This window comes from Parasteatoda tepidariorum, chromosome X2, assembly GCF_043381705.1.
Source record: "Parasteatoda tepidariorum isolate YZ-2023 chromosome X2, CAS_Ptep_4.0, whole genome shotgun sequence".
NCBI classification, from domain to species: domain Eukaryota; kingdom Metazoa; phylum Arthropoda; class Arachnida; order Araneae; family Theridiidae; genus Parasteatoda; species Parasteatoda tepidariorum.
The window spans coordinates 49,673,534-49,745,622 of NC_092215.1; the positions used below are offsets into that span (position 1 = coordinate 49,673,534).

The 72,089-nt window shown below is 28.9% G+C and overlaps 3 protein-coding genes across 3 annotated transcripts in view; 1 reads left to right on the forward strand and 2 right to left on the reverse strand.

Annotated features, from left to right (window-relative positions):
- Positions 1 to 4,878, forward strand: part of LOC107437405 (peroxiredoxin) — a 13,033-nt gene extending 8,155 nt beyond the window's left edge. The window contains exons 4-7 of the mRNA XM_016049406.2: positions 611 to 746; positions 1,651 to 1,751; positions 3,164 to 3,294; positions 4,716 to 4,878. Of these exons, the coding sequence (XP_015904892.1) occupies positions 611 to 746; positions 1,651 to 1,751; positions 3,164 to 3,294; positions 4,716 to 4,801 (454 nt within the window). The 3' untranslated portion in view covers positions 4,802 to 4,878. The remainder of the gene's footprint in view (positions 1 to 610; positions 747 to 1,650; positions 1,752 to 3,163; positions 3,295 to 4,715) is intronic.
- A 3,675-nt stretch (positions 4,879 to 8,553) lies between these two features.
- On the reverse strand, positions 8,554 to 25,600 carry LOC139427230 (hemocyanin F chain-like). The gene is made up of 9 exons (XM_071188198.1): positions 25,044 to 25,600; positions 20,245 to 20,462; positions 18,472 to 18,680; positions 16,931 to 17,330; positions 15,105 to 15,233; positions 13,947 to 14,075; positions 12,559 to 12,742; positions 10,672 to 10,895; positions 8,554 to 8,847 (listed from the first exon to the last, which is right to left on the reverse strand). The coding sequence occupies exons 1-9, from the start codon at positions 25,237 to 25,239 to the stop codon at positions 8,659 to 8,661; spliced, it is 1,878 nt and encodes a 625-aa protein (XP_071044299.1). The 5' UTR covers positions 25,240 to 25,600; the 3' UTR covers positions 8,554 to 8,658.
- An 8,933-nt stretch (positions 25,601 to 34,533) lies between these two features.
- LOC107437389 (hemocyanin E chain) lies at positions 34,534 to 46,961 on the reverse strand. Its single transcript, XM_043040932.2, has 9 exons — positions 46,596 to 46,961; positions 43,906 to 44,123; positions 42,128 to 42,333; positions 39,857 to 40,253; positions 39,639 to 39,767; positions 37,879 to 38,013; positions 37,581 to 37,764; positions 36,359 to 36,582; positions 34,534 to 34,875 (listed from the first exon to the last, which is right to left on the reverse strand). The coding sequence occupies exons 1-9, from the start codon at positions 46,789 to 46,791 to the stop codon at positions 34,690 to 34,692; spliced, it is 1,875 nt and encodes a 624-aa protein (XP_042896866.2). The 5' UTR covers positions 46,792 to 46,961; the 3' UTR covers positions 34,534 to 34,689.
- Positions 46,962 to 72,089: the final 25,128 nt, after the last annotated feature.

A 72,089-nucleotide genomic window follows, 5' to 3' on the forward strand; every position in this document is an offset into this window, starting at 1 on the left:
TGTTACTAAAGCTTAAATTATGCATTAAGTATAGTTAAATATTTGATTGAAAACATATATATATTTTTTTTACAAAAATACTTGATAAGTTTGTTGTATAGTATATCTGTTTATTGGAATTTATTATTATATTTTTTATTTTTTAAGTTTTTTTTTTAAAATGTTAAAAAAAACCGGGTAGAGTTAGAGAGTAGGACGCTTTCCGAAGTTGTCTCAAACAATTTAAATTTATTACAATCTAATCTATTATAAACAGTTATTGGGATGGTAGATTTTGAAGAGTTTCTCGATAAATTTAGTATTAAATATTCAGTGATGAGTTGTCATAGTTTTCTTTTAAATCCATTTAAACTTTTAACAGTGGTTTAAATTTCTGTGTAATGCTTATTGCTAGTAGTTTTTTTTCTCATTGTAGTGCATTGCAGATTAATATTGTTTTGTTTGTTATTTTGCCTTTCATATTTTTTGAGAATTAAGTTGTTATTTAGTTCTCGAGACTTAAAATGCTTTTAACTATCTTAGCAATTTTTAAGCAACACTAATAAAAAGTATGTAATTCTGAAGTTGGATCATGAGTTATTTTTGATATTAATTTTACTTTTTATTTCAGCACTTTTGTATGCCCAACTGAGATAATAGCTTTTAGTGAAAAGGCTAAAGAATTTCAATCTTTAAATACTGAAGTACTTGCAGTATCAGTGGATTCACATTTTAGTCACTTAGCTTGGGTTAATACTCCTCGAAAGGTATGTATATTCTTTTTATTTTAAATTATGAATTAATTTTTGAAATGTCTAGGAGTTGTTTTTTACTTATATTATGATTAACTTATGAGGTCATCTGTGGTAAAAATAGATTTTATTAATTTCAAAATTTTTTATAATAAATATATTGTACTTAAATGACAAAAATGAAAAGTAAACCAAAATAAAATCTTATAAATCAAGTTATGTATTTTTTTAGCAAGTTTGAACTAATAACTTTTAATATGAAATATCTGATGATTTGTTAAGAGTATATGGATATATAGTGTCTTTTTAATTCTATTTTATCCCTGACTCTTAACAGCTGATCCATATTAGAATTGTGGCTGCAAGATTTCAATGTTTCTAGAAACAATAATTTTGTAGGTAAAAAGTGAGGGACTCAGCATTTATTGTTCTATATAGGAAAAAAAAACAAAAAAACAATAGTGTTTGATTTCAAAACATTTCCTAGTTCCAATTCATTGAGACATAATAATTTAAATGTATATAGTTTAATTTAAAACTCACCATTTTAGAGATCATTGATCATCAGTCTGAAAAACTATGAGAATTCAAATATATGAGTCTGGTCTAATATTTCTTATTGCTGCTTATTTTCTTTTATAGATAATTTTTAATTTGAATGTATTTTACAAAATTTAAAAAATAGAGCCTAAGATTTAGAATGTAATTAAGTTTTAAAGTTTTCTTTAATTAAAAATTAGATAATATTTTTTTTTAATACACATGAAACATTTCACATATTTTTAGGAATATGTATGCTTTGAATATGCTATCAATGTTTTCAGCATTTTTGTAACTAAATTGTAATAAATGTTATAGGTTTTATGTACAATTATTTTTCTTAAAAATAATTTTCACCTTTTAATTTTTAATTTTATAGCAAGGTGGACTTGGCACTATGAATATTCCTTTAGTTTCTGATTTGAACAAGCAGATTGCGAAAGATTATGGAGTTCTTTTAGATGCAGGAATAGCTTTAAGGTATAACAAATTTTTTACATTTGCTTTTGCATCCCGAGAAATGATTCTGTTCAAAATGGTTATTCTGTTACTTTCGTAGATAAAAATGGAACTTCATGTTCACTATGCTTTGAGCTATAAATCAATTTAGTTAACATTTTTTGATTCATTCCATAAAATGTAGGAACTAGGAACATTTCATATTCCCACATTTAGTTTATGAATATGATAATGATATAATATATAAAATTTTTATCTTCTTATTTCTTATTTTACTAAGGTAACACATTCAAGTGGTATTATAATAAAATTATTGCAGATCATTATAGTAGTACAAATGATTTTATAATTTTATTTTTTATACTAATTACTTATTTTATTAATGCTTGAAAAGTGCTATTGACAGTGTTTTATTTTATTTTTCTTCATTATGAATTTATTTAAGATTCATGTTAAGTTCAAGCATATAACAATATATTGGAAATAAATTGAGACAAAATACCTGTTTACTTAAGCATGCTTTTTAGTTCAATTTCAAAATGTTTCATCATAGAATGCATACCTTCCAAGTCTCCTGTTCTTTTAATGAAGATTCCTGTATTTTACTACTATCTCCAGTTTACCCTTATATTCTTAAATTTCTCCGTATTTGTTGAATTTAAAAAAAAAATTAGGAGATAAAATATTCGCTGATGGCAAAAATACTTCTCTTATTCCTCAACAGGTAGTGCTATTGCCAGTATTGCAATATGTTGAGTGGTGGCTCAGGAGATAGAGCATTAGCCTTCCAATGAGGTGAACCGGGCTTGAATCTCAGCATCGGCTGGTCGATACGAATTCCGCATCCACCTTGCACTGACCACAGTGCTGTTGTAAAATATCTTCAGTGGTAAACGACAGATCATGGGTAGGAGTCCCCTTGTCAGGCTAACTGTGGGAGGTTTTCATAATTTTCCTCTCCATGTAATACAAATGCAGGTTAGTTCCATCAAAAAGTCCTCCACGATGGCTAATTTCTTCCAATGCTTGATCCAGGAGTTCCTTGGACTGGGTTCAAAATTACAAGGCTACGGAGTTGAACATTAATAGTTGTAAACCCTAAATTGGGTCGGCTGTTTAACGACTGTTATAATATAAAATAGTTCAAGTATTTATAAATAATGGTTTAAAAAATCTTTATATTAAGATTTGTATATATATTATTTCGCTAAATGTTAAGTGCTTATATTATTTCCAATTTTGAATTTCTCTTTTTGACTTACATGATTATGCCTAATGTATCAAAACTTAACTCGTAGCCTAATAAAATGTTGCTACTTAAATCTCCGTTATTTTATTTCTCTAATGTTGGCAGGTATGAGAATATTTTAATTGTTTACTAATATATTTATGTGTCTATATATGCATATAAAATTCATTCATTATTTTTCTAGGGGATTATTCATCATTGATCCAAATCAAGTTGTTCGCCAAATAACTATTAATGATCTTCCAATTGGCCGTTCTGTTGATGAAACAATACGCCTTATTAAAGCATTTCAATTTCATGAAAAACATGGTGAAGGTAATAAATTTTATTTTTTATTTTACTAAACTGGTTCTTTTTCAAAATATCTATTATTATAATGTATTATTTCAAGACATTAGTTATTTGCCATAAATTAGTGTTTTATATCAAAACATCAATTGCCAAAAATTTTATAAAGGTTTAAGTCTTATGAGAGATGCCCAGTGGCAGTGTGGTAGTGCTTTGTGCTGTTATGCCACTAGTCCTGAGTTCCATTCTTAGGCCAGGCAATGTTGACTCCGTCTTTCATCTTTTCAGTGGGTCGATAAAATGAGTACCAAGCATACTTGGGTACTAAACACTGGGGTTTCCGCATTTGGCTCACCATCCAACTGGAACATCTGTTCCTGCACCCATGAGTGCAAGGTAAAAAAAAACTGATATAGGCACAGTGGGCCTTGGCCCTCTGTGAGCTGTCGCACCATTGAGTTTAGTTAGGTCTATCGAAAAAATATGTGAGCTTTCAAAAATCAAATTATTCCAGAGTTAAGTTAGTGAAATATTTATATTCAATGGAGTTTTTAGTTTTTATCTAAATTTTTATCTATCTGCTTTTCTAAATTAAATTATAGGGATATATGCCAGTTTTAAAATTTGTCTAACTTTGATTCAACATTATGGCAGTTATTGCTTGAAAAATAAATATTATGCTGTTTTTCATTTGTAAATGTTACTGAAGTGACCATTTAAAGATTGCATGTTTTCTAGTTTTTTTCTTTTTTATCCATCCATGTTCATTTATTGAAAATAAACTTTGGGATTAATTTATTTGGCATTTATTTTTATTGTTTATTCATAACCATATGAATAATTGCTTGCCTGTAATAAATCCATATTTTTTCGAATGAATTACAATACAAAGTCGCATATCCAGACATCTGATTACTGGAAGGATCTCTTTTCCAGACACTTTTAACAATCAAAATAAACAAAACTCCTTTGCCTTTACATTTATTTAAAAACATTTGCGACCTGTTAATATAAAGTATGTACGGATGAGAATCCTTCACTTTTCTGCCAATTTCCGCTTCTTTATGATTATTTGCGATTTTTGTGCCATCTGAATACTATTTCTTATAATATGAAAAAAAATGGATATCACGTGAAGAAAATCCAGGAAATCACAGGAAATCACATTTTTCAGGAGATCAGCTAAGGAAATCACATTTTTTTTCTCACATCTCGCATAATTTAATAATTTGTTTTGTTTATTAAAATCTATCTCTAAAAAGAATCTTCAAATTGAAGAATTGAAAGTAAGTATGAGTATTAATAAATTTGTTGTGTATTGAGTTTGAATTATTCAGAAATTTATGAAACTAGTAAATTTTTTATGTTTAATCAATTCATGTGATCTAATGAAATTACTTTTCTTTTGTAATTCAGTTTCATAATAGGTTTCTTTTTGTCTTTTATAGTGTGCCCAGCAAATTGGAAACCTGATTCTCCTACCATCAAACCAGATGTGAAAAAGGCCATGGAATATTTCGAGAAAGTTAATTGATCAGTTTTTGTTATGTTTGTTGTTAAAATATATTTTTTGTGGTTACTCTGAGCAATAAAATAACTATTTAGAATTTATAGTGAAAAATTTATTTTTTTTTTACGTAAGTCATTAGATTTGTTTTATTGTTTTTATTTGCAATGTCTAAACACATCCTTTCACCTGATATTCTTTCCTGCCTAAAAATTATTTGCATATTTTTATTCAATGAGAAAGCTATGGGTTATGAAGAAATTTCTGTACAAACTTGCACAAATGTGAAATACTTGGTTGGGGGATTTCATTAGAAAACTGTTAAAGTTTCTGAAAGTGTTTAGCTGTGAATAAATAGCATTATTCATATGGAGTGATACAACTTCCTTCTGAAGATACTAGAAGGGGGGGGGGAGGGTGCAAAATGATCAAGTCAAAGTGAAGTTGTAATTCACTTAGTATTTTAGTTCTAGCCCATTATTTTCGAAAAGTTTATCCATGAGTCATTGTTAATTTATCTTTATTGTTAAAAAGTTTTTTTTAAAGGCCATTCAAGTTACCACTCTGGCTGTAGAAAGTTGACAAATTGTATACTAGATTAATACCTACTTTCTTTCATAAGCTTTCATTTAAAACTTAAGGGAAGGTGAACTTTGTAAATATGCTAAATACAGAACCATTAGTGTGAGAAATCTGATTTCAGTTTGATTAGCATTAATTTTTATCTGCAAACAGCCATTTTGTGCAAATTCATTAAAATATTTTTCGTTTAGGTAAAAAATAGAGCAATGTAATAAGGTATATCAACAATTTATTTATGTTATCAGTTAGATACTGCTTTATTCAAGTATTAAGAAAGAACAAATAGCAAGTTTGAACAGTATTTAACAGAAAACAATTAGAGTTAAGCAATATTAGTGCTTTTTTTCTTTTCAGAAAATATGACTTAAACAATATGATATAAACAATATGATATAAACAGGGTATCCGCACACCTGGAAAGTCATGAAAAATCATGGAAAGTCACAGATTTCGGTATTGAACAAAATTTGTCATGAAATTTCATGAATTTAACTATTTAAAAAAAAAAAAAATCATTAAAAGTCATGGATTTAGGTCGCCTAAAAATTTTATTTTTAAATTGGAATCCCTCCCCAATTTCATGGTGTTCCGGATATCTGAATTTGTAACAAAATCCCCATTCTGAGTCATATTTTATTAGAATATAAAAAGTTTTTATCATTTTCTTTCTTTTAAATTTTGCTGTGCTTTCTAAAAATGAAATTAAAAGCATCATTTCTAGAGCAAAGTATCTTGTAAACTTATGTGATTTCAGAATTATTATTATTCATCTTTTTTTTTATTTTATCGATTTAAAATTCTAGCTGAAGCAAGCCAGTCATTGGCAAATTTTTTTAATTCCGAAATGAGAACAGAAAAATCAGGAGTATTTCTTTACTTTCTGATGAACAAGAAAAGTATCTTTAGAATATAATTCTGCAGAAAAAAAGAGAAAAAAATTATTTGCTCAGCTATTATTTTTTCAACTATTTTATTGCTTCAACTATTTCTTTACTCTGTTTTTTAAATTTAAAATCAATAAATATGAAGATGCAGAGTAAAACAGTTATTGTTATACCTATCATTTTAATTAATGTTATTAGAATGCTTTTTAAATTTATTATTCTGTTTTTGTGGGAGAAAATAGTAACTTCGTTAAGTCATGAAAAGTTCTTGGAATTAGTCATGGAAAGTCATGAAAAGTCATGAATTTGAAAATCTAAAATGTAGCACATACCCTGTATAAACTTATTTCAAACCTTTTACTCTATCTAACATTAAAACCTTTTTCTGTGCTTAGAATATATAATTAATATTTTAATGCTAAAAATTTACTATAAAACCAAAGCATTTTCACTTTTAATGTAAACATTTTCATTATTTAGTATTAGTTTTCATTTATATTTTACCTGCTTAACTTTTTAGAATAATAAAAATAAAAAATGTTTTTGATGATTTTGCATGATAATTAAATAGAGTGCTCAATTGTTGGCATAAAATTTGTAAAATTTTTGTTTTGTTTCTTTCAATTTTTAACAAGAGTTCAAATAGCGAGTATCAAATCTCTTAAGGATAAAGTCGCTGAGAACAGTAAATTGTGAGAAAATATAGCAAAATAAATGGTGTTCTGTCAACAGCTTTTGACAAGTTAATGAAGACTAAACTTTCCCTAATGAACTACAATTAGTGCATCTCTAATATAAAGAACATTTTGGGTGTACTCATAACACCAATTTTAATACTTAATTTTGAAATCCTTGTCAAAAAAGGATTGATGATAGGTACTGAGTATATTATTTAAATAAGAAAGAAATATTCTCTCAATAATTATTTGTTATTACTGGCTTTAAAATCAAATCAAAAATGAATTGTTTGAAAAATAAATGTTGGTAGTATACCTTTATGTATAAGAATTAATATAAATGGTGCCATGGTAAGTGATATTAAGTAGTAGTATATCAGAATTAAGATCAATAGATCAAATTAGTTAGACCAAAAAATTTCTATAAAGCCAAACAATGTGCTTCATTTTTGTAACTGAAACAAATATTTCTGTGGAGCCCGAGATGGGATTTACAAGCATGTCACACTGGTTCTTAAAATTGAAATATTTAAAATGGATTAAAAAACATTTAATCTTGGAAATCAAAACTTTGTTTATGAATGATTTGAATCTCATTATTATTTGAAGCAATAATTGTTATATTGCTAATAGAAATTTTAAGTCTAATTTTGCGAGGTTTAATAGTTTTAATTTTTAAAGAAAAATTCCCTTCAAAAAATATTTTAATTCTTGTTTTTTTTAGAAAAATAGTTATTTTTAATTCTATGAAATGTTTTTAAAAAACTAAAAACTTAAGCTTTAAGTATGTTAGAGAATTTTTTTTTAACGTAATCTTTAATTCATTTTGTATTTTGGTTGTTCAGAATCTTGTATTGCATTGTATCAAAATGATGTGTTGCTGAGTAACAGAACAGTTTGATTCAAAATCCTATAAATTAGGAGTATTTATTTGGATAAAAATTGATAATTAAAAATAAAAAACACTTTATTTTGTGATAGATTTTTTTTCTTTCTTTTTAAATACAGTTATAATAACCTATTTTAAAAAGGGATGTATGTGTAGTACTTAAAAAACAGTAAATGATGTGATGTGTTAAAATGTGTTTCCAGAACTTTTGACAATTTAAAAAATTTTGAAAAGAAATAAGTTAAAATTTTTAAAGCTAAAATTCATGTTTTATTTCTAAATGTTATGTTAATTTTTTTTCAAGAAATTTTATATTCCTTATTATTGTATCCAGATAGATATTTGACACAGTTTGGGAATTTCATTTTGATTGCAGCACAACACACCTACACATTTTGTAGCCTACATGGAAATCTTGTTGATTTTTTTTTTTACTTAAAATACTCTCTTGAACCATTTGAAAATCTGGCCTGGTCCAATATTTCTCCAAGTACTTTAATTGAATAATTTTTTTAATTATTAAAAATTCAGTATCATGTCTTGATATTTTTTCTTTTAAACTGATATGATAATTGTTTACCTAATGATTAATGTATTGTTGAAAATATTTAAAAATTATGTAAAGATAATTTTCATGATGTTAGCATTAACATTTCTCAACATGTGTTTCATTAAAAAAATCTTGAACACACCTTAAATATATAATTGCATTTTTCAGTCATTAAAATAATATTAGTAGTACACAACTTTCGCTCAGGAAATAAACTTTATTGATTCTCTCTGGTTTCCATTAAATTACAAATTTTGGATGATTCCTTTTCCTCATATTTGCTTATAGATCTTAAAAGTAATTTATTCTTTGAATTGGATTCTGACTTCTTGGAAGTTCATGTTTTGTGTAGAGAATTCTGCAATAGTGCGAGCTTTGATGATTCGGTCGAATGGATAGCCCATAGCCTTCTTGTCAGGGTATTTCTGATCCTTAGCTCCACAGTAACTGACAGCATCGGCACAGATGGCTTGAGCATTCAAGCTGCCAACCTAAATTAAGCCACAATTCCAATGTTAGCATTGTATAATCAAGTTATTTGATTTTGTAAGTATATATGTTTATTCTTAAAAACCAGTTTACTTAACATACTTATTTTAAATCAAAATTAATCGGAGGTGTGTTTCTTAAAGATAGCATTTTATTAAAGAGTAGTATGCTACTTTGAAGAGGAAAGTTTACTATCAATATGTGTAATCCACTTTTATTGATGGAGTAAAAACATGGACTCTCCATTGTCTCTAGATTTATTTAAAGTCTTAGAACAACACAGCGAAGTATAGAAAGATGTTTACTCGGTATTTCGAAAAAGTACCGAAAGTGAGTAAGTGACATGGACAAGGCTACAAATATCTTCGATGTCAGATGTCAGCGCTATGTTTCCGTCATATAGCTCAAAGATGGACAATCACTGGAATTTCTTGAACTGGTATCCTCATCACATCTAACCACCAGGGAAGCGGCCACAAACGATGTGGTCAAATGATTTTTTTTCTTTAAAAGCAGTAGATTGTGATTTTTTGTTACAGATTATCATCCAACAGTGGATTCATATTGGTTAAAGAAGATGATGATGATTTATTTTAAACCTACCTCAAATCTATTTTTCTAATTCTACTTTTTTATATAAACTTTCGAAAATAAAGTTCTGCATTTTATACAAATATGATTTAACAGATTTTTAGAATTTTTTTAAAGAAATATAGTTTAAATGTAAAATGAAGTCTTCATTGATGTTTTCTTCCTAAAGATTTACGTAAACCTGCGAATTCGTATTAGAACCATCCCGATCCATAATTTTTTTTTAACAAACACAAAAATTAAATTTGACGTTGCAGATTAAAAATTAAATTTTGACCGTTTTTTAAATAAGGTTTCAAGGGTTTTTTTTATTACAAAAATATTAAAAGCTATTATCTAATATTGTATATATGACGTTGAAAAATTAAATTATGACCGTTTTTTAAATAAGGTTTTAAGGTTTTTTTTTATTACGAAAAATATTAAAAGCAATTATCTAAATTCTTGTGAAGTGTTCATAAAACTGGCTTAAGCCTCATACTGTAGTTCATATTATTTAATATTTAAATATTATATAACGTGATAGTTGAAATTAAATATATTTTATATAATATCTGTTTAATTTCAAATATGCAGGATATTACTTAATGATCGCCGCTTAATATATATATATTTAGATTTCTTGAAGAAGTCCTTGAATAATGTACGAATCATTTAAAACCTTGAATGAAGTAAAAAAAGGGATGTGCGTTAGGTTTTAATATTTAAGACAGGAAAAAACAACGGTATGGATTTTTAACGAGTCACTAGCAATGAAGATGGGAAAGAAAACATCTAAATTCGTTTCATTCATAGAGGAAACTAGTTGAAAGGCGATTATTAGAGACGTTTCCAAGTTTCCTCAGGCAATTAAACTAGTTTAGATGTTTTTCACTCAGCCTTCATCACTTGTGATTTGTTAGATTCTGATAGTTTTTTACCTTTTCTTCAGTTAAATGCTATTTTAAAACTGAATGTGTATCCTAGAGCTTTTTTTCAAACTTAATAGTAATCTGTGATCCTTAATATGCAGGTTCTACTTCGTTTTCCACACATTCTAAAAATATTTAGGATGTGGGGTGATATTAACGTAGCATCCGGTTCATATCTTACAATTTCTGAGTAAAAAGCTTTTGCATTTTTAATGCCAAGTATATGCTTTCGAAAAAAAAAAAATGGTGGTAATTTTGTTGCATTTAGTTGATTTAATTTGATTTTATTAATTATTCATAATAGCTGATTATTGAGAAACTTACGTGATCCTGTTCGTAGTCAGTAAGCATGACAAAAAGATAGAAGTCCATGCCCTTGTGTGTGCCTCTTGGAACAAGGAGATGCTGAGGCCAACCACAGCTGCAAAATTCAGTGTTGTTTTCACTGATTCCTTCACCGGATTGGAGTTGAGAGAATTTTGGTGTAGGTGCAACAGTGACGGCGGAGTCAATGGATTTGCGGGTGATGGTATTCTTGCCGGCAGCCACTGAATAGGAATAAAATAAGAGTTTTATGCTAAATAATATCTGAATATATGCCTTTTTCATACAATAAATCTAATTTACTACGTTACTGTTGTTAATACTACGTTACTATTGTTAATATTACGTTACTATTGCTGACATTCTTGCCAGCAGCTACTTAAGGCTGCTTCTCGAAGCCTCCATCGTAATATGAAATGATGCGTTTTTTATAGCTGCTGCTAGTTTGCAGCTGTTACTCTACTGTTAAGTCCAGTTTAGCCTATATAAAGCCAGCGATGTCTGCTCATATTTTGGCCTAGACATATAGTTTAAACAAATGACTGCTGCCACGTCTGCCACTCTCTCACCATTATCTGCCTTTACTGCTACAAAGAAAATTTCTTTACAGTTTTATTAAAAAAAAATAATACTGAATTCGTTTTTATTAGATGAAATACTGGAAGAATTTCGTAAAATAGGGTACTAAGTGACATTTTAGTTTATTTAAGAAGGCCAAAAATGTTTCCGTCCCTTCTATTTGATGTGATTGATATATCTACTGAATTTTTGATCGTATTACAGTCGAACCTCGTTAGCGCGAAATTGGCGGCACTATCATTTATTTCATGATAACCGGATTTCATCCTATCTGATACACCTTGAAAAAAATTTATTACATATTATTAATACACATTATGTACTACATTAATGTATGTAAACAATACTATTATGTACTAAAAAAATTAAAATAAACAATTTTAACTATTTTATTTATTTGTTCATCTGCTACTAAAATCAAAGGGGGTAAATAAAAATAGCATTCCTCAAAATGAATAATTTTCACTATATTTTCTTGTTTGTTTTCTGTGCTGTGTATACTGTTTCCTTTCATGTTAAAAGATACCCAGCTAGATTTAAAATTTCTTTTTAACTAAGCAAAATATAATAATAATAATTGATTGCTGATTCACGGGAACAAACAAGTGTTTCATGTAAAGCCATAATTTACTTTAAGCGGATGTATTACACCAAAAATTACTAATTTCTTGAATACGATTTTCCAGTGATTTATAGAATATTTCGTAAATGAAATAATTACCTATAGTGATTTAATCAATATATTTATTAAATTTTATTGGCAAAGTATTTCATCAAAAATTACTAAATTCTTATCCATAGTGAATCTTGTCTTATTTCGAATAATTTAGAAAGTATTTTTTAAAGAAATATTTTATTATTTTTTTTAATCTATTAGATGGAATTATTGTATTTGACGAGAGTTAGGATTTCCCGTAGCAATAGTTAAGCTTCAAAAGAAGCGATGAAAATTGTTTAATTAAAATGTGTTTTTTCATGAATAAAAGTATGATTGAAAGATTATGACATTTCAGTGCTACCTGCACGCTTTCCAAAGGGGACATTTTAAAATCAAACAGTCCCTTAGTATGTTTTCCAGATTAGTGCTTTATAATTTTTTGGAATTACCTCTAAATGGCAGCCCAATACACAAAAATATCTTATTTTTTACCTAAAAATCGTGGTGGTTTTAACCAAAAATACTGACTTATTGTCTATATATATTAGTAACGTCAAAATGAGAGAAAAATAATTTAAATTTGGGTATTATAATTGTAAAAAATTTATAATATTACCATACAGAACTATATCTTACTAAAGTTTACTTACATTCGGTATGGAATTTATCGAGTTCGATGAAAAACCTTCTTGATTCGTTGATTGAGAGTTTGTTGCCCAATTCATCATGTACAGGTCCCAAGAAAATTCGGACTGTTGCGTGTCTGGTTGCTCCAGTGTTTTCAACGCTGATGTTATAGGTGAATGGTTCGTGGTCAAGGTGCTCGTACCTAACCTGTTTGAAACCAAAACTATTAGTTTTTAACAACCAGTTTAAAAAAGTTTATCCATATGGGATTTGTGGTCATCATTGTACGGCCCCGTAGCCTTATGATTTTGAGTCTAATCCAAAAGACAATGGAATTCTTGGATTAAGCATTGGGTTAAAATCGAAATCAGAGAGGAGTTTTCTTATCTAACTAACCGGTATTTGCTTCAGATGGGTAGGAAATAAACGAAATTCCCTAAAATTAGGAGGGATACTCCTTAATCATAAGTCTTAATATATGTATATAAAGGATAAAAAAAGGTCAATAGACGTTTTATAAAGCATATATAGAATATATAGAATCCATAATATTTCATGATACAATAAATAGAAAATAGCGAATGTCCTTTGGAAAATTAAAAAAAATACGAGTTTAGAAGATTAAAAAAAAATTGGCTTTCAAAAAAAAAAAAAAAAAAAAAAAAAAAAAAAAAAAAAAAAAAAAAAAAAAAANAAAAAAAAAAAATGAAATTTCGTCAAGTAAAAAAAAAAAAATTTTTTTTTTTAATGATATAACTTTGCTCAGCTCACACAGTTATATCCGCAAATGTGCTTTCTGAAATTGCATCAATATTGCCAAAACAAAAGTATATTGCTTATTGCCCTATTTTGCATTTGACAAAAATTCCGAAAACAGACAGGAAATTATAGATAAAAATTATTCAAACACCATAGCTGAAAGTGCATAATCATTTATGAAGTAAATCGACTTAATTTGCATTTATATTATCAATTTTACGCTATGGAATTTAGGAGCTATTGATGCAATCACACGGTAAGCCCAAATTTAATTTTTCATTTTATTGCATTATTGCTGAATCTATTAGTGCAAGAACTGGACACAAAAGTAAAACCAGTCCTCTCTCTGTAGTAAATAGTGTGAGGAGTAACTATGTAAACTTATTGACTTTATAAATTTAAGTTGTTTCTCATCAACAATTTGTGAATATGACCTTACTTTGTTATTGCTCTTAGGTCCTCAATTACAAAAGTCAGACGTGGCGCTTTTGTACTTCTACACACACAGAAGCACCTAATAAAATTACTTTATTTCTTTTCGTTACGCTATGTTTGATTATGAGGTATCACTAAAAAGTTTAAATAATTTGATTGCTATGTCTTATGATTCATATAAACATTATTTAAAAGTGATTAAAATTAATTTTCTTACCTTGACTGGTCCCTTCAAGGAAATACCATGAGAGAGCTCAAGTTGATCTTCTTTCATGAAAGTGTTAACAATGTTGGGTAGTTTAGCCTTTACAGACACATTGACAACGGTAACACCGGAGAAGTCCAACTAAAACCATTGAACGCAATAATTATTATTTTAAAAATTTTGAATAATATAAGTGTTAGTGAGAGAAAATTTTTCCGAAATTAATTTAAATTATATAAAAGATATTATATCTATGCACACAAAATTTGCCCTAAATTGCAAATTTGAATGAGGACAAAAGCAGAAATATTTTTAATTTTAAAACTACTTCTTTCCCTGCTCAAATTTGTTTGTGTTATGTTTTAAGTAACTACGGTAACACAGCAAAAGAAATAAAAGTAATTAATTCAACTAATTTGTTTCAGCCTATCAAAGTCGTTCTCTTCATGTTTTGTTTTATTAAAAAGTAAAAGTTTAAAAGTAAAAACTAGCTAACTTCAAAAGCAGAAATATTGTCAATTTTAATGTTTTTATCAACTTTCAAGTTCTTTGTGTTATGTTTTAAGTAATTAAGGTAAGAGGGGAAAAAAAAAGATTAATTTTATCAAAGTTCTAATATGTTTCAGCTTTTTAAGGTCGTTTTTCTTCATTTTTTGTCTTTTTGAAAAGTAAAAGTTTAAAAGTGAAAAATAAAAAACTATTTCGGAGACTCGCCATTTTAATAATCGCTATTTAAAAAAAAATTACGAAAATCTCAAAAATCTATCTATTTTAATTTCAGTTTTATTACGTTTGAAGAAACTACGGTAAAGGAGACAAATAGATTTTGTTAAAATTTTAATTTCTTTCTCATCTTTTTCCTTATTAAAAACTCAGATTCAAAAATTAGTATTATCAAACGATTTTGTAAAGTCACTATTTTTAGAATCGTTTGCTCAAGCAATCGTGATACTTTTCTCATTTTAAAGTATGAGATAATATTGCATTTGAGGAATTACTGCTACTGTTTCATTAATTCCTTATAATTCGCATGAAAAGTTTTGCCCAAATATTACTACCAAATGCTGATTCGCATGAAAATTTTTGCCAAAATATTACTACCAAATGCTGATTCGCATTGAAATTTCCATTTAAAGATTAAGATTAATTTAAATTTATGATTATACTTACGTCTTTCTTTTCATAAACTGGCAGAGTTGCTTTGTACTCTTGGAAGATATTGTCAATAAATCTGTGGTATCTGTAAAAGATGGGATCTCGAAGAGAAGTAGATGTATCACTCATTACACCTGGGTTTTCCTATTTAAAAGAGAAAAAGTACATTTTATCTTTAGTGACAATGAAAAAGTTATGCTACTATCGTATTATTGATACTTCCTTTCTATATTAAATATTTTTTTAGATGGATACTTCGTTTCAATAGAATCAGTGACATTGAAAAGTGTAATCCTACTATAGTATTGATACTTCTTTTCGGTACTCTAGATATTTTTCAGATGGATGATCCGTTTCAATAGAATTAGGGACATTGAGAAGTGTAATGCTGCTATCGTAGTATTGATATTTCCTTTTGATACTCTAGATAGTTTTTAGATGGATTCTTCGTTTCAATAGAATCAGTGACATTGAAAAGTGTAATCCTACTATAGTATTGATACTTCTTTACGGTACTCTAGATATTTTTTAGATGGATGATCCGTTTCAATAGAATTAGTGACATTGAGAAGTGTAATGCTGCTATCGTAGCATTGATATTTTCTTTTGATACTCTAGATATTTTTTAAATGGATTCTTCGTTTCGATAGAATCAAGAAAAAAGAAATTGCACATCATAGACGATATCTTTGTTATTGCAGGAAACTTAAGAATGAAAATAGTGTCAGGTAATTTAATTTCTAAATGTACTTTAAAAGCTGAAAAGACAAATTACTTTATTGTTCTAAGTCAAAAATAGAAATCATTATCATATGGTATTAAAAATTTGTTTTTTCTTTTGGGTAATGACAAATGTTTCAAATTCAAAAATTCACTTTCAAAATTATACGCAATATTTTTTTAAATAATTTTCATTAAAGTAAATAGTTTAGAAGTTGCGTCTAAATTAGGATAGGCGGTATCAATAATATTATAAAGCATAAAACTTGATTTTACGTAAGGAAAAACTATTTACTAATGAATTATTTTTTTGTTTTATTTATAATTGTTTTATTATTAATTATATTTGAATATTGTATTTAAGAGCGCAAGGAATGAAGATTTCTCAGTGACATTTTAGATAATTTGAGAAAATTTGGTTTAAAGTTTATGCGATGAAAATGGGAAATTAAAATTATACATTTCCCTTTTTGCTTAACCACATGCTTCCAATTCGTGGAATCTATGAATTCCAGACATTCATATAAACTGTTCACAGTCTTGTTGTCGCTTGTTAAACTGTTTGCAATCTTGATATTTTTTATTTGCTGCCAAAAAATACGTTTCTTAATGTTACTTGTTAACTGTTTGCTACCAAATGCACTTGGAATCTTTTTTCACTCATTGATCCTTAGTATCTTTATCTAAAGCCGTGATCACGAAATCGTCTATCGTGAACTAACGCTTTGGTTGATTACGTTAACGCTTTGGTTGCTAATCTTGTTGATTTTTCCTCTAACCAAATGTGAAACGTATTTTTTTATAAAAGTCAGAAGTTTTATTGGTTGGTAGCTTACAATAGGTTTTAAAAACGATAAGGTGGATCAGAAGCTTTGTAAGTTTGATGACAATTGATTTACAAAGATCTCTAAAGATTTGACGGTTTACTTATTAATGTTGTATTGCTAAATAAGACTAACAAAAGATAATTCTATGAGAAGTTTTTAATCCACGTCTCGTGGAATGAAAAAAATTCGTCTCTAAGTTTTTTCAATGTAATTTAGAATTTTCACCCAATAAATTCTTCAAAGCTATAATGTGAAAATAATTATAAAAGAAACATTATGAAATGCTTTTAGTACCTTGTATCTGCCATCTGGGTCATGAATACGAGCCATCATAACGTGTCCAGAATTGTGGAGGTTTCCGTAGTATTCACGGTTCTTGGATTCATAACTTGATTCCAGCATAGATCCAAGCATATCAATACCATGTTCTGGGGTAAGAACAACTTCATTGCCATGGTCATCAATCAAAACTCCCAAGTGAATAGCTTGAAGAAGTCGCTCTCTCCATCTGTTCATATCCAGTACATCTACGAGATCGTTCAAATCGTGAAGTCGGATGCCAGATGGTCGATTAGCATAATGATGTCCACTGACTAAGGAAGTCAAATGTGGAGAGTAGCCTTCAAGTTCCTCATTGAAGTTATGGAAAGGGATCATACGCTGCAGACCAGTAGATAGACGATCACAATCGTATCTGCAATAAATTAGATCAATTGCAGCAATGTATTTTTAATGAAAATTAAGACGTGAAGATTTTTAAGGTAATATTTAAGAGAAAAAAACGTTATCAATTTATCAAATCTTAATTTTTCCTAAATATCAAAAAATAAATAAATAAATAAGTAAATAAATAAATAAATAAATAAATAAATAAATAGGGAACCAAGCAGAGCATCTGTTTAAAGTTTAATTTTAAATTTAAAGTATGTTTTTAAAAATTTTTGATATAAATAATAATAAAAATTCAATAAATAAATAAATAAATAGGGAACCATGTGGATGATCGGTTCAAAGTTTAATATTAAATAGACGATCACAATCGTATCTGCAAATAATTAGATCAATTGCAGCTATGTATTTCTAATGAAAATTAAGACATGAAGATTTTTAAGGTAATATTTAAGAGAAAAAACGTTATCAATTTATCAAATCTTAGTTTTTCTTAAATATCAAAAAAAAAAAAAATAAAAAAAATAAGTAAATAAATGAATAAATAGGGAACCAAGCAGAGCATCTGTTTAAAGTTTAATTTTAAATTTAAAATATGTTTTTAAAAATTTTCGATGTAAATAATAATAAAATTTCAATAAATAAATAAATAAATAGGGAACCATGCGGATGATCGGTTCAAAGTTTAATTTTAAATCTAAAACATGCTTTCAAAATTTTTTATATTAGTATTACATAAAAACTTATGCTAAGCATAAAAACTAAGCATACATTTTTAAACTACGTTATTAGTATGAAAAATTATAGTTCACGAACTAAAAAATTATACAGTTCCATTGATTATTTTTATTAAAAATAAATAATTTTATTATCACAATTTTTTATTACACTGAAAATAATAAAATATAATTTATTAGAAATTGTAAAAAAATAAGTATAGAGCTTCTGTATAATTTGAAGCAGTTAAAATAAAATACAATTAAGATGAAGTTTGATTTATTATACTGAATTGATGAAGTTTAGTAATAATTTAATGTATTTTAAAAAATTGAAAGAATGTCTTCTGAAAAATGATAATGTATAAAATTTAAAAATTATATTTTGAAAAAAGAAAAATTTAAAATTTCTATAATATGAATTTATAATTAATTAATTTTGACAGTTACCTGGCACACATTTGTTGATGCATGTAATAGAAAAGTTCTCCTTTTCTGTCCTTTACCTTGCCCATGATTTCTGGTCTCCATGTGGCAGGGTAAATAATGTGCCAATGCCAATGGTGAGCATTTGCGCCAATGTCTTCTCGGAAGTAAGCAAGTTTGTATTCAGGATCCAAAATGTTACCAGTTTGGATAGTATCAACAAGAACTGGAGCCTAAAAAGTGTTTATTGATAAAAAGAAATTAATATTTTACGAATATTGCAATAGCAATAAAATATATTTAACTTACTGAATTTTTTCTAAATAACTTCTAATTGAGTTTTAGCAATTATTTGAATCTGTGACATTGATTAAAAATTGTGTTAGCAGCTTGTTAATAAATTCTCAAAAATCAGTGGGTCTGCATTTAATTTGTCAATAGTTGTTCAGACTTTGCCCTTTTGGATAGTAACATTTAGACCAGGTGTCTGAAATCTGTTAATGATAAAAGAGATTCGGATATCTTTTTTTTTTCCGGATGAATATTGCAATTACTGACATTTGTAACAGAGATTCAGCAACTAGAATTTAATTGAATCAAGTTCTAATTGTTATTTAAATTTGTGACTTGACTTAAAAATTTTGTTAAGCGTATTTTTAACTTCGAGTTTTTCGTTAGATTATTTATTTAGATATATTTTAATATTTTTATATAAATGTTAGCGGAGAAAAATATTTGTATGAGAAGTTTATTTTTCTTAAGTATAAATAGTTAAAGGTTAAGATATTATTTTTTAACTTGTTTGATTTTTATAAAATGGTAAATTCCTAGAAACTTCGTTATATATATATACTATTGTAGGAATAATATTACAGCTATATATTGTTTTGAAAAGTAAAGCCACAGAAATTGATTGAAACCGGAAAAAAAGGGAACTCTATTACGTTACTTTAAGCACTTTTCTATTAGTGATTTTCAATATTAATTGGTTTTAACAAGCAATGCTTTGTATAGAAATTAAGGGTTTTGATAAATCTCGAAAACGTTTAGAAATAGAATGTTTGTTTTGGAAAAAGAGAGACTAAAATTAAATAAAATTGTCTGATAGCAGTTTGTTTATTTCTAAATTTATTTGTCATTTTTTTCATTTATATAGAGAAAATAATATTTAACTAATTATTTATTTTGTTTTTGAATTAAATATCACCGATAGAAAATTATGCTTTTATAAACTATTTCAAATTTTCATAAAGGTTATTTTTCAAAATTCTTTCACGGAAGAAACTAAAAGAAAAAAAAATTTCACAGCTCGTCAAAATCGAAGCAAAGTTATTATTTAAAACTATGCATTGCTAAACTAATAGACTGAACATTAAAATGGGCTACTATTTTAAATTTTTAAAATTATTAACCTTTTTCAAAAATGCGCCTTTTTAGTGAGATCTTTCTAGCTATATGAACATTTTTTAAAATTAATGAATAATTTTCAATTTTCACATATTTTTATGAATCCAGGCAATGCATTGGTAAAATAACTTTCTAAATATTAAAAATTCGATCTCAAATTTTGTTCATATAGTCATTTTTCTCCATTTTCCTAATTAGTACTGAGGACTTTACCGTTAAGAATAACTGTTAAGAACTCACAACAGTTACAAAAAACATATTAATTTAATGTAAAAACATTATTTTCTATGACAAACTAGTATTTGAAGAGCAGTCTAAAAGAAGTAAATCAATTTCAGATAAATATTTATAAATGGTAGGGTTTAACAATGTAAAATAGAATATTCTTACATCATCTTTTCGTTGAAGATCTGCCTTAATTGCCTGATTGATTGTTTCAGATGGGATGAATCTATCAGGAAAGATTTCTTGAATAGGGGGAACAGTTACTCCTCGGCAGTCATCTCTGTGCAAAAGAGCTACAGATGTAGAATAAACGAACATGCCTTCGTTAACGATATCCCTAGCCTGTTCAGCCAGGCGCATGAAATCTTCGAAATCCTTGGCAGCTAAAGAAAAAAAAATCCCATCAATACCATACAAAGCTAACTGAACTAAACATTACAACAAAATCTCTTGGAGCTGTGGTGGCTCTCGCAATAGAGCGTTCACCTACCAATGAAGTAAACCGGGTTAGAGTCCCAGCGATGGCTGGTCAATGCGAATTCCGCACCCGGCTCGCACGGACCACAGTGCTGACATAAAACAGTGCTGGACAGATCTCAGTGGTTGACGGTTCATGGGTTAGAGCCATCAGGCTAACTATGGGAGGTTTTCGTGGTTTTATTTCTCTATGCTATGCGGGTTAGCCCATCAAAAAGTCCTCCACGAAGGCAAATTTCTCCCAATACTTGATACAGGAGTTCCCTTGTCTTCTGTATTAGGTTCAAAATTGCAAGGTTACGAAACATTAGTAGTCGGAAACCCAGAAATTGGGTCGGCTGTTCAAACGACGGTTATAAAGCAAAACTTCTCAAACCGCAGTAGCTCAGGGGATCGAGCATTCGCCTCCCAATAAGGTTACCCAGTTTAGAATCACAGCTGTGGCTGGTTGGTACGAACTCAGCTCCCAGCTTGCACCGACTACAGAGTTGATTTTAAATATTCTCAGGGGTATATTGCTCATGGGTTAGAATTCCCGTGCTATCGGTCAAATCGTGAGAGGTTTTACTCTTCATGTGAAGTAAATGTGGATAATTTCCAGCAGAAAGTCCTCCTCTAAGGCTAATTTGTCCCAATGCTTGATCCAGAAGTTCCCATGTCTCCTGGTTTGGGTTCAAAATTACAAGTTGAACATTGCGACAAATAAACTCAGGATTAGGTTGGCTGTTAAACGCAGACCATAAAAAATTCCTTAGCGTTTTATAGCTAAGTGCCGCAAATAGCTTTATCATTTTAGATTATGTGTCCCAAATAGTTTTATCATTTTAGTTAAAGTATAACTAATAATTTAATTATTTTAATTAAAAGTGTAATAATCTAATAATAACTAATAATCTAATAATTTAATTAATTCAATTTAATTATTTTAATTAAAAGTTTAATTATTTTAATTAAATAGCTTTATCATTTTAGTTGAAGTATTGCCAATAACTTAAACATTACCTTAAAGAATAACACCTTAGCTATTCAGAGCAACGTTTGTAGTTTTTTAGTATGTAATACCCTGAAATATTCCTGAACAAAACAGATTAAACAATGATCTAGTTCATTGTTTCATTTTGAAACTGTTTATGGTGCCATACGTTATCTAATAAAAATGTGATAATATTTTTGTGGCAATGTTTAATGAGGCAATTTTTTAATTATGTTTAAGTTTTAGTGACTAACACTACGCCAATGCATTTCTTTTGAAACGGATGTATCCCCAAACAGTAATGTAGTATACCTATTTTGCCTCAATCATGCGGAAAAAAATTACAAATTTTGAAAGGAATTGGTCCATTAGTTCTTGAGAAAAATTTAAAAAATAATTTTACATTGTTTATTTACAGCTATTATTTCATAGTTTAAAATAATGTAAAAATTAAGAATCATTACAATTCCAAAATTTTTTGATAATAAGTAAATTAAGTAATAAAATGTAATAAGCTTTCTTAAATTGGTTAATATAAACTATCTTAAATTATTTGAAAGAAATTCTTTATGGATGAGCGAGTTTGATAAATGAACGAAATGGATAAATGAACGAAATCTGTGAGAAAGTAAAATTAACATTATGAGGCTAAAACTCTCAACCACTCTCTTGATTAAACTGTTTGGATCATTTTTCACATTTCTGGGCTATTTTGAGGGTTGAGAAACTAAATAAATTAAAAAAAAAAAAAAAAAAAGGAATTCTTTTCGTCACTGATTTCATAACTAAAAATATTCTCTGGTCAAATTATTTAGCAATTTTAAAGTTAGCCTCTCATACTATTTATTACACCATTACCATCTTATTACATAAATATCCGATTATTAGACAAAACGTCATTATGAGATAAAAATTAACCATTACACTTCTAGAAATTTCTCGGAAAAAATGGTTTAATAACAATTTATTCCATATTTACCATATTCTAACACAACAGTCAAATAGTCATAAATTAGATGGTAATCAAACTGTTAGATGGGAGAAAAACCGTTTGTTAACTGCATTCACCTAATACGGTTAAACAACCAAAATATTTTCGTACCAACTAAACCCACCTAATTAAGTTATTTAGTTCCTTGCAGATGGGTGGACACGTATAATAAACGAGAGGACTAATCCGTCAATTTCATAACCGACAGAATTAAGGCTTGAGTCCCAGCTTTGACGCTACTATATTTTCTCCATTCTCTTCAACACATGAAGAGTTTCTAGTGACCTACACTCCCTAATTTGTGACCCTGGACTATTAGAATATAATACTCTCATTTATGCATGGTAGCCCCATAATGCTGCTAAATTATCTCCAATGTACAGTTAAATTTCTTCCTTAAGGTTTCAAAACCATGATACTTGTAAATGGTTAAAAAACCGAATAGTTTTATATTCATGGTCCTTTTAATCATACTAGTTATAAACGGTTTCAAAACCGTTAAGGTAAAAAATGTTCTTTACAGTTAATTTGATGGTTAATTGAATGAACAGACTGCTGCAGATTATTTTACTATAATTTTAGAATGAAAATTCTTACACTGTAGTACCATTTCTATTTATCATTATTCCTGACACTTATAACTGTAAGTTTTATAGATTCATTGAAATATAATAGAATGTAACCAACAAATGTTTTGATTCATTAGTGGAATGTATACAAGTTTAATAATTTTTTATATATTTTATTTAATTCTTCAAATGCAATGTAACATCGATTTGCATAGTGAATAATTAGTTTATAAACAATTTTTTTCAGAAATAAAGTCGTATCTTTAATTTATGTAAATTTATGTATAGTATTACAGTTTTTATTTAGCTATTCAAAGCAAAAAGAATTGAATTTACATTTAAAAAAAGATATTTTATTTGTTTTCTTGTTATTAAACCAAATAAAGTAATTCTATGAAACACTTTCGTTATAAAAACCCTATAAAGATTGATTGCAGTCTTTGAAATGATTTTGTAAAGATGCTGTAGAACAATTTACGTTTAAATCAATACTGAAGTGCTACAATTAAAAATTAAGTAACAATTAGACTTAGTATCATCAATTTAAATTTGACTAATTAAACGCCCAGTTACTTAAATTTAAATTAGATGTTGCACCAAAAAATGAAATATCAACTAGGATTAACACCATCAACTTAAATTTGAATAATAAGATTACATTTAAATCAGATTTAAGAGATACAATAAAAAATAAAGTAAATAATAATAACTTAAATAATAACAACTTAAATATTAAACTTTGAACTTTTAAACTCTGAACTTTAAACGTTGAAACTTTTAACTATATAACTTTAAAAAATACGTAAGATAAAATTTATTAATTAGATGTTCGAACCTTTGTCTTATGAAAAATAGCTTATTTTGATATGCATTTTCTTAGAAATTGAAAGCTTTTTTGTTTTGTTATTCTTGTTATGGTGTACATGATATTTCTGAATTAAATTATAGGATTTTATAAACTGAAATTTGAAATTTTTTGAATTTAAATTTCTAAGAAATTCATTGCCATACAAGTCCTTTTTTTTTAATTTTTCACGATTTTCACTTTTGATTTTTATTTCTTTTGACTTTAAAAATTATTAAATTATAATAAACTACTGATTATTTAAAAGAAACCTACTGGGTTAAAATATGCATCATAAATACTTATAAAAAGGACATCATTGATGTACATTTTAACATAGGATGAGATATAATATGCAAATAATTGATTTGTTTACGATAGTCATTGAAAATGTTTAGTAAAATTTTTAATTCCGACTTCTTTTTTTATGTAATTTATAATCTTATAGTGTAAATTTTTAAAATTATATAGGACTTTATAAACTGAAGTTTGAAATATTTGAATTTAAATTTCCAAGAAATTCATTACCATACAAATTCTTTTTCAATATTTCACGATACTTACGTTTGATTTTTATTTCTTTTGACTTAAATATTTTTAAATTAAAATAAACGACTGATTATTTAAAAAAAATTTACTGGGTTAAAATATGCATCATAAATACCTATAAAAAGTACATCATTGATGTACATTTTAACATAGGATGAGACATAATATACAAACAATTGCTTTGTTTACTTTAGTCACTGGAAATGTTTAGTAAAAATTCCAAGAAATTCTTTGCCATACAAATTCTTTTTCAGTTTTTCACTATTCTCACTTTTATTTAAATTTTTTTTATTTTAAAAATTATTAAATTGTAATAAACGACTGAATATTAAAAAAAAAAACTACTGGGTTAAAATATGCACAATATATACCTATAAAAAGTACATCCTAGTTGTATATTTTAACATAGGATGATGCATAATATCCAAATAATAGCTTTGATGTTCCTGTAAATGCTTAGTAAAATTTTTTTAATTTCGACTTATTTTTTTATATATATAAGGTAGATTAATTTTGTAATATATTTGTTTTAAATTGAAAAAAAAGTAATATAGCTCTTACCATGGAGAGTTTCAAAAAGCTCTTGAGATTCAATGAGATGCTCAGTATGGAAACATGAGAAAAGGGTTCCACGAGGCAATCTGCCCAACTTTTTGAGCCTTGAATCTCTCTCTTCTGCTGGCAAAACTGCCCTGGTAAGAGAGGTTAAGTGCTCAAACAGAGGCAAAATACGACGTTGCTTGTCCTGGGCAGGCATATTGCTTGGAAGATGGCAGTTACAACCGAAATTATGATCCCTTCCACTTCAGTAGCTACTGGCAACTTTTGTCACCAGCCCAATGGTTTTATACCTCATATGAAGTTCATCTTCGAAGAAATGTTTGCCAGATTGTGTCTTATCCAAGAGCTGCTGTGCTGGAATTGACAGAAACCAAAAAAAGAAAAGAAAATCGATCAAAAATAGAAAAAGAATGCGTGGCTGCATCCTGCTATCTGAAAATCAAAGGAATGATGTTCTCAGAAGACTGATTAGGGCTATTTTTAAGCTATTTAGTAAGAAAATTTATCGTGGTCATCTCTTTCCGATCGACCGGAAGTCAACAGAAGTAAAACACAGTGGTAAATTCTATTTTAGCTTCTGGATATCACTCTATATTGATGGGAGATAGTATTTAATTGATAATAATTTAAAGCGATGCTTTTCTGACAAAATTTAACCTTGATTTGTAATTTTTTTCTTCATGTTTAATTGTTTGAGGAAGGTATTTATTTGAGGTAATGGATAAGAAAAGAAACTTTCGTCTCGTTTAAAAGAAGAAATGTTTTAAATATTTGATTTGATTATACTTTTTATTATCAAATGAACTGTAAAATTTTCTTAGTTATGTTTTTCCTAAGTTAGTATTTTTGATAACAAGTAACAAAATACTCTGTTAGTTTCCTCTTTTATTATTAAAGGAATATCTTTTAGGTGTTAGAAAACATTCATTCAATGTCTTTTAATACTAGCAATAACCTAAGTTAGAATTCATAATGTGAACATAAATTTAATCTGTCGTATTATTAATTAAATTCTTTTTTATAGATGCTAGAGAACACTTATTCAACACTAGTCACTACGAACTATGTTAAGATTCATTATGTGAACATAAACTTAATATGACGTAATATTAATTTATGCTTTTTAGATGTTAGATAACATTTATTTCTCACCTTTAATTATTAGGAGCTTTCTAAGTTGGAAATCATTATGTGAACATACATTTAATATGAAGTATTTTTATTGAATTCTTTTTTATAGATTATATAAAGCATTTGTTCAACACCATCAATCACTATCAACTATGTTGGGATTCATTACGTGAACATAAATTTAATATGACATATAATTGATTAGTGTTTTTTAATTGGTAAAAACATTTATTTCGCACCTTTAATTACTAGAAACTATCTAAGTTAGAATTCATTATGTGTGCATAAACTTAATATGACGTATCTTTCATTAAATCCTTTTCTATGTCAGAAACCATTTATTGATCACCTTTTACCAGAACTGAACTATGTTAAGATTAATTATGTAAACAAAAATTTAATGTGACGCATTATTAATTAATGTATTTTAGATCAGAGAAAACACTTATTATATACCTTTGATCGCTAGGAATTATCTATGGATTAATTATGTGAACATAAATTTAATCAGATGTATGATTAAATAAATGGTATTTTGATGTTAGAAAACATCCATTGAACATCTTTAACAACTGTGAACTATGTAAGTTAGGATTCATCATGTGTACATAGATTTTATTTGTAGATTTATTTTATACCTATTATAAGCAACAAATTTTTAAAATAGGTATAAATATTTTATACAAATTATAAATATTACTTAGTTAGAGTTTTCATCAAAAATAGCTAAAGTGAAAGAGTAAGAGGGTGAAAAAGTGAATTTTAAAAGAGCATGTGATTTCAAATATAAATGTTTTTTTTACGCATATGCTCGTAATTTTTATCAAAAATACGATGATTAAATATGGGTAAGTTACTCGTAATATGGTGAAATCCTAACTAACCACACACAGAAAGTGTACTACAAAGATATTTTGTAACTCTTAAATCTCAAAATGGTCCGTTATGGTGCTATATTTATGATGTTGATTGTGAAAAAAAATAGATTGTAAACGGTTGAGATTTCAGTTGTTTTAGTTTTTTACTACGCCTGCTGTCGTATGTTGTTTAACACTCGATTTGTTTTTAATATAAAGCAAGCTCAGAGTTACTAGAGTTAAAGGACACATTTCTCGTTTATTAAATAATTTCGCTGCTTCCAAACAGTAATTAAAGTTTAAAGTTCGAAAAAATAGCGACATTTAGGGCTTGAAAATGTATTGCCCGGTATACCAGGGGCATTTAAAAATTCCAAAAAAGCATTTATACTTACATGCCTTGAAGGATATGAATATAATATGGTAAATACCAGAATATGGTAAAATTTATCGTGTTTTGGATCTATAGGAACTCTACAATAATTGGTAATTATCACCGGAGCACTTTGGTAATTATTTTGGTAAAATTGAGAATAAAATATGGTTTTATAATTTGTCATAAAATTTGTTAATTTTAACATGATGCGTTTGAGCATGGCATAAAAAACCTTTATTCTGTTAAATTTACCTTTCAGTTTTGAAATTTTTACTAAATGTGTGGTAATTAGAACTATAATTTTGAAATCCAGAATTTCCGGTAAACAGTTATTATATGAAGGGTTATTATATTTTTTAAAACAGAAATGTTATTATAATACAGTACGGTAATTTTGATAGAATTCTTTTCTCAGTGCGATAATGCTTTATTCTGCTAATATCACTTTGTTAATACTAATGCTCTGAATTTCTCAATCAATGTTTAGTCGTGCTTAATACTTCTTTGTTTATTATACCAAAATCCTCTAAGAACTAATATTTTTTATTTATACTTGAAAAAAATTATGACGTAGATCTCATGCTATGATTGTGGTATTTTTCGTCAGTTAATAACAGGTACAATGCACAAAAAATATCACATTGAACTTTTCTTCTAATGATCGGATTTTCACGAATTATGTGTCAATGGTTCTAGTGGTTGACTTCAGATATGTTATTTAATTAGAGCTAACTATTAATTAAGTTACGTAATCAGATACAAAAACATACTTTATTTAAATAAACATGTGATTTTTTTAAAAACATTTTTCGACTCTTGACCCTAAATATATGGAGCAATAAATTGCAGACTAAATTTTGAAAAAAAAAATGGTTAAAAAATTGGGGTCCTAGGAAGCTATATATATTTGGCGTTGTCCCAGAAATAAAGTCCAAGCAATATAGCCATAGCAAGAGGAGTAATTCAAGATAACCATTAAGTAACTATGTGATTGAAAGAGAAAAATAAAGTTTCTCTGTTACTAAGCAACCAAGTTGAGACATTAAAAAAATATTGAAATAAAAACTGAAGTGAAAAACCTAAAGTGAATTTCTCTTTTTATTAAATAGTTAATAGAAAAATGTCTTGAAGTTTCTAGGCAACAGATATTTTTTGGGTTCAGAAAGCAAATATTGTTTTCATTTTCATCTCCTTTGAAAATAAAACTTGAATCAATTAATAAATTATTTATGATTTTCTAACATTTTAGTGTAGTACACATGAACATTTTTTCTAACATTATTTGTATTTAACATTAGTTGTTTTTAATTTTTCAAATATGAGAATTTTAAACTAAAACCAAATTTGCATTAATTATTTTAATTATATACTGAGTTGTAGAGCAAATCCCTAAAAAAATTAGTGTATCTGGAAGAAATTATGACGATAAATGCACATTCACAAGGTTTTATATAATTCACTATATTTCTTTTTTCTATAATTAGAAGGAACTAGGGATTGTTAAGGGGCATTTTAAAAACATTGAAAAATGTTTCTTCAAAGATATTGTATGATTCAATTTTTAAAAACCGTTTCATTCCGCCAAATATGTGAGTTACGTGGCTTTCTTTGGAGAAGGATAATTTAAAAATAGCATCCTGATGTTTCTATACATTCCGTAACGTATTTTTGTAAATTCGACAAAAAATTTCACTCAACATGTTCCTTCATTACGATCAGCTATATTTTTCTCCAAATATCACTGCTGTAATTTTTTTGCTTAATTCCTTTTATTACGTACTTAATTTACGATTTTTACCATCACTACATGCATATATCTGATACAATAGTCTCCTTTAAAACAGAGTTCGTAAGGTCCTTTAGAAACTGTAATGGTGGCAGCAAAACTAAGAAGACAAATGAACTTTATTGCGTTCATATTTACCCCAACATTCAATAATCGATTTCAATAACATCTAATATCTGGTTAGAAAATCATAAGTTTTGGCATTTCAAAGTTAAGGATAACTTAATTACAATATAGATTCCGCGGTTTTCTTAATATTTTAAGGCAAAAAGGAATCCTGTTAAAATAGTAATATACGAATGTTTACTTCTGTCAGCATAAGATTCTGATCAAAATAATGATCAAAACCCAAATGTAACACAGTATACTTGTTGGTTAAAACTTTCTTGGCCTGAAAAAAATATGGTAATAAAAATCGACTTGTCTCGAGTGCTCAAAAATAAACGCTCATTCTAAAGACTCGTCAGACGGGAATGAGGAAAACAAAAGGGATTTAAAAAAATAATGTAAAGTTGCCAACAATAAATGAAAAAAAGGGGAAAAATAAAACAGGAAAAACCACAGTACCCGAGAGTAAAATAAGACATAAATTTTTTAAAAAGAATTGGAAAATTGCAGTAGCCGAGAAAGCCAAATCAAGGCATAATGCATTTCCATAATCTATGGAGAGATGGCGAGGAACTAATATCATTAATAAGTGAATCGACATTCATATGAATATGACTAGATTCCCGGGTATCAAGATGAGCTAATGCGACAGAGGTGGTACGAATTTTGGCATTATTGAAATTGAATTTATCCCCTAGATTCAAAGAATATTGTGGCAATAGATGATTTATCGCATTTTTGATAACGGATTTATCTTCTATGTTCCTTTAGTCTAAATTTTAAAGCACGTTTAGCTTGTCCCATATAGCCAACGTTGCATTGGTACGGTTTTCATTCTCTGATTCACTCTTTGCTTCCATGGTTTTTCCAAATTTTGCTTTCCACTTTTATTTTTCGGTTTTCATTGGCAACTATAAATTTTTTTAAACCACTTTTGCTTTCCTCAGTAACGTCCAGCGAGTCTTGAAATGGTTGCCTATTTTTGAGTGCTCTAAACATTTGCTTCAATTCGCAGTGCTCGCCAGACGTGAAAGTCTCGAGACGTGAATTAATAATTAGCATTAAATAATTAAAATATTTGAAGCCACCCTTAAAAACAATTGAGACTGACACGTTAGTACGCGAAAATTGGAACAAAAGTTATTCGGGGTAATAGTCTTTTTCTTCTTTTTTTTTGCGCGCTGTATATGCTTTTAAACCATGCAAGAAGAAAAAAAAAAGTTTATTTTTCAACAATTTCATAGAGTTGTTTCCCCTTAATAAAGCTCGTAGAATCACTTAATTCATTTATCTAATATTTCGAAATGGTTTCATGTTTCAAATATTTTTTCGAATAGACAAGAATAAAGCAGGAATTTAATACTTAAAAATGTTATTGGAAAAAAAATTTAGAACTATCAAATTTATCAAAAAAAAAAAATCTAGTTATTTGCTCTGTCAATTGCATAGAGTTTTTTGACGTTTCCTTTCATCAGAATTTCATTAATTGAAATCATGTCATTAATTGCTGAAACTGCGCTGAGTATTTATAAGTGACATTTTTGAAAAATTCGTTGTTTCTCGGGTAAATTTGTCTTAATCTTAATATACGACATTCATTTATTTTATTAAGTGTCTTGATATACAACATTCATTTACTTTACTAAGCGTCTCAATATACAGCATTAATTTATTTTACTAAGTGTCTTAATATACAACATTCATTTACTTTACTAAGTGTCTTAATATACAACATTCATTTATTTTACTAAGTGTTTGAATTGCAAAGATCTCAGTAAATGAAAGGTTCAAAAGGCAGTCTGAGTAATTTTAGAGTAGGAGAATGTTCTTAGTGTATTTAACAATCTGAAAAAAAAAAAAGAAGTTAACGTGTAATCTTAGAAAACCTCTTTTTTGGCAGCAAATTAAATCCGCTATAATTTGTAAAATACATTTTTGAAAAATTTGAGATTTCTCGTGTAAAGCTCATATATTCTTACTACAGTATAAAAACTGTGGTGTAATATATATATTTGAATTTCATTATGAAAGCCCCCCAAAAAATATGCAAAGTTGCAATTTATTTCAAGCTAACACTAAATCGGGCGTTCTTATGCAGTTTATAGGGTGTAGTTAAATCTAAACACTTGTAATGTTTCCATTACACTAATGCAATGTTGTAATGTTGCTTACACTCCTTTGTTAATGTTGTTCACACGCATTCACACCATATGTAAAACCAATGTAAAACCAAATTCACACCCTATGTGAAACCAAACCTAAAGACACCAATGTTAGAGCGCTTTGAAAATCGTTAGAAGATTGTTTACGTTTAGGCTGAGTTTGTTGCTTTCAGTAATTATAAAATTTAGCACTACTGAGTATTAAAAAATCGTGGCAGCTACTATACATCAAGTAGTATTAACACGTTGAATGCCATGGGGGTCACCAGCCTGAGTTTGTTCGTAGCGCCACGGGGGTCACCGGTGACCGGCGAAGCCAAGATTATTAGAAACACATAGTTCGAGTAAAATTTTAATGCTTTTAGTTTTTTTAATATTATTATCGTTACTAAAATGGTTTGAAGAAATTAATGCAATACATACTGAGAAAATCATTTTGGCTAGACGGGCAAGCCATGCAAAATTAGCGAGGTATTCAACGTGTTAAAGAACTTTTTCTAAGTTTTACTACGCAGTAAGACTGTTTCGCTCCACTACTTTGGTGGAATGAAACAGTGGTTTCGCTTTGATGTAAGGTTGTTGTGCCCATTTCTAGAATTAAGTTGCACCAATTTTTTTTACAGTTTATACAACATTCGTTTATTTTGCTAAGTGGATAAAGGATTTGCTTCTTAAGTTCGAAGATCTCAGTGGCAAAAGGATATAAGGGAAAGATTTGAGTGTTTTTGAAGTAGAAGAATGATTTAAGAGTATTTAGCAATAAAGAAACATGAAATTTGACAAATAACCTTAGAAGAAATGCCACGAAGCAAACAACTTAAATATTTATAAATTTCACTAATTAGAAGCTTGCGAACAAGAAATTAAGGCAACTCATATTCATTAAATTGTCGCTTAGATCTGAGTTTTTACTTCCAACTGTTAAGGTATACACTTCAAAGCTCATTCTCAGTTTCCCTAAAATGTAATTTAAATCATTTATCCACTGAGCTTTTCAATTTAAAAATTAATTTTAAGTGGTTTGATTACTTCGAATTGCGCAATTAGTTATAGGGATATAACGGATGACGAAAAACGCGAAAAGTGAAATTAACATTAAGGGACCAATTGACTACACTCCAGGCGAAATTAATTCAATTGTTTTTCCAAATTGCAATTACCCACTTATTTTACTGGTTAATAATAGAAATTCTCCAAGAAGAAGTTTTGTTTATTCAGAAAAAGTTTATTTCGGGGTCTGAATTTGTAACTTAATAGTTACTACTGATTGGTTAATATATTTGAGATCAGTCCATTAAAACTTAAAGATTAATGTTAATTGGGTGCAGATCCGATCATTAGAAAAAAACGCTCAGGTGATATTTTTACATCAGGTGATATTATCAGGTGATATTCAGGGTGACATCTTTTTTTTTTTTTTTGCTCATTACTACTCTAGGTTCGGTACTTAGCTAGTCTAAATTAACTAAAGTGAAATCTAAAGTTAAGTCTAAATTTATACGGTACTTCTCGAGGCTAAATTAACTAAAGTGAAATCTAAAGTTAAGTCTAAATTTTTACGGTACTTCTCTAGTCTAAATTAACTAAAGTGAAAACTAAATTTTTACGGTATTTCTTCAGTCTAAATTCACTAAAATGAAATCTATATTTAAGGGTAAATTTTTACGGTACTTCTCTAGTCAAAATGAATTAAAGCTAAATCTAAAGTTAAGTCTAAATTTTTACGGTACTTCTCGAGTCTAAATTAAAATACTTTTTGTTATCTACTTAAAAGATTTCTATACTTAAATATATCGGTATTATTGAAAATTATCAGATCTATTCTTTTATTCGAAACTGCTTCTAATTGAATCTCATAGAGGAAAAATTATAAAAAATTTGAAAAAAACCCACGATATCGTATTCAAACAGACGCTTTCAATTAAATTTAAAAAAGTAAGTTAGGCAATAAAAACTCATAGTTTCGCTTAGCAAACTAAAAAATGTATAAGTCCCATAGCTTTTTAAAATTTCTTAAAATTTCTTCTCTTTTATCTATTTTAGCATCACACACGGTTTTGGTTTTCAGGTCTACTACTGGATATACTTAAAATGATCTGAAACTTGAAAAATCAACTGAAAAAAAAAAAAAAAAACGGGAAGAGATTATTGTACGGTTTCTTACGTTCCTCTTTGGAAACCTGAAAGTTTATCCTCATTAAGTATCATATAATTTAAATAAATAGATTAACTCAAGTTAATTGGTTAACCTAAGTTAATAGGTTGATCAAAAGAAGGCGCTAGTATTTGAGAAAAATTATAAACTAATTATTTTCAAAGTAACTACCCGTTGCAGAAAACTGTTGCAGAACGCAGCAAACCGTTTGAATTTTCAAATTGGCAAGTTTTGAGCCAGCTGGAATAAATTACACATTTGATTTTCTTTAATTCTCTAAAATGTCATTTAATTAGTTAATCCACTAAGATCTTCCTTTTTAAGAATGTGCGTAGATAACCTCATCAAGTTTTAAAATAATTTAAGTTAATAGGTTAACTTAATTTAATTGGTTGATCAAAAATTGGCGCCATCATTTGAGAAAAATCATAATTAATTTTTGCTAAATGTTGAAAAAGAAACCCGTTGCAGCTACAATGTGGTTCAGTTTAAGAATAAATTTAAATGAAACTTGTGCAAATATTTCAGTTGGAATCGTATGACGTTAGGCAGAAATTATTGTTCTATAGCTTTCTTAGTTAACATTGCCATCTTTTGAATAACTTTGTAATTATTTTTGAAATTTGAAATTCTTTGATTTCCACTGTAAAATATTGACAAAACGTTGCAAAACGTTTTTCCGGTTACTAGAATTTTCAAATCTGTGAGTTTTGAGACAACTGATCTAAATTACATATTCGATATTCTTTTAAGTTTCTAAAATGTCTTTTATCTAGTTAATCCACTAAGATCTCCATTTCTAAGTGATTTGTGATTTCATCAATAGTCTCAAAAATTTATGAAAGATTCTTGCATAAGTATTCAAAATATTAATATTTTATCTAGTGATCTTTAAGTATGAAAAGAAAACAACAATTAAGCTGAAATAAGTTTTATTTATTCATTTTTATTTATTTAATCAGTTTTTGGACAAAGTATTTTATATCACCCAGGTACTCTAGTTGATTAAGTTAATGTACAGAAATTGAAAGGAAATTGTTTTTATGAAAGTCTTATTGTGGTTCAGCTTATTTAGACTTGGTGCTTGATCTTGACATCGGTAACACTCATGTTTGGAGTCAGGAATTCGTGAACTGTGCCAGCTTGGATCACGCGATCGAATGGGAAACCCATTGGTTTCTTGTCTGGGTATTTCTGGTCCTTGGCACCGCAGTAACTGATGGCATCTTGGCAAATTCCGCTGCTCTCTCCATCAACCTGAAAGTGAAAAAAAAAAAACATTCATCATTTAATTTAGCATTTTACATCGTTATTGTAAGAAAATTCTAAGTTGCTCAGAGTCTTATAAATATCTGAAAACTAAATTGCATTCCCGTAACAACTATAAGTTTGGGCATCATGAAAAAAGTAACTGTGACGTTGGAAATGATTTGATATTAATTTTACTCACTTTTTGCTGATGAAGCTTGTCTGATATAAGAATCGAACCATAAATTTTTTTCTATATATATTGTAACCTAATTACATTATAAAATTTCCTTTTCTGATATCACATGCATAGAAATATTTAAACTTAGAAAAACTTTCAGAAGCTCTTAAAAATATTATTAAATTGTGAAATTAATTTCGATTATAGTGCGAACGGTTTGTGTAGGGGTCAGAGGGCTGGACTTGCATCAGAAAGGTTCTGGGTTCAAATCCCGGTCAAGGCATGAATGTTTTTCCTTTCTCTGTACTATCTGTCTTTACTGTGGGAGCAACGTTTTCCCACCTAAAATGGTGCCCCTGAAAGAGAGTTTAACAAACCTGCCTTCAGATGCCTGTATGACGAAAGGTCATTCTCCAGGTGGGCATTGGAAAGAAACCTGATTATAGTTTGAAATTTGTTGAGAAGAAAAAATTTATTAATCGATCACTTTCAAAAATATAATACTCAATTTTGACGTATCAGCAATCTTTGAGCTGTATTCCACTGTTTTTGACAATCATATCACCATGAAATTATGTGACTATTGACGAAATGAGAGCTTTTAAATATTTGGTAGAACGGGAAATATAAAACGTTAGGACATTTTTTACGTGATTTTAAATCGATTATACAACATGGCAGAATGATGCAAGAGTTATTTAATCTATTAAAATTTTCTTAATTCAATTTCCAGTGATGATACAGAAATCATTCCCTTATTCTCTTTTTATTTTTTTGTTTTATTTCCTACAATGATCAGATGTGTTGAGGGATATAAAACATTAAATTTAATGCTTTTGATGATATGGAATAATTAATACAGCTAGGCAAAATGAAGACGGTGTGTAAAAATTAATACGTTTTGAGTAAATTAATATAGTAAGAGATAATTAATACTAAACGGGATAATTAATACGACTTTTGATAATTAGTGCGACTCATGAAAATTAGTATATATGGCAATTACGATATGGGATAATTAATACGACTCGTGAAAACTAATACGGCATGTAAAAATCAATATGATATGAGCAAAATAATATAGTAAGAAATAACTAATAGAATTCCGGATAATTAATTCGACTTGAAAAATTAACACGGTATGTGAAAATAATATCATAAGTGGCAATTACGTTATGGGATTGCTAGTAGGATATGTGAAAGTAATACGACATGTGGATATTAATACTATTAGAATAATTAACATGATACGAGATAATTAATACGACTTGTAAAAATTAATGCAATATGAGTTAGAGTTTAGATACTTACAGCATCCTTGGTGTAATCAGTCAACATAACGAAAAGATCAAACTCAGTTCCCTTGTGGCTACCACGGGGGATAAGCATATGTTCTGGCCATCCACAGCTACAGAATTCAGTGGTTGCTTCACTTACACCTTCACCAGCCAAAAGTTTGGCAAAAGAGTGTGATTCAGAGACTGTAACACTTGAGTGTTTGTGATCTCTGGTGATTGTGTTCTTGCCAGCGGTCACTGAAAACAAAAAAAGACCCAAGTTTATTTAAAATAATGTGTTTTATAATTTTTTTTAAACATTGTATGATTATGTATTCTTTTAAAGATGCAGTGACTCAGGCAATCATCTCTCTATGTGGTTAACTTAGGTATGAATCCCAGCGTTGGCTGGTTTACACGAATCCTGCTTCCGTCGCACACAGATCACAATGTTGACATAAAAATATCTTCAGTGATAGATGGATCATGGGTTTGAATTCCCTTGCCTTTTGGGTAACCATGGGAGGGTTTTGGGGGTTTTCTACTCTATGTAACGCAAATCGGGGTGAGTTCCATCAAAAAGTCCCCCACGAAAACTAATTTGTCCCCCAATGCTTAATTCGGGAGATCTTCTGGATTGGCTTCAAAGCTACAAGGTTACGGATTGAATATTGATAGTCGTAAACTCAGAATTGGTTCAGCTTTTCAACGTCGTTTATAAAATAAATTATATTTAAAACTGAGTTCAGTCAACATATGTAATTAAGATAATTAATAAAAAGTAATTATTTGAAATTTTCAAAGAAATAGGAATTAACTTTTTGCATTATTGCTAAATAGATTTCCCTGATTAAAAACAATTAACTAGTTCTTATAGCCACTAAAAATTAAATAAGACTTTCGAAATCGATTTTGTAGATGAAGTTAAATTGGTATATGGGTAAAGTGATTAAGTTTAAACGATACTCCAAGATAGTAATGTGGAAGCAGTTTTGGACTCTTTAAGTTTTTTAAGTACACAATTTTGATGTAACATTAGTCTAGAAACAAAAATAATTACAAAGCTATCATTTTTAATTTGTTTAAAGTCTCATAATTTTTTTCTTTTGGAATGAAGCGTAAACCGTGCTTTGACTTTGATGGCGGACTTAAATCTTTCTGCGGATTGGAAGACTAGTTTCAAAATTATAATACCACTTAATTTCATTTATATATTTTTCTACAATGCATAATTTCGAAATAATGAGGGAACTTACAGTCAACTTGGAATTTGTCCAATTCGATGCACAAAGTTCGTTGATGCTCAGGGTCCAATCGGTTACCTAATTCATCGTATTTAGGTCCGAGGAAAATTCTGACTGTTGCCTTGGTTGCTCCAGATCCATTGTCAAGATTGATGGTGTAGGTGAAAGGTTCGTGGTCCAAGTGTTGGTACAGAACCTAGAAGTAATTTAAAATTGAAATAAGAATAACAATTGTCAAAAACAGAATCTTTTACAAATACGTAAGTGAAAAATTGTAAGTATTTTGTGAAAGCAGTTGTAGAAAACCTACTTTTACGGAATGAGTAGTACCAAAGTCGATACCATGGGTCAGTTCAAGTTCATCAGTTTTCATGTGGGTTGTGACGAGGTTGGGAACTTTAGCATTGACAGTTACGTTGACGATTTGAACACCTGGGAAGTCAAGCTAAGGATAGATATTATTGAATTAGTAAACTACTAATGAATTAGCAATTAACTTGCAATAGATTATCTTTATTAGATCTATTTTGAAACTATTAATTGATATTTTCCCATTCGTATGGATTGATATTTTCCCATTCGTATACATTTTCAAAATTCTAGTTTTTATTACGACACATTTAGAAAAAAAATACAAAACTGAAAAGTAAATGTAACCAATTAAATGGTTTTTATGTCATATCCTAAGGTATCATGATAAGATTACCCAATTTTACCTCATTTATTAAATTTTATCGCTTATTATAAAACCATCTTTTATCGTTAATTTTTACCAAATTCACTACCAAAGCTCTTCGATAAAAATTTGCGAGCTTTTTGGTGTTCCCATAGAGCCAGGAACATGTTAAAACTTACCATATTCTGGTAGTTTTGACTCTACTTTTTCTCAATGCATAATTATTTTAGTTTTATCAAGAGAATGACATTATCACAAGACTGTTTTAGAAATATTTGTTAGCAAATATTGCTAATAATTTAGTCCAGAATTATTAAAAAATTTGGTTAGCAAAGTCAGTGAATGTTTTAATTAAAATTAGTTTCCAAATTCACAATTTTTAGTTATTTTAAATTAATAAATATTGTTATTTTTAAATGAAGAAAATTTTGTATTAATTTTTTAAAATGAAAATTAGCTCAAAATTCGAAAAGGCAGGTAAAGGCTGTATCTTTTATGTTAAAAGATAATTCAATTTTTTGGGAAGTATCTATAGTTTTTTAGATCATTAACAAGCAAAGCAGGTAAGAGAGAAAAATGAAAATTAAAATTAAAAAGTTACATGGTTAGAAGTTAAATGAAATTAGAAATTTACTTAAATTTGTTTTAAGCAATCAAGTGTTTTAATGTAATTTATTTAAAGACAAAAATCAGATATAATTTCTTCATTTTAGTTATATGTTGAAGATATTGTTAAAATGTATAATAAAGTGACTTACATTGACCTTGGTGTATGGAGTCAATGCTGATTTGGTGGCTCGTTTAAGCTAACAAATCAACATTGTTGTTGTTGAACAATAGTTTAAAGTATGCTTTATGGTTAGCAGTGAAATGAAATAGGATATTCATTTAAATTTGTTTTAAACTATCTAGAGTTTTGATGTAGTTTAATTAAAGACAAAAATCAGAAATAGTTTTCTTTATTTTTGTTAGTTAAAGATATTGTTAAAATTTATCATAAAATAACTTGCATCAGCCTTGGTGCATAGAGACAATGGTGATTCATTGGTTGGTTCAAACCAAACTAACTTTGTTGTTGTTGGATATTGTTGTTGGACGAGGGTTTAAAGTATGTTTATGGTTAGCAGTGAAATGAAATAAGAAATTTTTTAAAATTTGTTTTAAACAATCCAGAATTTTGATGTAATTTAATTAAGGAAAAAAATCAGAAATAGTTCTCTTTATTTTTGTAAAAGATTAAATTATTTTAAACAATCAAGAGTTTATTTATTTAAATTTGCTTTAAACAATCTAATCTAGAGTTTTGATGTAATTTAATTAAAGAAAAAAAATCAGAAATGGTTCTCTTTATTTTTGTAAAAGATATTTTTAAAATTTGAAATAAAATAACTTACATCGGCCTTGGTGTATGGAGTCAATGTTGATTTGTATTCTTGGAAGATATTATCAATGAATCGATGATATCTGTAGAAAATTGGATCACGAAGAGAAGTTGAAGTATCACTCATTACACCTGGATTTTCCTATAAGAAAAATAATTTGTTGCATCAGGCAAAAAATATGAGTTTTTAAGCTTTTTCAGACTTAGATGGAAATATATATGTGTATTTACATTGAATCGACCATCTGGATCAGTGATGTTGGCCATCATTACGTGTCCCCAGTTGTGAAGACTTCCATAAAACAATTTGTTTGTGGATTCATAGCTAGACTCAAGCAAAGCTCCCAAAATATCAATACCGTTTTCTGGTGTTAATTTGACTTGTTGATGGTTTTCATTTTCAACGTATCCGATGTGGATAGCTTCAATGATTCTTTCTCTCCAACGGGTCATGTCTTGTACATCAACATCCTTGAGATCATGGAGTGAGAAGCCTTGTGGTCTGGAGGAGTATTGGAGACCACTGACCAGAGAGGTCAAGTGAGGAGCGTATCCTTCAAGGTTCTCTTCGAAGTTATGGAAGGGGATCATTCTTCTCATTCCATTGGACAAACGTTCGCAATCGTATCTGGAAGTCAAAAAGAACGCTTAATTATTAATACAGCCATATTCTAGATAAAATTTAAAAAGAAAAACTTTAAAATAATTTTTTTTATCAAACAATGATAACCCTACTGTGGAATAAAATAATCAATTCACCAACTATTTTTTCTTCTCGCACTGTTTTACAAACAAATGACTTGATTAAAAAAGGGGCCTCAATGTAGAAAAGGAAGTAATTTGTAAAATAAAATCATTGCCAGACTGTTAAATAAAACCATTAATATAGTATTAGGTTTCTGGTAAAATTTACCGACCATGTTTTCGGTACGCACTGTTTTCCAAACAAGAAAAGGATTCTAATATGGAAAAGAAGGTATTTTGAAATTCGAAAAAAAAAACAAACTAGTATACAGTTCCTAGGAACTGTCAACCTTAGATCCAATTCTGGTAAAATTTACCAACCATTTTTTTGTGTGCACTGTTTTCCAAACCAATGACATGATTAAAAAAAGGGTTTTAGAATAGAAAAGAGGCAATTTGAAATTTGATAAAAAAGAAAAAAAAAAAAACTCGAACACAGATCCTAGGCGCTGTCAACCCTAGATCCGTTTCTGGTAAAATTTGCAAACCATTTTTTTTTATGCGCACTGTTTTCCAAAAAAAATGACATAATTAAAAAAATGGTGTCATTCTAGGAAAGGAGGCAATTTGAACTTACCAAGGCTATACAAATAGTCAAACCTAGTTTCCATACTTTGCTGGTATATTATTTTATCAGCCCATTAACAAAGAGTTAAAAATATATAACTCAGTAACTGTTGAATTTTAAGGTTATAACATTTACATTAGCAGTTACTTCGTAAGAAGCGATAGAGAAATATTTCGGAGGTTTTCAAAAGATTCTCAATTATTTAACTAATTGAGAATTTTGCTAATTAAAAAATTTAACTAATTGTTATTTTGATTAGTTTTTAACAATTTGAATGATCACTCTTGGTTAGGATATGAATATAATATAATATAAATAGATTAAATATTTAATTAACAAAATTAGATTTTTTTACAAAAAAATTAGTTTAATAATGAATTATTGAGTATTTTATTTTAGTTTGCTTAAAGCTAAATCTGTTTAGTGAATAATAACTTCGGTTTCTTTAATAATCTTAGGTATTCCTTAAAAAAAATATTTTCTCAAATTGATTCAGTGGACAACATTTCGGACTACTTATACTCTGAGTTAACTTAATTACTGCTTAGTGTTATTTGAAAAGGAATATTTATATTTTTAAAAAAGTAAAAGTAGTAGCACAATAATGTTATTATTAGCATTTATGCAGAAAAACTTCCCATTACTAACGACCAAAGAATTTTAATAAAATAGAAACGTATATTTGAATATAATATCAGACCATGTTTATGTTGTAAAATCAACATGGTGGTTAATAGAAAATTAAATTTTATTTAAACATAAATGTGCAAGTAATTGTTTAGCTTATACAAAATATGTATTTCTTTATTGAGTATATTCATAAGAACTGTTGAATGTCTTGAGGGGAAAATATACTACGGAGAGCAGAATCCCAAATTTGTAAGTTTATGAAGCAGCTCACTATGTTCCCCTACTAAGGGTGAACCTTACCCCGAAAAATTTATAAAGCGTGAGGTAGTGATATTCCGTTTAAAGTAGATCATTCACAATGTTGAAAAATTTAAAAATTTTGATAGAATACTACGATGAAATTGTCAAAAACTTTTCACGAATATGTTTATATTGTAACTCATAGTTTACTTATTTTGTAATTTTAGGAAAGTTTTACAGATATTTGTTATTTTTCTTTAAGAAAAGTTATTGAGACTAATATATTATACAAGCAAATTTTAAAATGCTATTGTCTTTACCTGGCGCACATCTGTTGATGCATGTAATAGAAAAGTTCACCCTTTCTGTCCTTAATTGATCCCATGACCTCTGGCCTCCAGGTAGCAGGGTAGACGATATGCCAGTGCCAATGATGAGCATTGGTGCCAACGTCTTCTCGGAAATAGCTCATTCTGTATTCTGGATCCAAGATGTTACCAGTAGATTCAATTTCAACTTTGATGTCCTGGAACATGAATTTTTTAGTTTCTATTTCAAATTTTATTAAATCTTGATAAGCAGTTATTTATTTTTTGAGTTTTACAAAACTCTGAGACAAATAATTCCAAAACCAGATAGATTATTATAGATTTTCCATTTCAAATTTTATTAAATCTTGATAAGCAGTTATTTATTTTTTGAATTTTACAAAACTCGGAGACAAATAATTCCAAAACCAGATAGATTACTATAGATTTTATATTTCAAATTTTATTAAATCTCGATAAGCAGTAATTTATTTTTTGAATTTTACAAAACACGGGGACAAATAATTCCAAAACCAGATAGATTACTTTAGATTTTCTATTTCAAATTTTATTAAATCTTGATATGCTATTATTATTATTATTTTGAATTTAACAAAACTCTTGGACGAATAATTTCAAAACCAGATAGATTACTTTTAATAAATATTTTGTGTTAAAATGAGGTAAATTGTAATTGATATATTTTCTTATTTTTCTTATTTTTTAGTTTGAAATAGATAAAGAGAAATTTTGAAAGAAAGTTTTCCTTTTATATCTATCTGGTTTAAAAATCCAACTAATTATGAAAAACTATTTTCAGAAGGATATTATTTCTAGAAAGATATTATCATTATATATATAGTTTTATTTGTATTGATAAAATCTATTTGGTTATGGGAACAAAATCGGAAGATAACTGGATTTGGAAATTTTGGCATATGGCAGCTTATGCGTCTCTAACTAGTATTTGTTTTTTTAAAAATAGTCTCTATTAGTATCTATTTTCTTTTTTTTTTTAGAATAACGTTACTTGCACATCACAAAATAGTTAATAAATTTTATAATCTAAAATTAGAAAAGGGAATCTATCTGACTTTGAAACTTGACGTGTCTTTTTTAAAATTTAGAAAAAATATGGAAGTCTAGCTATAATTACAGAAATGAGTTCTTTTCAAAATCAGAATCCATTGAGTTACTAAAAGAGATGAGAATAGTTTCATTTTTAAATTTAAAACATATTATTTTATCTTTACTTAATCACCAGCGTCGAACAGCCGACATATTTAAATTTAAAACAATAAACTTCATTTATTGATGATTAACTAATTCTGGAATTCGCAAACATTTGAAATTTGAGTCTTATATTTTTTCGATTACGTCATTAGTGTATAAACCCGTATGCTTTCAAAAGGTTAACTTTATTTTATGGTTTTAAATTACAGATTTAATTTTATTAAAAAAATAAACATATGTTTAAAAAAATAATTTTTATTGCGGTAACTAACCAAGTTATAGAAATAGTTTTGTTATAAGAGTGATAAAAATAAATAAATGGATAAAATCTCAGTCCTAGTTTTTTCAATGAGATAGTTGAATTTTTATTGTTTGTATTTCAATTAAAAAAGAAATAATAACACTTATGAAGGTAAAACAATATATTATAATGAATTTTAGGTGGTACTTATGTTTTATTGTTGAATATAAAAAATAATGCAATAAATTTCTTTATCTGAACATAAATCATTTTATAAAAACAAAATAGAATAAATTCAGTGTTTTTGACAGCTTACCTTGTCAGGGTGATTAGCAACTTCTTTCTGGGCCAAACTGATGGTTTCAGTTGGGACGAATCTATCAGGGAAGATTTCTTGGATGGGTGGGACAGTTACCCCTCTGCAGTCAGCTCTGTGCAAAATTGCAACAGAGGCGGCATAAACGAAAAGACCTTCATTTGCAAATGTTCTAGCCTGTTTGGCCAAATTCATAAAGTCTTCGAAGTCCTTGGCAGCTGAAATAATAGAATCAAAGATTAGATCAGTTGAAATTATTCGAATTTAATTAAAGGGATTGCTCTAACTATTAAATATATTTTCTAATATTATTTATTGCTGTTTCGAATTTGCAGCGGTTCAGAGTATGAAGATTATAAAATCCAGATTATTTTGTGTTTTATTAAATAATGATATTTTAATGTATGCATCTTTTGATTTTAGAATCTCAAAAATTGGATCAAAGTTGAGCTATAATATCGGCAATCTGAACCATAATACGGTACGTTTCAGCTTTCTTTGGGATTTCCAACTGTATGCAGTCCTTAGCTTTCACAAAATAAGGAATTTATATCAAATTCTTATCAAATTAACATTATTTCTTATTATTCCGAAAATAATGAAATAAAATTTTGGAATTCAAATGCATTCTGTCAATGATTTACTACAAAAAACCGCAAACCAAATCAATTTTTTCAGATTTCTAAAGAGGATTTTTTTACAGTCTAATCAGTTTTTGATAACATTAGACTTAGTGATTGCTTCCGAAATTAAAAGAAAATCGTCAAGTCTGTTATTTATTCGTTGAAATGGTTAAAAAAATCTTTAAGAAATCTGGATAAGTTGCCCGGTTGCTCCTATGGTTTTAACGTCTATTATTTATTTATATTCAAGATACGTTTTGTAATTAATTCAAGAAATTTAAGAGTTTCCAAAAAATATAAATTCAATTATGTTAAAAAAAGAGCATAATCACTCAGAAACAGTACTTCTGATTATCTTAAAGTAGTTTTCGAAGATTAGAGTAAATAATTTACTATATATGATAGAGCAATTTCATAATATTAAAAAAAATTCTGAAGATTCGTAATGCGTTCAAGTGCTTTTCAATTATAATATGTATTTTTTTCACAAAAAAGTATTATATAGTTTTGAGTGATTTCAGCGCTCTAAAATAATTTGAACAATAGGCTTAGTACGTATCAATGTCTCTAACATAATTGTTGAATTAAATTTTAATGTCCCTATCGCAATAGTTTAATTAAATATCAATGTTTCTAACAAAATAGTTTAGTTAAATATCAATGTTTCCAACGTAATATGTTAATTAAATATCAATTTCGCTAACATAATAGTATTATTAAATATCAATGTCTCTAACATTTATTGAAATAAAATATGAGTTAGTTTAACTCGATTTGATACCCTTCCTAATAAATTCAGTGCATTTAACTTAATAGTTAAAATATATGTAAATTCCTAACTTACAAATGCGGATTACAAAAATCTATTTATTAGTAATAATCAGTTATGTTTGTTAACAAGAAAAATTCCTTACGATGCATAATTTTTTATATAAATCAGAAGTTTTTCTTTTATTCTTAGAAGCAACGCATGTTTTTGAATAGTTGCTGTCACATTAAATAATCAGACGTTAATAGAAGCATCAATTCAAAATAATTTAAATTCCACAGTTTTTCGAAAACTAATATTCTAGTTTCTTTCAGGGATGAAAAATTGCTTGAAAAAATATTGTTGTTGTAAAATTTAATAGTTGTTTAAAGGATAGTTGTTTTTTTTTAAATTTAAATTCAAATCAGTATTTAAAGTTGAAAAAGGAATTTTAATTTTGATAATTACCTTTAATTGTTTTGTGAATACGTTTACAAAAAAACATAATAATTGTTTCCAGAGTTGAGTAACATTTAGCGTTTTAATGAAAAATTAATTATTTGAAATCAAATCAATATTCCTATAAATTATATTGTTTGATAAAAAGTTGAATTTTGAAACATATTTTTTCATTTATTAATTGTGGAACTATAAAGTTGTTGTTTAATAATCAATATCGAAATTATATCAGCTCTATCAAATGTTATCTTTCGTAACACTAATCAAGAAATTCGAAAAAGTTTTAAATCAAGGGTGTAAAACAATACAATTTTGAAAATCACATCGAAGTTAAGGCTAATAACAGCTTTTTTAATCATTAGAAGCAAGCGACTTTAAATAAAATATATTTTTTTTAATATAATTCAAAATTATGAAAAGTCATGTCACTGAGAAGTAACCCAGAAAAAAATATTGTTTTAGCTGTATTTTGCAACCATAAATTAATAAAATGCTTAATATATATTATATTTCTTTTATGTTGATTTAAATTTAAAAGAAAAATAAGGGAAAAAGTACAAAAAATATTTTTAATAAAAATTCTGTGTCAAAGGGTTAAAAAAATTTTCTTGACAATTAATTTTCTTTTTTCATTAATTTTATTTATTATGCATTCTAATTAAAAAGAAAAACTAACAAATCTAAGTTAAATAAAAGGAAAGGAAACAAAATAACAAGACCGTGTTGCTTTTGTGGGAAAATTGTTCACAGGAGATTTTAAAATAAACGAAGAACTTTGAAAGTGAAAAGATGTTAAAAAAAAGTTAAAAGAGAAGATTTTTCTGACTTGAAGTCCAAAACTATTTAATATAAGGACTTACCATAGAGGGTCTCATACAGCTTAGTAGCTTCAGCAAGTCCCTTTTCATGAAAACAGGAGAAAAGTTCTCCCTGGGCCAACTTTCCAATGCCATGAAGCCTTGGGTCCCTTTGATCAACAGGAACAATGGTCTTGCTCACTGAAGTTAATTTAGTGAACAGGCTGCACACACGGGTTTGCTTTTCTTTGACGGTCATCTTCGGCTTCAGAGGGTCACTGGAGGAGAGGTCAAGAGCTACCGAGTCTGATACCGGGATTCAACCCGAGTTAGCTTTTTATATATACCTAGTGTGCAATCCCTTCCGATAAAATGTGTTGCTTTTCGTAGGGAGAGGCGCTTTTCTGTGAAGTGTTTGCATCCTGTTCTGTACCATTCATAGTTATTCTTAGATTACACGAAGACGAATCGAGGAATTATCGATAAAGCTAAATATCTCTTATGTTTTTTTATTTTTATTTTAGAATATTAATGTATATTCTCATAGATTTCTTCTTTTCGTTTTGTTATGCAAGGGTTTTTAAAACGAGTAGTTATGTTTATAGTAGCATTGGACAAATTTCATTTTATGCTAAGTAAAATGAAAAACTAAGCTTCATTTAATGCGTATTTATAAGTGCATAGAATAAATTAAATATCAAATATTTTAAAATTTTTGAATTAAAGACTTATATTTATGTTATTTCCTCAGACTTTTGACAGTTAAGCAGTTATTTCAATGAAACAATTATAAATATAATTAAATAAAATCTTTTTCTTCTGTAAATTACCGAAATTGGAATAATTTAAAAAAAAAAAAACTGGATAAAAGACTGGATAAAATTGGATAAAAGATTAGAGACCTTTTCTCTAAAAATATAAGAGGATGTTCGTATGGGTATATATGTTGTTAAATTTTGTATCAAAGTGATGAAAATTGAAGAAGTTATTGCACCTTCGAATAAAAGAAAATACAGTAATTTTAAATTTGTAAACTCTTATTTCAAAGACACGCGTGATACGAAAAGAGTTGTATTTTTCTTTTCTATATGAATTAAAATTACACTAAAAGCTGTTTTAAGTTAACCATTTGTGTTACACAAATTTCATAGCTCATTTAAGTGATCAATTTTAAAAAGGACCGTTTTTGGTTTTTTGTTTTAAAGATCAGTTTAACAGGTTGCACTGTATTACTTTTTATATGAATGGTTTATAATGTGCGTATTTCTCTTATCTGAACTTTTTTGTGTGTGTATTTCTGGTTTTTTTCCTATTTTTTATTTTAGAATGTCAATGTTTATCCTCATACATTTCGTCTGTTATACAAGGAGTTTGAAAATGATTTTATGCTAAGTAATGTTTATAGTAAGAAATGGACGAATTTCCATTTATGTAAAATAAAAAGAAAACTAAGCTATATTTAATGCATAGCTTAAATAAAATATCAAAAATTTTAAAAATTTTGAATTAAAGACTAATATTTTTTATGTTGCTTTCTCAGACATCATTCATTAAAGTATTTATAAATATAATTAGATTATTAAAAAAAGTCATTAGTCTTTTATTAGAAAAAGTCAAAGATATTTTGTTATAACTCACGGACAGTAATTAGTTTAACAACATTTTAAGATACTTGGTTTAAAAAACTAAAACATACTGAAATTCAAGCAATGCCAAACGGTTAAAACATTCAGCAATTTAATATCATGCTTATATTAAAAAATTAATAAAATATTTATAATAATTAGTATTTATATGAGATTAATATATAGACACAATTATTGATAAAATTATCATCTTCCTTATGAATTATTTCTTGAGTGTTTAAACTTTCAAAATATTTATTTGATACCCAAAAACGCCATAAGTAATCTAAAGACATCCAATGTTCAGAACGAATCGCTTATCAATATCTAACATACACAATCTGGAAGCAATAAACTTAGTATTTTTATATTGTGAAGAAGCAAGGAAAATTCTTTCATTGCTCTTTGGTAAGGTGTTAGTAAATTTTGCAGAACATTCCAGAAATGCAGCTGACAATGTTTCTCCAATAGTAAGAAGCAAAAGCATGGATTTTAGGCAAATTAACATAAATAAAAGCAACAGGAGTACTGTAACTGGCACTAATTGTAACAGTAAAACTAACTGCACTGCAACATCGAAAACATTTTTGACCACGTCGTAGCAAGCGTTTATTTCTTTAAAAATATGAATTTTTAAAATTTGGTTTGCTTTTTTTTCGTTCTTCTTGGTTGTTTTTAATTAGAAATTTTATTGCAGAAATTCACTAAAATTACTTACCCTAGGTACTTTATAAGAAGAGAAATTAAAATTATTATAAAAGCAATTGGAAACTACATTTCCAGTGGAAAAACGCGCTATGCAGCAGAAAATCCATAAGAAAATTGAAACCAATAAAATATATAAAAAAGTGAACAATGATAAAATGAAAAATATGACAACCGAAGCTGACGTTGCCAGGGGGTACCAGCCCCGGATGTCATAAATACAAAGCCTTTTCTATGAGAGCACTACAAATGTCTAAGTTGCTCTCTCTGTACACCAAAGGTTTTGCCAAAAGTCCAAGTAGACAGAAGATAAAATACAAATTACAATCACCAAATACAAAAGTATAATACTTAAACTAATACAACAGAAAGCAATGTTCAAAAACTTAAATATAATACTTAAAACTTAAAATTAATAAATCCTTAAACCAAAGTGCACAACACATTACAGATCTTCAACTAAAATGAAATTAGCGAAAAAGTATTATAACTGAATTATTTTAAAGCTATTAAACTTTTTTTAAAAATCACCAATTTGGAGTCATTTTTCCATCTAGAAGAAAATTTTCAATATTACTGCCTTATTCTCAGTTTTTGCGAATTATGAGCCTAGATAATGCAGCATCGGAGTATGTTTTTAAATATTAAAAAATTAAGCCACAAATGCTTTTCATTTTCCCAAAACTGTGGTTTTTCTTCATACTGAGGTTTTGCGCTAGTTTCAAAATAAGCATTGACACAGTTGGTTTAAAATAGTCTAAATTTGACCTAACAATAATTTATTTTTAATAACTGCAGGCACTGAACTTTTGTTCTTCGCCTTAGAAGATGCAGGAAGTGTTGCTCCTTTATCGTTACCCAGCGGGCACCTGGAAACCGAAGTCACGGAGGCGAGCAGCATTACCCACGCCACACTGCCACAAATACCCGTTCATAGGGTGGGCCACATTCATACATTCACACATCAGAAGACAGCACAGAGAGAGAGAAACATCTATGCTCAGAGCGGGATTCGAACCCGCAGCCATTGGCTTCGCAATCAGGCACGTCAACCACTCGGCCACCTGGCCGGCGACCTAACAATCATGAGTATCTGTTGCAAAGTCGCAGCAGTTATAAAAACAGCATATTATTCGCGAAAAAGCATAATTTCGTATGACGACGGAGCCTTCGAAAAACAACCTCAAAATAGAGTCCTAATAGTGAAAATCCAATCATTAGATCAAAAGTTATTCTGGATGCTTCGCTTTTTTTGCACACTGTAAAAGAGAAATAAAAAAAAAAAGATCTCACTTCCATACAAAATTTTGATAATTTGCTTGATGCTGTTTTTAAATTTTATTCTTAAAGCATTAATCTTTAAATAATATCAAGATAATGAAGCTTAAAATAAAAATTACATAATTACTCGTAACTTTAAAATGAATTTTCGATTTTTTTTAATTTTGTTCTAAAAACATTTAAAAAAAATTAAATATGGAAATTTTTTTGAGAGAGATTTTAAAAATTTTGTGTCGATTCTTGATATCAGGAAGGTTTACTAATTGCTAGAATAAGAATTAGTCGATTCTTTAAAGTTGTCCCAAAGTTATTGCACTTAAGGTGGTGATTTTATGACACAGAAACAATTTTTTTGAAATTTTTATTACCATTTAGCACAGTTTTAGTCACTACGTCAAGAAAAATTTGTGCAGATATCTGTTCTAAAATATGAAGATATCAACATTGAGATTCAAACAAGATAAAAAAAAATGTCCCAAAATTAACCCGTTTGACGGTATTTGTAATAGGAGTAGTTCTTTATTTACGCCACACTAAATCTGCACAATGTGATGATTTAGATCACATCCCCGAGAATGATCAAAAGACGCGCCATCACATATAGATCCTCTGCAGACGGGCTAGCTCACTGAACGCTGCTGGTGTTATTTCATCTGCTGGGTATTTTTTTCTCACGATCTGTCCTGTGGAATTTTACGGTATTCTATAAAAATAGAAATAGCGCGACACTTCCATTTAAGTTCATTTCGAGATCGAGCAACACATTATAAAAGAGAGCAATTTTTCCACTGATTACTTAGTTCATGAAGAAACGAGCATACACTGTGCATTGGGGATGGTAAGAAGGATGTCTAAACGCTTGGACAGCTTAATATTCGGGTAGTAGTAATTGTAGTAGTTAATTTACGTCGCCCTAGAGCTGCAAAATGGGCTATTGGTGGCGGTCTGGAAAGCATCCCTGAGGATGATCCGAAGACATGCCTTCACAATTTTGATCCTCTGTGGAGGGGATGGCACCCCCGCTTCGGTAGCCCGACGACCTGCGCACGAAGTCGAGCACTTTACGGTAACGAGGACCAATACCGCACTCCCTCGGTTCCTACGCAGACTAATCCAAGTGGTCACCCACCTGCACACTGACCGCAGCCAGTGATGCTTGACTTCGGTGATCTACTGGGAACCGTGTCTTAACGATCAGTCCAATGCGGGACTCAGGATTCGAATTTCTTGTTTATAGTAACCCATAAGAAAGCCTTCTAAGAGGTGTTGGATAAAGAGCTTGAATGTTTAACAAGTTAATGTTTTTCTGATATTTTCTGATTATTGATGCTCCTGTATTTAATCCCAGAAACAGTCAGTGGTGTGCTAGCCTTAAAATAAAATGAATGACTTGTAGGAATGCGTAGCGGAAGCTAATACCATTTTTTAAAGAGATATTTTACGGTGGAAGAGCAATTATAAATTATACTTTTACGCAAGCTTTCTTTTAAAATCATTTTTTTAATTCATAACTAAAAGAAAGATATTTCAGGCACAGATACATATTTACCGAGTATTTTATTTTACAAATATATTAATTTTAACCTCGTGTGTCAGGTGTGGGATGAAAATTGTGGAATCTCAAATTAAGTGAATCAGTTAATACAATTATGAACACTACAGTTAACACTGCTATTTAAGAAAAGTCTTTATATGTAAGTGATGAAAATGATTTATTATTTATCAAATAAATATTTTTACTAGTTCTGCAGCATTTGCCATAGTGATGTAAATCAGTTTTTTTATTCTAATTTGTAAAAATGAAATATTTTATTTCTCAATTGATATTTCTGAAAAATTTATTACAATTACAAAATAATTCATAAGTAAAATATTACTTTTTTCAAAATTTGCACTATTTCTATCTCTAAATTTGAAAAAAAAAATTAATTGCTTTATACTTTGAATTCTGTTAAAAAATGTATGATTTATAATTTTTATAAATAAAATCAATGATTACACTTTTTAGTGTAAACTGATTAATGCAAATTTCACTTTTTTTCTTCATGATATCATAAGCTACTGAGTTGTCATATTTTAGCCTTTAGTTTACAATGTCTAAGTAATTGGATTTAATACATTCAAATCAGTAAAAAAATATCTAAAGTCAGAAATGATGAATGAATTGTAATTAATTTTGTTGCTTATATGTAAGAAACAATTTTTTTAATCATTTCCCACATTCATCTTTGCTTTTTACTCGGTATTTAAAGGACAGTGGATTGTAGATGGCACAGGGAAATTTTGACCATAAGAAATATAAGGATTTGTTCAAGAAGAAATTGCTTAAAATGAATGTAGTGTGCCTACCACTAGATGAAGGTTGATGACATAGATGAAGGTTCATAGATGATGTCTGCTACCTCCACAATGTACATCAAGAATTTGTTTATTTCATGAGTTTTTAGAGTTAATAGATATAGGGCAAAATTAGGGAGCTTCATTATTGGTCACTGGTCAGTTGTAGCACTTTTACACGGAAGGAAAAACATGTTAACTGTATGGTAATGAGATTTCTGAAAAGAAAAAGATTCTGGTATTGAAAACCAAAATATACAGTATTTAACCCTTTGCACTCGAGAGGTGTCTGTCTGTCAGTCACCACTGTCACCTGTAAATTACCCACCACTCTAAATGTTAAATTTTTTTCACCTCAATGTTTAGCTACCACTTCATTCAGTGGGTATTATAAGGTAAGTTTGTGAAAAATCTTTCAAAATGTTAGTGGCTGCGTCCATTTTTTTAACAGCTGAAAGAACTTCGAGTGCAAAGGGTTAAACCATTCACTTGGTGATTTTCCCGTTCATTAGGAAACGATTTACCTGAAATTCTGGTTTTCAAAATTATAGTTCTTATTATCACATATATTGTAAAAAATACAAACCTTAACTGTAGATTAAACCGAATAAACGGCTTTTATGCCTTGCTCTAAGGTATCATGATAAAATCACAAAATTTCACCACGTTTACCAAGTTTTATCACATATTATAAAACCATATTTTATTGTTAATTTTACCAAAATAACTACCAAAGTGCTTCGGTAAAAATTACCGAGCTTTTTGTGTTCTTGTAGAGCCAGAAATGCGGTAAATTTTCCTATGTTCTGGTTTTTAATAATACTTTTTTTCTCTGTGTTACTATGACCACTTTTAAAAAATGGAACATTTTAATCGACTAAAAGAACTGTTAATATTACCAATGTAAGTGATATACTTTAAAACACTTCTCAAAATATGCTAAACATTACAAATTTAATTTTTAAAATGGAAGAAAAAAAAACAGATCGCAAGCGTGAAACATGGTAATTTTCAGAAAGTTATGAAATATTTTCAATTCCATAATAATAATAAATATTATTATAAACTGTTCAGAAATTGCAGTTTCTCTGAGACATTTGGTGATCGGATGCCAACTGACGAACCGCCATTTGCTATACTTAGATGATCTGTAGTCAGAGGCAACTGTTATTTTTGTTCTATATCAAAAAAGTTTAAACAATAGTTTAATTGTATTTTTTTTAAATAATTAATAGAATTATTATATAATAAAAAATATGTTAGGACAAAAAAGAAAGTGGTCGAGCCTTCTATGGTTTAAATGACTACATGCTCAAAATATAAATTATAAGCACAAAAATAACTTATTAAAAATGCACAAGAATTGAATTCAAGCATTTTATTAGAATTTACAAATAGTATTTAGTGCAACAACAGTTTAATATGTTTAGTGTGACGAATTAAAATATCATAAATACAAACTATGCCATATTCTCTAACATAAATTTAATATTGTGCATATTTTCAAAAATATATGAAATATTTAATGTATCATAAATACATAATGTATCATAAATACATTTAATGTATCATAAATACATAAATAGATATAGAATATCATAAATACAAACTATGCCATATTCTTCTAATAGAAATTTAATATTCCGCATATTTTCACAACAAAAAATAAATAAAATAAAATATTATTATAACTAATATTCATATACTACATATACAGATAGAACAATATTTATAACTATAGTTTTTTACTAATATAACTCTCTTACTAATAATTCTCTTCTTGTATAACTATAGTTTCTCACAAGTTTAAATTAGTTTTGTGTTTGGTCAAATTTCTAAAGTATTTTTTTATACCTACGTACGCCATAAGTGATCAAGAGTCTATAAAATCAGAATGAGAATTGAATTCAAATATTTTATTAAAACTCACAAATAGTATTTATTGCAACAACAGTTTAAGGTACTTAGTTTGATTAATTAAAAATATCATAGATTTGAAAATCAAGCTCTGCTATATTCCTATAACTAACAAAATTTTAATATTATGCATACATTCAAAAAACATTATTATAATTAATATTTACGTGACATTCATATATAGACACAATAAATGATAGAACTATCAATTTTTCTCTAGCTTAAATTAATTTTGTGTGTGCTCAAAGTTTTAAAACATTTATTTGATACATAAGTGCGCCATAAGTAATCATGAGTCAATAATTATAAGATTAGATTAGGCTGTTATATTCTTTTAATTAACAGAAACAGAAATTCATTGTGCATATATTTTAAGAAAGGAATGAAATATTATTATTATAAATATCCACCTGACATTCATATATAGACACAATGAATGATAGAATTACCACTTTTTCACAAGCCTTAATTAGTTTTGTGTTCTCAAATTGTTAAAGCATTTATTTAATACAAAAGCACGCCATAAGTCATCAGCAGACTCGAGGTATTGAGAATGAAATTTTTATCAATGTCAAACATACCCCATACTGAAACAACAATTTTTGTAGTCTTTATATTGTGAAGAAGTAAAGAGAAAGTTTCCATTGCTTTCGAATCAGGTGTTAGTTTTGTGAATATTTCAGAACATTCCAGAAACACAGCCAACAGTGTTTCTCCATTTTTTAAAATATGTTTTGGATTGAGTGTTAAGTTAGTGAATTTTTCAAAACGGTACAGAAACACAGCTAACAGTGTTTCTCCTCTCTTCCAAATATTTCAATTGTTTTTGGATTGAGTTTTAAGTTAGTTAATTTTTCAGAACATTTCAGAAACACAGCTAAAAGTGTTTCTCCTCTCTTCCAAATATTTCAATTGTTTTTGGATTGAGTGTTAAGTTAGTGAATTTTTCAGAACATTCCAGAAACACAGTTAACAGTGTTTCTCCTCTCTTCCAAATATTTCAATTGTTTTTTGGATTGAGTGTTAAGTTAGTGAATTTTTCAGAGCAGTACAGAAACACAGTTGACAGTGTTACTGCACTTTCAAGCAACCATTAATAAGGAAAAGCTGACAAAAGCAATGATTTTAAGCAAAGTAACGTAAGTATATGCAACAGGAGTACTGTAGGGGGAACTAACTGTAACAAAAGCACTTTCTTTACTCTCTAAAATTAATTTTGCGTGTGTTCAAATTTTTAAGACATTCATTTGATACATAAGTACGCCATAAGTTATCAAGAGACCTCCGGTGTTGAGAATGAATCCTTTATCAATGTCAAACATACCCCATCCAGAAATAGCAATTTTTGTAGTCTTTATATTGTGAAGAAGTAAAGAGAAGGTTTCCATTGCTTTTGGATCGGATGTTAGTTCAGTGAATTTTTCAGAACATTCCAGAAATACAGCTGACAATGCTTCTCCACTGTCTTCGACTTTTGTTCCACCCAGAGTAAGAATCAAGAAGCTGACAAAAGCAGTGATTGTAGGTAAAGTAATATAAGTAAATGCAACAGGAGTACTATAATTAGCACTATCTGTTACAATCACACTGATTGCGTTGAATAAATTACTCATGATTGACCCATACAAGAAAAATGCTGAAATATTGAATGCTTTTTCGATTTCATTGTAGCAGGCGTTAATTTCTTTAAAAATATGAATATATCCTGAAACCATTTCCTTCGAACAATCACCACGAGCTATTTCATCGTTAAATTTTCTTCCAAACATGCGTAACAAACGATAAAGAGTATAATACGAATTCTCACAAAGAAGTAAAATAAAATAACAGCTTAAATTACCGATATTAAAGCTGAAAACAATTGAAAAGATTACCAAACCTGTAAACTCATTGAGGAATGTACTTTCTTGATTTAAAGATTCTTCGATAATCTTGGTATAAAAAGTCCATTCTTGACTGAGGTAATAGCACGTGGATATAGATATCATAACAACAACTGATAAGAATGCTAGAAACAACTTCAATCTAACATTTTGGTAGCCTACATAAGCATGTGGGTACAAAGATGTTGTAAGATGGTATAGTTTTCGAACGGTTCGTGTAATAGCGTGGCGGTTTGAAATTAAAATCCACATATTTATGTAACCACAAGCGGTAATTGCATTGTTAGTTATTACGGTTGTTGTATTTGGAATTAATCGATGAAGATAATAGACATTGATAACGAAAAAGAGTGTTTTGAACATTGTTGCAGTTAAGCACCAAATTATTTCACTGATACTCAAAGTATCATCACTCGTTGTACATGATCGAGATGTTATGGGAGATCCGATTATGAACAGCACTCGAAACAATATAGTGAAACCATTGTTTTTAATTTTGCCCAGTTTTTCTTTTGATGACTGAATAGGAGTTTGGAAACGTTCTGGTAATTCATCCACACAAGCAATACGCTTTCTAATTTCATGCCACTTCAAGCTGAATTCATTCATGCCAATTGTGTTCTTTTATTAATTTAGCTTTACTTCAACTTTCAAATAAGCTTCAATTTACATCAAATTTCAACCTTGAATTTAATATATTTCAACACTGAACTTAGATTAAATTGCTTGATACACAAACACTAACTTAGCTTTGATTTATTTGAACTTTCAATTTGCTAAAATTTTCAACTTTCAACTGAGCTTTGCAGTACATCAATTTAGCTTTAATTTACTTCAGTTTTCAAGCAGTCTTCAACCTATTTTAACTTTAACATAAGCTTCAACTTGCTTTAACTTCCAAATAATCTTCAACTTTTAACCTCAGTTTCAATATATTTCAACTCTTAACTTGTTTTCAATTTAGTTCAACAAAGACCAACTTAGCTTCGATTTACTTTTAAATTTATTTCAATATACTTCAAGTTTTTAGCATATTTTCTTTGTACTTAAACTTTCAATTTAGCTTCAATTAATTTCAACCTTCAAATAAGCTTCAACTTACTCGAAATTTTAATTCAGCTTCAATGAACTTCCAACTTAGACTCAATTTACTTGAACTTTATCCTAAAAGATTACAAACATAAAATTCATTTTAAAGAATTGTTTTAGAGTTTCAACTAAAAGAGTTGTGAACTGATTGTGGAATATATATAAATAATAAACGGTAGTGATAAGATAGACGTAGAATTTCACATTAGGCAAATTACTGGGAAGAAATATGAAATTTGTTTTCCGCTAAATAGGACAATTTTTTTTAAAGATTGAGATTAAAATAAGAGAGAAAATGGAACTTACTTTTAAGCCAACCATTAAAAATTTATTATTAAAATATTTGATAATGAAATAAGTAAAATAATTCAAAATATTTACAAAGATTACATGATTTACAACAGTTTCATAAAACTTTTTTTATGACGATCGATTATTTATTTCATTTTTTTTAAAAAACTGATAATAATAAAATTTTTTTTTATAAACTACGTTAGTAGTAGATTTTGATAGTAATTACAGTTCACAATAAATATTTATATAATGAAATGAGTTTATCTAAAAAAATATTTTCAGTAAAAAAGTAGCGTTTTAGAAGCAAATATCTTTCTATTTAAATTTGTTATTCTATAGAGAAATATTTGCTCATATTTCTCTATTCATTAAGAATCATTTTTTAAATTATTGACTTAAAAAAGTAAGTATGCGGTGAAATTAACTTGCCTTGGTATTAATTTAAAATTCAAATACAGTTTTTTTATTCTGATTATTCATGAATTTTAATATTTTTCTTAATATCTAGTTTATAAATATTAGTTAATGATTGTATAAAACCATGAATAATTACTTGCTAGATTTTTTCTTATTTGCTCCTAAGAGGAATCGATGTTGCTGCAATAGATGACTTTCAAATGACCTTAAAGTTTATAATTTTTTGATAGGCTTTTATTCTTTCTCAGAAATATCTTTTTAAGATTTTTTCAATGTCTATTTCTTTTGAACATGATGTTAAGAGTAATAATAATCCTAAGGATCAATAATAGTTTTTATAATGACGGTACTGCTTAATATTTACCCAAAGACGCTGTGCCCAATGTAATAGATAACATTTAGTACTCATTTAATCTCTTAAAGAAAGAAATATATTTTAAGATGTGTGCCAACATAAAATAAATTATTTTTGTAGCAGTAATTATACAAACAACATAACATAACATAGCATAAGGCTATGAAAAAATATAATTGTATTTATCTTTGCTGGTCGGTATTTTTTAATCACAATGAAAAATTGTAAGAAAGATTAAGAAAGTCGATTTAATACTGAGAAAATGGTATGGTTAAAATTACCAGTATAAAGTAAAATTTACCGTATTTATGGGTCTTTGGGAGTACACCAAAACTCAGTAATTTTTACCTAAGTGCTTTGGTAAAGAGTTTGGTAAAATTAAGAATAAAATAAGGTTAGTGAGTGTGATAAAATTTGGTTAATGTGGTGAAATCTGGTAATTTTACCATGGTACCTAAGAGCATGGCTTAAAAACTATACATTCGATTAAATTTACTTTTCAGTTTTGTAATTTTTACTAAATATGTGTAGTATATAATTCTGAAAGCCAGATTTTCCCGTAAACCGTTGCCACATGAACGAAAAAATTACCAAATGAAAGGTTTAAATACCGTATATTTTGGTTTTAAATACCAGAATCAGAGTATTTTTTGTAAATCAGAAATCTCATCACCATACAATACGTTAATTTTACCACATTTTATTTTCTCTGTGAATAAACTTTCTGAACAGTTTTATGCCATATAAATATCTTATTACTTGAGATTAGAGAATTTTACTTCATTACCAGAATGGGAAAAAAAACGTCATAGATAATACAAAAATTGCTGAAAAGAAAAATATGTTATGTTCATATGTAATGGTTGAAAGTAATTAAAAAGCAGTTAATTAAATCGAATTAAAAATATATTACAGAATGTATTTTTATGCAGAAATTAAAAATAACTAAGAAAAGATTTATTAAATTGAATTTAAGATTTTTTTTTTCTCAAATATTTACCTCATTTATGAATTTACTCATACTTAATCTACTTATTTCAAAGTTGTATATTATGAGCTATAGCTGAAGAATCACAATTTCTGCTATTATTTAAAGCTTGAGTCTTTTTTTGATTTATGTATATCATAGAATATTTCTAATTATGATACCTAATATTTGATACACTCAATAATTACGTAACACAATTTGGTGATAAAATAATGCTGACTTACGTTAATTTTGGCTAAATATCATTTCCGTTTACTGATGCTTCTTTAGAAACACCTATGTTCTATAGCACTAGCATAGTTTATAAGAAATATAATTTTCCGAAATAGTGCTATTTGCACAAACAAACTGGTATGTAATTGATACCCTTAATGTGTATTATTACAATGATTGACAAAAATGAACTAGAAAATCAAGCATATTAGTGGTCGCAAATTGATAATTGTAAGAAGAAAAATCTAAAGTAATTTAAAATTCTGACGAATTACTACAATGTTAGAAACTTCTCTGTTGTTGTAGTTAATTTACGTCGCACTAGACTTGCACAATGGGCTATTGGCGACGGTCTGGGAAACATCCCTGAGGATGATCCGAAGACAAGCCATCACAATTTTGATCCTCTGCAGAGGGGATGGCACCCCTGCTTCGGTAGCCCAACGACCTGCACGTGAAGTCGAGCACTTTACAGTAGAACAGTTTAACGAGGACTAATACCGCACACCCTCGGTCCCTACGCAGATTGATCCAAGTGGTCACCCACCCGCACACTGACCGCAGTCAGTGATGCTTGACTTCAGTGATCAGCTGGGAACCATGTCTTAACGATCAGTCAAGTGCGGGACAGAAATTTCTCTGAAAAAAATGGCTAAATTACAATTTATTTCATTGTAATTTTACCATATTCAACCAAAAATAGTCAAATAATAATGTAAAGGTGGAACTCAAACTGTTAACAGTGAGAAAAATAGTTTATTGACCGTTTTCACCTAATACTCTTAAGCAATCTGAACTTTATCCTCGTCAATATTTATGGCGAGGCAATGAGAATTGAGCTGGAAGCTAAGTCACGTGATAAAGACTGTGTGAAGACTTCATATTTTTATTTTCTACTATCGGATACCCAAAGCAATAATAGATGTATATTAATTTTAGGGGGAAAATGTGTGGGGAACAGCTTATGAAGTCACTAGTTTCCCTGCAGCTGATTACATATTTTAGCCATTCTCATGACTGGCTAAGTTCGAATCCCAACATTGACATCACAATGTTTTTTCCATTACTTCAACATATTAGGAGTTTCCAGTGTCCTGCACTCCTCTATTGGCGGCCCTGGACTATAAGAATGGTAAACTCTCAGTCACGGGCACCACAGAGCTGATTAATACAGAAAATCTAGTATTTCCCTTTCTTCGCAATAAACGGCACCACAAGATAAACTAAGCCGCACTCCACGGTACACTTGACAACACAACTCATCTGTGACATAACTTTAATGTCCATTATTTAACAGAAAGCGTAGCTTAACCCTGATCTTCCAACGAAGGGGGCTTTCAGAGGAAACTGATGACCCGAAATGTGTGCTCGTGACTGCTACAGTGAAGAGATAGACAAGGGATAGGAATACAGGGGTGAGAAAGGAGAGCAATTAATATAAGGAATCTATAGTAACGAAAGTTACTTATAAATTTAAAATAGAGGAGCTGGGTAGATAAACAAGTTAGAATTGCGTGCTCGTGACTGTTACAGTGAAGAGATAGACAAGGGATAGGAATACAGGGGTGAGAAAGGAGAGCAATTAATATAAGGAATTTATAGTAACGAAAGTTACTTATAAATTTAAAATCGAAGAGCTGGGTAGATAAACAAGTTAGAATTGCGTGCTCGTGACTGTTACAGTGAAGAGATAGACAAGGGATAGGAATACAGGGGTGAGAAAGGAGAGCAATTAATATAAGGAATTTATAGTAACAAAAGTTACTTATAAATTTAAAATAGAAGAGCTGAGCAGATAAATCAGTTAGAATTCCGTGCACTCAGAGCGGCAACTGCTCTCCGCATTCCCGTTCCTGATCAGAAGGCTGTGACACGTTCGTTGAAAATCGAAAAAAAAAAAAAACAGTAGCAAGTTACTATGAGTTATAGAGAGCCGTGGTGGATCAGGGGATAGAGCGTTCGCCTTCCGACGAGGTGACGCGGGTTCGAATCATCAATGGCTGGTTGATACGAATCCCGCCCCCGGTTCGCATTGACCACAGTGCCGACGTAAAATATCCTTAGTGGTAGACGAATCATGTGTTAGAGTACCCTCGCCGTCAGGCTAGCCGTGGGAGGTTTTCGTGGTTTTACTCTCCATATAGCGCAAACATGGGTTAGTTCCATCAAAAAGTCCTCCACGAAGGGAAACTTCTCCCAGTACATGTTCCAGGAGTTCCCTTGTCTTCTGGATTGGATTTAAAATTACAAGACTATGGAGTTGAGTATTAGTAGCCGCAAACCCAAAATTGGATCGGTCGTTCAACGACGGTTATATATATATATATATATATAGTTATAGATCAAAATGCACAACTGATAATTTTTAGATGAGAAGGAAGCGAAAAATATAAAATAGTCTAACTCCAATATCCAGTTAAATTTACTTTCTACGGTTTTGAAAAATGATCATTGTAATCAGTTACAAAATCATAAACTTTTTCACAGTTTTCTAACCATACCAGTTGTACATTATTTGAAGCCCGTAAACGTAAGGAAGTGTTTCCTAACCGTAAATTTTATGGTTAATTGTAAGAATCTACTGCTGCCCTTTAATTTATCGTAGTTTTAGAATAAAAGTTCTAATACTGTATTTAGGCAGATTTAAAACATCAAAGCCAGATGCATTATGGGGTGAAGCTTGAAGGTGTATATAATAAACACTTTAATTTTTTCTCAATTTCCTCGGACAATTAAATACGTTTTGGTGTTAATCTCGTCTTCCTTGTGAATGGTTTGTGAGGTTTTATTAATGTTTTTATTTTCTCCTAGCTTAAATATTATTTAGGAATCTTAATAGGTATATTTTTTAAAAATAATCTAAAATAAATTGAAATTAAATTGTTGAATTTGGAGCACTACGTATACAAAATTTTTGTAACGTAAATTTTAGTAATTTGAGGAGGGCTCTGAAGATGGTCCAAACTTTCATTCACTTATTAATGACTCTTTTTCTCAGAAGAAATTGCATAAAATTTTTATGCTTATTTTTTATAACCTGCTTGGCCAAAGTAATAAGAATTAAAAACAATAAAGTCGCGATGACATGCACTATTTTTGTGTTAATAAATCTATAAGCTTCTTATTATAATTACTATAATAATTTGAGGCGTATTTATTATATAAAGAAACGATTTAAAAAATTAACTCGGCAACATAAACATCTAAACATCTAAATTAAAACATAAAACATCGCTGACATTACCGAGATTTTGGGAATTACAATGTAACAGAATCATCAACAAGAAAATAAAACCGGCTAAACCATGGTGACTAAATAAGCAGTTGTTTTAAAAAAAAAGATCTACAAATATTTCTTAACATAAATAAGTATTTTCTAACAAATTGAAGCTCACTTTAATTAATCTAAATTAAGTTTCAAATGAGTTCCGCATTGTAAAATTCGTAAAATATTTCCCANACCGAGATTTTGGGAACTACAAGGGAACAGAATCATCAACAAGAAAATAAAACCGGCTAAACCACGGTGACTAAAGAAGCAGTTGTTTTAAAAAAAAAGATCTACAAATATTTCTTAACATAAATAAGTATTTTCTAACAAATTGAAGCACACTTTAATTAATCTAAATTAAGTTTCAAATGAGTTCCGCATTGTAAAATTCGTAAAATATTTCCCAAAATCTTACTTACCTCATTCTGAACTACATTTTACATCATCTGTCAAAGTAAGATAACGTTTTTTAACTTTTTCCTTATTAAATTACGATACGTAATATGTAGATATGACTATTTTTTCTTTCGTCACACATGTTAAAATTGAAAACAACTCCTATTATTTAAAAAACTAACCTTCCCAACTTTTGCTTTTTTAAGATTGTTGCTGAATATGGTCAAAATTAACTGCCTGTAATCCAAATTAATAATTTTGGGAGCATTTAAGTATTGTACAATTAAAAGCGTCGATGTAAAGGAAGTGACAAAAAACAAGAAACTAAGAAAAAATTAAACTAAAAAGATAGCAGAAAGTTAATAAATACAACAAGAAAAAAAAACATAATTAAAACTACCAGAATATGGTTAAATTTACTGTGCTTTTGGCTCTATGGGAACACCAAAACACTCAATAATTTTTCCGTAGCACTTTGGTAATGATGTTGTTAAAATAAACAATTAAACGTGGCTTAATACGTGATAATATTTAGTAAATATGGTAAAATTTAATTATTTTATCATTATACCTTCCTTAGAGCTTAGAATAAAAACCACTTATTTGGTAAAATTTACATTCCAGTTTTGTATATTTTGTTAAATATGTGGTAATAAGAACTATAATTTCGAAAACCAGAATGTGAGGCAAACCAATACCATATGAACGAAGAATTACCAAATAAGTGGTCTAAATACAGTATATGTTGGTTTTATTAACCTGAATTATATAGTTTTTTACCGGAAATATCATTACTATACTACAAGGACTTTACCTGATTTTTTTTCTCAGTGTACTTTCACGCATTAGCATTTGTATTAAAAATATTTTTATTTCCGTGTGTGTACTTTAACTCATAATAATTAAACCGTAACACTTAGGTTACTTCTCCCGTAAGATAAGAAAACAATAAAAATACAAGCATTCAAAATCATATTGTATTTAATTTGGAACGTTATTGCAGTAATTTCACAAAAATGTAATATTAGGTACATTGTCATAAATGAGTACTTTATCAAAAGATGAATAAGGAATTAAATGTCAAAGCTTTTTATGTAATATAATAAAGAGAGTTAAAGCAATAAATTCAGGTCTAATGCTTTTTAATCTAAACCAATTCATGTACAAGTTTATAATTTTAAAAGACCCATTTGATACATTAGTACTCCATAAGACACTAAAATGCCTCCTGTTTTTAGGAAGAAACCTTTATGAATGGTAAACATTCCCCATGCAGTAATAACAATATTTGCTGACTTTGTATGCAGAACAAGTAAAGAAAAAGTTTCCAATGCTTTTAGATCTGGAGAGAGAGTCACAAATTTTTCTGAACATTCAAGGATATTAGTGGACAATTGCTTGTTGCCATCCGCTACTTTTGATCCGCCTATGATTAGCATTATTAAACTACCACCAGCCATGCCTGTAGAAAGAATCATGTAACTCATAGCAATAGGTGTTCGGTAACTTGAGCTATTTGTTACAAGTACACTTACTGTGCAGAATAAATTACTCAGTATAGCTAAATACAGGAAAAAAGCTGCACTATTGAGAGTTTTCTCAGTTACTATGTAACAGTGATATATCTCTTTAAAGATACAAATATATCTTGATAACATTGCACGTGTGCAATCACCGTTGATTATCTCTTTCTTTAACTTTTTGCCATACAGATCTAATAAATTATAGAGAGAAAAGTAGTAATTTTCACAAATTAGTAAAAAGAGTAAGCAATGTGCATTTCCCATATTAAAGCTGAAAACCAGTGCAAAGAGTACTAAACCTGTAAATTCTTTATAAAATGGTACTTCTTCACTTAAAGTGCCTTTCACTATCTCTTCATTGCGAGCCCATTGACCGAAGAAAAAGAAACAATTTATAATTGTCATGCAAAAAATTGATGACAGTCCAATTAATAACTTCAATCTGACATTTTGGTGCCCTACATAGGCATGATGATCCAAAGTCAAGGTGATAGAGTATATTTTTCTTATGGTTTCAGAAATACGTCGACGGTTTAAGATTACAATCCACATATTTAAATATCCGATGGTGCTACTGGCATTATAAGATAATGCGGTTGCCAGGTATGGAAGAATATGATGAACATAATACAGGTTAATTAAGTAAATAATTGTTTTAATTATTGTTGCGAAGAAAAACCAGATTTTTTCAGCTGAAGTTAAAGTATTATCACCTCTTATTAATGAACGATAGGTATAAGGAGAACCGAGTGCAAAAAGCAATTGGAACAGCACAATGAAACCATTGTTATTCATTCTGTTTGAATTTTTGTTCTTCTGATGTTTTGTTCTTCTGATTATTTCGGCTCTTGACCACAAGCCATTATGAGTTAAATGGTTTGTGCCTTTTTTCTAAAATGGTAAACTAATTACTGTTTTTTGAATTATACTTTTGACCAATCGAAAATGAAATCAACGATAATGAACTATCGGAAAATCAATAAATGAAAAAAAAATTATAAAAAAATATTTAAGTAGTCGAATACTTGAAATGATATGTAGTAAATTCCTAACAAATATTGTGTTTACTTAAGAAACAAGCAAACAAAATTAAAGGATTGTACTTAAATGATTCAGTTTGAATTTATTTACACGAAAATCATAAGTCAAGGTTATTTACTGATGTTTTTTATGAATGTAATTTATTCATATGTAAATGGAGGAGTAATAGGGATGAGAAGGGGTGGATAAATTTGGTGAGTCAATTTTAAAAGTTACGATTTTTTTATTGATGGGTTTCATGCGTTGTCTTATCGATGCGATATATGAAACGTTTTTTTCCTAAATAAACACGAGCACTTTGTTATTAAAGAAATCAAAAGACGTTTGAATGTTAAATTTTTTACATAATTTTTACGCTTAGATTAGAAAATTTAGCTCAGTGTCATGAATACAGATCTTAAAGCGCCTACTTTTTCAAATCATCAACTGATTTGTTTTGTCATTCGACCCTTAATTTTTTTTCACAGTATATTACAGTGAATTGTTCAGTGTGTTTTTTATATCTTACCAAGTATCATCGCCTATTGTAATATCTGTATACAACTGCAAACTTGTGCGTTTTTTGGGAAAGATTTTACTAAGTAGCAGTATAATAAGATTTAACAATATTTACGGTATGAAGAGTTTTTCAAAAATTATGCTACTCACTATAACTTAAAAATATAATTGCCTAACTAATATACACTGTAAAAATTCCCGATCAAATCCCGGTATGAAGTCATTTTACTGTAATTATTACTGTAAATATTACGGTCTATCTGTTTTTTTGTTCCGTAAAAAGCACCTTTAAAAAAGGATATTGTGGTAAAAAGTACCGGCACCCTGAGTGCCGGAACTATTCCCTGTAGTTAGATCCGGAGATTTTTACAGTGTATACACACGTTAATTTACGATTTAAATTTAAGAATTAAGATTTGTAGGTTAAAACGTAAATGTTATTACCAATAAGAAAATCGTTTCCTAACAAGCCTGTCAATGGGAACTTACGTATGAATAGTGCTTATTTTTTTTGTCAAAATTCAATTAAAATTCAATTTTTGACGAAATTCAATTAAGAAATACACATTAAGCATCACATTCAATAGAAAAACGTTGTCAAAATCTGATGAAACATTTATGAACTGATAGTGAATAAAAGTAGATTATGAGAAACACTTTCACATTTCATCCGGCAATCAAATTGGTTTTTAACCCCGATATTAAACATATAACTACTCGGTCTGTCATCAATCATCAATCTTGTGAAATTGCAGCCCCCCAAAGAAAATGCTTTTTTTAAACTTCCTTTCCCCTACGAGTTTCTAAAAATCTATATTGAGGACGGTGATATGGGGACTGAGATTTTCTTAAAAACCTATGGACAGAAATGTGTTCCTACCCATATTGAGCTACTATTCGTGCATTTTTGAACTGGTAATTTATTTATCTCGGTTATCTTAATTTCAGGACCGGGACAGCCTGGTTAGCAGGACATTGGACTCAAGCTCGTGAGAACGGGAGTTCGAATCCAGCTGACCGAAGACTCCCCGTGTACTGATGCACGTTAATGGTGATCGATGCACGTTAAATTTGTTGGGTCACAAAGTTTTCCATGTTCGCATAGCAAATTATACCTCTTGGGATAGTGAATTGAAGATTGATCGTTCTCTGGTTCAGATCAAAATTACGATCTGTGGATGAATGAATGGATCAGCCCTATAAACGGGTGTGGCTTATGGGTGTGGCAGAAGTCGAATTCATGACCAGAGATGGCGTCACTGAAAAACAAGAACAATCGCACCTCCTCTGCCTTTATGGCCAACGTCAATAACATCTTAATTTCATGCTGAATTTCATGCAGAAATAGCAGGAAGAATAACTCAGAACTAGGTTGTTATGTAATTCTCAATCCTTTTTATGCATCCTACGTCTCCTCCAACTTTGCAACCGTTGTTTTGAATCATCCTGCATATGGGGTTTTAAAAACAAGCTTAAAACCCCGTTAGTTTCAGTAAGTTAGTTATTTATCACGGGTTTTATTTTTGAAAATGTTTGACTTATGGAATGCAATTCTTGTATTTTACAAATTTCCTTTTCACTTTATTGTGAAGGAAAAACATAAGTCGCGACTTTCACTACATTAAAATGAACTGTTAGTTTGTATCAAATATAAAAACATTATTTCTTGTTCTATTTATTAAAAAAATGTTTTTTAGATTTTTTTAGTTTGTAATATTGAAACTATCTTTTTGATTTCCTTAAAATACACTAAAGAACTTTTTTTTCTTCTATTGCATGAAATGTTTTCATGGATATTTTCACGACACTGATTTTAAATCTGCAATCGCTTTCTCTCTCCAAAATACAATTTTTTAAAATTGCTTTTTTAGTATATTTTTTGCCGAAATGAATAAGTTTGAAAATATTATATACAATCGGGTGTCACGTAAATGTTGAGATAAACTTCCAGGGAGTTAATGACACACCATTAGGATTAAAATTTCATTAAAATAGGCATCCGAGCTCGGAAATGTCATCGTACAGTATAAGGGGGCGATTCCTTGTTGTGAGATGTTTCATCGTGTGTTTCTGAAAAAGTCTTAATAGGGAAGCGCCCCCTAGCATCGTAATTTTACATATGCATGGGTTTATATGGTTTTTTTAATGCGGAAAATAAGTACAATTCTTGCCGACCGGCCTGTGTAGGAGGCAGTGAACTGTCCTTGCATCAGAAAGGTCCTGGGTTCGAATCCCGGGCAAGGCATGGATGTTTCTTTCTCTCTGTGTGTGTTCTAAGTCCTTTCTCCTTTGTGTGTGATTGTGTGTGAATGAGACCAGCCCTATAAACGGGTTGTGGTTGTGTGAATGGCGTGGCAGAAGTCAAATTCCTGGCCATAGATGGCGCCACTGAGAAACAGGAACAATCGCACCGTCACTGCCTAAACTGGCAAATGACAAAAAAAGTACAATTATTAACAGGTACCCAGAACCGACTGGGTAAACAATAAAATTTTTGCCTTCCACCCAGACCCGGCCTGGTGAAATATTCAATTTTCCTTGGATATCGGGTATCCGGATCCGGCAAAATTTTAGGAGCCGGTACATCTCTACTTGTGACACAAAATATTGAGCGCATATTTGTAAATCCTGCTTCCCATGTATTTCAGTTGCGAAAAATTTCGGAGAATATTTAGAGAGCTAGGAAATAAGTGCCAACATAGATTTGTACCTTAAGGAAACAGAGCAACATAAATGTTACATTACATGTGAACTAAATGTAACGTGGAAAAAAAAGTAAGAAAGATAGAAAGCATTTTTAGGTCAGAGTTTAAATAAAAAACTACTGAAGGAATAGTGAGCTGGTTTGTTATGCAGGAAAAAAACAGGTAAGAAGAAAAACATTTTAAATCAGTAACGATCAAGCTTTCAATTTAACTTTTGCATGCAATTCTCTTGTAAACTTCGATGTTCTTCAATGACTTGGGAAATAAAAGCGCTTATCTTTGCAATTCCTTTTCTCGTCTAATTCAGTAGAGAGAAATTCTGAGTCAAATGCTCTGAGAGCTAGGGAAAAAATTCCGAAATCGATTTGTGTTTTAAGGAGACAGAACAACATAAATGTTATGTTATATATAGGCTAAGTGTAACGTTGAAAAAGAAAAGCAGGAAAGGTGGAAGGCAGTTCGATCTCAGAGTTTATGTAAAAAACTACCAAAGGAGTAGTAAAGCTGGTTTGTTATGTAAAGAAAAAAAAAGAGAACAAAACAAAAAAGAAATTTAAATCGTGAGTAATACCAATCAAGTTTTCAATTTAACTTTTGCATACAATTCTCTTGTAAACGTCCATGTTCTTCAATGACTTGGATAACAATACTGCACGTATCTTTGCAATTCCCTCTCTCGTCTAATTCAGTAGAGTGAAATTCTGAGTCAAATGCTCTGAGAGCCAGGCAAAAAATCCCGAGCTAGATTTGTGTTTGAAAGAAACAGAAAAACGCAAATAATATTTTATAAATAAACTAAATGTAATGTAGAAAAAAAAACAGGAGAAGTAGAAAGTACTTTGGTTTCAGGGTTTGTGCCAAAAGCTAGTAAAGGATTCATTCAATAGGATTCATAACAACTTGGGTAACAATACTGCGCGTATCTTTGCAATTCCTACTCTCGTCTAAGTCAGTAGAGTGAAATTCTGAGTCAAATGCTCTGAGAGCCAGGGAAAAAATCCCGAGCTAGATTTGTGTTTTAAAGAAACAGAAAAAGGTAAATAATATTTAATAAATAAACTAAATGTAATGTAGAAAAAAAACAGGAAAGGTAGAAGGTACTTTGGTTTCAGGGTTTGTGCCAAAAAGCTACTAAAGGATTCATAAACTGGAGAGAAGCTAGTTTTGCAAGAAAAAAACAATTTAAAATAATTTTAAATGGTGAGTAATACCCGCCGAGCTTCAATTTAACTTTTGTGTGCTATTCGCTTGAAACGTCGATGTCCTTCAATGACTTGGGGCACAAAACTGCGCACATCTTTTTAAATACTGCTCTCGTCTACTTCATTAGCAAGAAATGAGATTCAGTTTTTTAGTTTTGAAAATAAAAGAAATGTTTCTCAGTTGATCGGAAACATGCTATTAAATGAAGTTTTTGGAGATTTTCGGAAACATTTTTACCGATTCAAAATTAATCTCTGAAATTTTTTACAGTGAAGGAAGTAAACTTCAAGATAGATTTTGTGTCTTAAAGAAACAGAACAACATAGATAAGAACATATGTTCTGTTGGATATAGCCTTCAGATGCTGTTTAAATGTTGTCGTTGAATCAAAGTCCGTAATACATAGTATTTCTGAAATCAACAATGCAAAATAGATTTTAGGCTGACCTTTAAATTAAGTGAATTTTCTTACCTTGATTGCATGATGGTTCAATACTTATGTTTAATGTTATAAGCAGTAAAACGGACCATATTGTTTAAACTATAGTATATTATTGCTCCACACAATTGTGTTCTGTGCAGTAAAGTACAGAAAAGTATTCAAATTATTTTCTTCAGATTTAAATAAAAGGTTTTTAAATCGTTTGAATCAATTATGTGAGTGAATTTGATAATTTTTTTCTCTTTATTTGATTGTTTAAGAGTTCATGTTAAAAATTTAGCATCAAAAGCTTTTGTTAAGAGTAATGTAGTATCATTATTTTATAAGTTGTTAATTATGAGAAAAAAAACTTTTTTACTAATTTTGAGTAGCTCATTTCGCTTCAATGTTGACAATATGATGCTATCGTATAGGCCTGATATTTAATGTAAGTATATGTGAAACAATGGGAATTTATAAAGCAAAAAATAAAAAGGAATAGTTCAAAAAGTGACCAATAGAGGGCACAGTACTCTGCATAATGTTCTAATTAAAAGACATGGAATGTTATTGTGGCCTTCTTTGTTCAAAACTCATCCACCATAACAAAGTAGTGCCACAGCGGGTTGGGAAAAATTGTTTTTAATAGTTCTTTGGTTAAAAACTGGAGACAAAGCTGAAGTAAAATCGGTTCACGAGCATAACTTTTACTATCTCATCAAAACTACTCTCTCAGATGCTGAATAACAGGAACTATATGTTTTCGACCATTTTATCACACATGTAGTGTGCATTGCACATGTTTTGCCTCTAAAATAACATATTTGCTTTATCTTACAACATTTATGGCAGCATCTATTGTCAGGTTCTGAACTGTTTTCCATTCTTTTACAAAACAATTTGCTTCATGTAAATTCAGATGAAATGTCAAGTCATTCTGAGCAGTGGTTGTTTTTCCATGCCTTTCTTAAAAGCAAATATATTGTGATACCCTATGTGGGTGATTCTCACGAAACACGACAATTCATTGTTCCTTGCTCCAAGATCTAATACTATAATACTAAAAGAGCTCTTTTTTTAAAAAAATTTATAAATAGCATTGCTGTCAGCATTTTAAAATGACTTTGCACTAGCATTGGCTGCTTTGTACACTTAAAAAATTTAATTGAATATCAAAATGTCTTTTTCCTGGCATGTCCCAAACAATATTTCCAATAATAACTAGCTTCAAAACTTCCCATACATTTTTCAAAATATAATTTTTTTAATCTTATCCTATGCAAGCATTTCTAGAATATACGCAGAGGGTATTGTTTGCTAAAACTTCGTTTAAAATAATTTTTTCCGTCAATAATTTGTTTGTCCCATGAAGGTCTGTCTTTTCCTGGCTACTTT

Coding starts and splice junctions, on each gene's coding strand:
- LOC107437389 (XM_043040932.2), bottom strand. CDS start 46,791: ATGACCGTCAAAGAAAAGCAAACCCGTGTGTGCAGCCTGTTCACTAAA. Junction 44,124..46,595: donor GCTGTATGAGACCCTCTATG/GTAAGTCCTTAT, acceptor CTATTATTTCAG/CTGCCAAGGACTTCGAAGAC. Junction 37,765..37,878: donor GTACTACTCATTCCGTAAAA/GTAGGTTTTCTA, acceptor AATTACTTCTAG/GTTCTGTACCAACACTTGGA.
- LOC139427230 (XM_071188198.1), bottom strand. CDS start 25,239: ATGCCTGCCCAGGACAAGCAACGTCGTATTTTGCCTCTGTTTGAGCAC. Junction 18,681..20,244: donor ATCTTCAACGAAAAGATGAT/GTAAGAATATTC, acceptor AACACTTTTTAG/GCTCCAGTTCTTGTTGATAC. Junction 17,331..18,471: donor CATCAACAAATGTGTGCCAG/GTAACTGTCAAA, acceptor AATTTATTGCAG/ATACGATTGTGATCGTCTAT.